This window comes from Macrosteles quadrilineatus, unplaced genomic scaffold (assembly GCF_028750875.1).
Source record: "Macrosteles quadrilineatus isolate MER2022 unplaced genomic scaffold, UCM_ALF_1.0 Scaffold_2__2_contigs__length_208266976, whole genome shotgun sequence".
NCBI lineage: Eukaryota > Metazoa > Arthropoda > Insecta > Hemiptera > Cicadellidae > Macrosteles > Macrosteles quadrilineatus.
The window spans coordinates 3,997,995-4,070,083 of record NW_026542595.1 but is presented as its reverse complement, the minus strand read 5'-3'; the positions used below and the strand labels follow the sequence as shown (position 1 = coordinate 4,070,083).

General features: G+C 31.8%; 1 protein-coding gene across 1 annotated transcript; it reads left to right on the top strand.

Annotated features, from left to right (window-relative positions):
* Nucleotides 1–27,319: 27,319 nt before the first annotated feature.
* Nucleotides 27,320–71,559, top strand: LOC128986408 (uncharacterized). The gene is made up of 4 exons (XM_054406768.1): nt 27,320–27,518; nt 36,041–36,620; nt 40,477–40,657; nt 60,717–71,559. Exons 1-4 carry the CDS (start codon nt 27,475–27,477, stop codon nt 60,944–60,946), a joined length of 1,035 nt encoding a protein of 344 aa, XP_054262743.1. The 5' UTR covers nt 27,320–27,474; the 3' UTR covers nt 60,947–71,559.
* The last annotated feature ends 530 nt before the right edge of the window (nt 71,560–72,089 follow it).

The window sequence follows — 72,089 nt, the reverse complement described above, 5'->3', positions numbered from 1 at the left end:
ACCATTATGTTTAGAGGAAGCAATAAAATCATCCTTAGTCAAGAAGGAACCACTCAGGGAGACCCTTTAGGCATGCTAATGTATGCAATTGGCATATTACCTTTGGTAAAAAAACTAAAAAGCCTAAATTGGAAGCAAAACTGGTACGCTGATGATTCTGCATGTTTCGGTGAAATACTTAAAGTTAGAGAATGGTTTAACGCTTTACGTGTTGAAGGGCCAAAATGGGGGTATTACCCAGAACCCAAGAAAAGTGTATTGATAGTAAAACCTGAATATAAAGAAAAAGCAGAAGAAATTTTCAGAGACCTACAAGTGAAAATTGTAACATCGTACAGGTTTTTAGGGGGTATTATTGGTAGCTCAGAAGAAAAGAAGGAATTCGTGAAAGAAAAAGTAAAAAAATGGGTTGATTGTATAAAGAAATTTGGCATAGCTGCATATAAAAGTCCTCAAGCAGCGTATACTGCCTTTACTAAGTCATTACAAAATGAATGGGCATTTCTCCAAAGAGTAACAGAGGGATTTAGTGAAGAATACGAAGATTTAAAAACTGCCATACATCGCCATTTCACTCCCAACCTTTTCGAACAAGAGATTTCTGAACTTGAACATGACTTGTTCTCTCTCCCTACTCGTTTTGGAGGCTTAAATATTCAGGACCCGACAAAGAACGATGGTATTTCATTTGAAGCATCAAAACAATGCACAGAAAAATTAATATTAGCCATTAAAAATGGACAACCATTAAAGATTAATGATCATGTATCAACACTACAAGATGTAATAAAGAAGAGAAAACTAGAAAAAGACATGTTGGCTAAAGCAAATAATGAACGAATTATGGAATTACTTCCTGAAAGTCAAAAGAAGCCAATAATTAGAATTGTAGCAGGGAATACTAGCCAATGGTTAACTGTGACACCATGTGCATCTGATCATACGGATTTGTCCCCGGATCAATTCAGAGATGCTTTGTCAATTCGCTATGGCCGCACACTAAGAAATTTACCAGTACGATGTGATGGTTGTGATCAACCTATGAATCTAACACATGCATTAAATTGTAAAAAAGGAGGTTTGATCAAACATGGGCATGATCAACATCGAGACCACTGTGCTGCGATAGCAAATATGGCCTGGAAAGGGGTTGAAGTCGAGCCTATTATGAGAGAAGCTGACCCTGCAAACAATGTGCCTGCTTTAAAAGCTGATTTTAAAGTTAATGGTATTTGGGAGGCTGAGAGAGTAGCGTTTTTTGATAATCGCATTGTTAATGCTGACGCTCCCTCTTACGCCAACCAAGAATGGGGAACAATATCTCGAAACCATGCCGTTCAGAAACACAATAAATATGACAAAGCAGCCGAAGACATCAGAGGAAGCTTCACACCATTAATATGTTCCACGGAAGGAGTCCCCCACAAAGAATATGAAGCGTTTCAGAGGAGAACAAGCGAAGCCCTGGCTGTAAAATGGAGAAAACCATACTCTCAAATTATCGGATGGTTGAGGATCCAAAGCCAGCTTTCCATCATTCGAGCAGTTTCGTTAAGGCTACGGGGAACTAGACGAAAAATTCGAAGCATTCAATTTGAAGATGGTGCCGCAATTCCCCCATTGCTCTATTGAGCTTTCATTTTATTTTTTTGAACATTTATATTTGATTGAAAATCATAGTCATATGTTGAATTGTTTGAAATGTATAAATAAAGTTTTGCAATATAGGCCTACCTTGGACAAATTGTAAATATTAATCAATTGAAACAAAAGAGTTGTTGAAATATAGTTTTATTTATAAAACACAAAAAAAAAAATAAGAAATTACTAAATGTAATGCATATTGAGTGGTTGGATGGCATCATGGTAGGTGGTTTGGACGAGTTTGTTCCGTATGTAGAGACTCTCGTATCTGGTGGCACAAACAACCGAATGAAAATATTGATTATTCGATTGTTTCATTCAATATATCGATCAATACCTTATTTTCATTCAGTTGTTTGTGTCAACACTCAACAGATACGGAAGTCTAAGTTACCAGAGGGAACAGCTTTGAGCTTTGTGACATAAGTAAACTTAGGCCTAAATGCGATGCAAGATCAAACAATCCCTATAAGCCTAGTAGATACAAGGAACTAAGTTAATTGTTCATTAACTAACTAACCAGTTTGAAGCTTATCTTATGGTTGATTATTGCAGACTAGGCCCAATCATCTCTTATTTAGGTAGGCCTATGTAAGGAGGGTGGTCGGGTTTAATGCGGATTCAGAAGTACCTAGATTAGGAAAGTAAAGTTTAGGTATTATTAATTTTAACAAAAATATTAAATATTAACAAACCGACTTATTAATTTATGTTAGGCTACCTCTAGACTGTCATGGAATAACTTAGGTGCGTGGAATAGGTTACCTAGGCCTTTGCCTCAGTTGTGCCCATCTCAAAAGTTGTAACTTGTAACTTTAACTTAGATGTTCAATAAATTAGTGGACAGTCTTCGAATTGGCTCGGATGGGCCTGTTGTGAAAACAAGAATAATTAATTACGGTACTTAATAATTAATTGTTGGACCTACCTTGCAACGGCGAATGCAATAAGAGCAAGACATTGACATTTAATAATAGATTTAGTAATTAGTAGGCTAGTAGTAGTAGTAGTAGTAGAGTAGTAGTAGCACAGACAATAGTAGTCTTAGTGTTGCCAATCCAATATGGCCCAATTACCCCCTCCAGAGCAAAGAATTACCCGCTTTTTCTCAAAATTACCCTCAACAAACCAAAAATTCCCTTTCGACACTCTTGCCTGTCTCTAAAAGTAACGAATACAAACCCTGATAAATTAGTTTTGAGTAATCCCACAAATTAAGATGTAAAGAACTAAATATGGGACTTGAGACTTGTAATTAACCTTCATAATGAAATTTTCAATCTTATGACCTTAAAAAAATAATTACATAAGTTACTTAGGCCTACAATGATTTGATTTTTTTATGATAGCCTATGTGATAAAATTATTTAGTAATGAGTAAGTACTAAAATTTAATTTTTTATTATTAATAGGGAGGAAATATAGTTATTATAACCAATAAATATTATTATTCCCCTGTTTTAGTTTCACAGAGGATACGCGTCCGGTAACCAGACGTGGATTAGGCGTCCGGTAGTGACGTCACCGGGTTGTGGGGTCCCGGAACGCCATTACCACAACAATACGATGATCGGTCAGCGTTGTTCGTGGTGTAGTGGATAGAGTGCTCGGCTGATATCCTAGAGGTCCCTGGTTCGAAACCCATCGGTTACTTTAACTTTTTGTCACAGATTTTGCTTTGAATGTAATTTCTTCTTAACTGTACATCTTTTGTTAGAATTTTGGGCATTTATAATTTTATGTTATAAAGAGAATTGAACCTTCATTTGATTTTTTAATTATCAGCAAGTTTGGTTGGTTAGGTTAGGTTATGACAGTAACTGCCGGACGCCTAATCCACGTCCGGTTACCGGACGCGTTATACTTTTCATCCTCTTTAGAAGTATTAGTACGGTATTTTCCTTCCACCATGGTTTCAGGCATTAAAGGCATTTCAGGCCAGGCTACCACCAAAAGTTTTTCAACTCCAATCCCAAAGAAAAGACTACAAACAACCGTACTGACTGAAACTGAAACTGAACCGAACGAACCGACTGAACGCTGTAGCCTACTAGAGTGACTGAGTCTGAATGAACTATTCCAATGGTGAGAACTGAACCAAACTGATGAAGGTTAAGAGAAGTAGTGTAAAACAATAAAAAGTCTATGAAATTACTTTAATGGGAAACAAATACAGGGAAATATTTTTCTTTTAGTGAAATATAAAAGTAATAATACGAAAAACAAATAATATTTGATCAGTTGTCATTTACCCGCTTTTTACCCGCCTATTTGCCATTACCCGCAGCATTACCCCCTTGCCATTACCCGCAGCATTACCCCCAGTAACCCGCTTTTCGGGTAATTACCCGCTTTTTGGCAACACTGAAAAAAAAAAAAACAAATAAAACGGTACCGGTAATGAGGAAGGACTACCGTAGCGTCTCAGTTTCCTCTTCCTGGTCAGAAACCGATGAGAACGAACGAGATCCTCTCTTCTGCAAAGGACTCGGGCGGAGTGGGCCAGTGGGGAAAAAAACATAAAAAAACAAAACATTTGATTTTTGGAGAATAGCTGGTTTTGATCAAAATTAATATGTTATGGTCCTAATAATTCTAAAAAAATAGTACAACACCCCATTGCTGTAACAATTTCGGTTCAAAAGTTATTGCAAATTTTGTGATTTTAGCGAATTTCCCTACGGGGAATAAGCTATTGTATTTTGTAGGTCTCATGGTAAGACTTAGTCCCGGGACCGATTTACTTTTTCATTTTGATGTCCCTAGAAGCCAAAAACACCACCCGTTAATATATATATATATATATATATGTGTGTGTGTGTGTGTGTTTATATATATATATTTAAATATGTGTCCGTTAGCACCATAACAAAGGCGGCCGTGCCATAACTCGAGCAAAACCTACGTTTATACGAACCAGCATGATCGGACCATGGGAACGGGGTTTTATGGAGGTATTTATGGGGTAAAAATTGGGTTTTCTCATTTTTGACCCTCAAAACATAAAATTTCCCAAAACCATTTTGAAGAGCTTAAAAAACAAATAATTCAGTAAGTGTTTTTGTATGGTTATTGGTTACACAGATAATTGTAAATTAAAAATTCCGATGTTATTCTAATGAAGAATAAGTAAACTGTTGTAGTTTGCTTGTTTATGCATATATTTGGATCAACTTGCCCAATCTATTTATTTTATACTAAGCTATTAATATTTTACTAAAAAACACACACTTTATTACCCTGTAGGCAGCAAACCTAGGTGCTCGTTAAACCTAATGTTATTTGAATAGATTTATTTGAAAATCAAATCAGGCAAATGGAAATTCGCTTAGTCTGCAGGTTTGTTGTGGCGGGGGTATTTATCTATAAAATATCATATTTAATCTCACCGCTACCCACCTATGTTAAAGGTTGTTAACAAGCTTATATATTGGAGAAAGTATGTGTCAGAATGCTAACACCGTTTATTTCATTTGCAATAAATTGATCAGTCAGGCTGTAGAGACGTTTGTTTTAAGAATATCGGCTTACTCCTCGATGACCGTTCCCCTCCCCATTCATTGGAGGTGGAGCAATTTCCAGTGGGGCCTTGGGTGGAGAGTCTGAACCCATAAAAAACTAGATATTTAGGTCTAACAAAGATGTGCTGAGTTTAAAACATTCTAACTTATACTGTTTAAAAATACCTCCGCCACAGCAAACCTGCACACTAGGTAAATTTCCATTTGCCTGATTTTAAATTAAGTCTATTTAAATGACATTTTATGTTTAACGAGTACCTAATTGGATGTATTTTATTAGAAGCGGTTAAAGTATGGTGGACTATCTTTGACAATGAACTTCTTTAACTATAACGTGTGATCATGTGATCAAACTTGTCAAATCCTCATCAGGTTAAATAATCATCAGGTGTGTCCTAGACCTGATTCAGCGGTTCAGTGTTAGGCCCAATCCTATACCTGTCGTACACAAATGGCATGCCTGTATTTCCCAGAGTCTAGCTGTCAGACGCACACTTCTGATATTAACCTCCGACAACCAGAGTTTGTCGCGGGTCTACCTCAAACGGCAGATGGACCTCCTTCAACCTTGGCTTACTAAGTGGAGGATTAAAGTCAATGCATGCAAATGTGATGCCATCCGCTTTACACGCACCCAGGAGTCATGCGGATAGCCACTTCCTCACGATCGACGGTCGAGGTCAACGCCCCAGACCCGTGGAGGAAGTAGATATAGTAGCCTACCTAGCTGGAGGTGCAACTCGACAGGAGGCTGACCCTGAAACCACATATTGTGGACCACGTCTGCAAACTGATGTCTGGTGGAATTGAGTGCCTATGCCCACTGTTTAACGCAAGACGTATGCCCATCTCGTCGAAGCTACGGCTGTACACTGCAGTGCTCCGGCCGATGCTGACAAACGCCGCAACGGCCTGGTGCCACCTCGCCTGCAGAACAGCCCGAAATAAGCTGCTGTCAGTCCAGAGCAGGGGTCTTCGATGTGCAACTACTTGCTCCTAGTAGTCGTGGTACATTATAAACACTGTCATCAGGGCTTCAGTGCAGATCTTTACCATCCGAGACTTCGTCGTGTCGGGCAGACAGCAAATTTCGATCAGGAGTCTGAAGAGACGCAGCGGTAGCTAATCAGATACCTCCTCCACCAAGCACTTTCCCTACCGCTCCAACCCCAGATGATGGATTGAAGAGAAGTCACATCACACCCACTGTCAGACAGCTGAACTTCCAGGACTAAAGGCCCGAAATACTGTATCTATACAGGCCATGACAGGAGAGGTCGAAGATTGAAGAGAAGTGAGGATGACTGCATCCTCATTCCACACAGCCATATATAGACTGACTGACCGACTAGAAGGTCAACAATCCAAACAAACAATATGTTATCTTTATAGAACATACGAAAAAAATATTGAAATATTGGGTAGTTAATGTAAGAACTTACAAACAAAATATTATTAAAATCATCACTAATGTCCCAATTCCATATTAACACTGTTTTATTCTGTTATTCAGACAAAAAACTCATTACTCTTTGATTTTAATGATGATTGCCAGTACTAATTTTAAAACAAAGGGGAGCCCCCTGACATCCTCCAGACTGGTCTAGTGGTTAGAGCGTGGGACTTCGGCCGGTGCCTGAGGTCCCGCGTTCGAATCACCAATGGATTTTATCTAAGTGATAATGCCGCAACCCCTATAGGTCTAGCCTGAAGCATGAAGTAATGTGAAAAACAATCCCTTCTTAGGACAAAAAAACAACAAAAATCTTTAAACAAACTTCAATATTTTTAGTATTGTCTCGGTCAGTTAATTGTTACTAAAGCAAACACTTTAGAATTAGGAGGCACTTATTTAATAAAACTCTATTTATTAGTGTATTTGTGATAATTGGGAATTATGTTCTTATTTAAGGTTCAACTTTTCAAACGGCCATGGTTCCGTGTTCTGTCCGGCCCGGTGTACAGCAGAGGTCGTGTTTTGTTTACAACTTGTATCTTTTTATTTCAGTCTTAGTTTAATCAAATAAAGCGATCTAATCATAAAGTACAACTAATACCCGAGTTATATAACCAAGCAGCCAAAGCACATTTAATGAAATCAACCCTAAAAAATACTAGAAGCAAAATCTTGTCGACACTAGCGATCAGTGTTTCCTGGACATAAACTAGACACGAAAAACTAGCTTCCAAATTTACGAGGGGAGGAGGTTTTCTTTAGTGTGTCCTTGGATGAGTGAGATAAGACTCATGGTGGAAGAGAAGACTACTTGTGTTGGTTAAGCCATAATAGATAAAGCATACCCTACAGCTGAAACCAGTTTTATTGTTAGTTCTGTCATTACACATTAAACGCCAACAGTGATGATAGCCTCTCAAGAACCATCCCTGTGCTTCAGCCCCTTGACCTAGAACATAACATGACCTTTCTTTATCCAGCCACTAATGAGGAAGTGCTAGCAACAGTAACTTCTCTTAAGTCGTCTTCCTCGACTGGAGTTGATGACATATCCTCCAGACTCTTAAAGTCCTGTGAAGAACTCTGTCTGCCTCTCACATTCATAATTAACAAATCCTTATTTCAGTCCACTGTTCCACCCAAGCTGAAAATAGCAAAAGTATACCCTTCACAAAAAAGGCTGCAAGGAAGATATAATAAGCAATTATAGACCAATATCGCTTGTTTCGACAATCTCTAAGGTCTTAGAAAAAATTGTCCTGGCACGACTTATGCATCATCTTAAGTCCAACGAAATCCTGCCCAAAGGACAACATGGCTTTATACCTGGAAGATCTACTATAACGGCAATCACCGAGATCCGTCGAGTACATCATTGACAATCTGGAAACCGGAAGGACTGTTAGTGAAGCTTTTCTAGACCTGAGTAAGGCGTTTGATTGCCTCGACCACCAGCTTATCCTCAAGAAACTTGAAGCCTATGGGATTAGAGACTCGGCTAAGGACTGGTTTCAGTCCTACCTGAAAGGAAGGCGCCAGGTCGTTGAAATCAGTTCCACGAAAAATGGCAAAACCGTCTCTTTCAGATCAGAGCTGATGAATGTTGCCAGAGGAGTCCCTCAAGGTTCAGTACTGGGTCCCATAATTTTCGCATTGTTCGCTGCAGATCTCGCGAACTACATGGAGGCACACAGTCATACTGTCATGTTTGCTGACGACTCAGTACTGTTAACCAGCAACTCATCTGCCGAAACTTTGGAGATTGAAAATTTCATTTCAATCAATAGAGTTTCAACTGTCAATAGGGATTACTGTTTCAACAATGATCATGTTTTTAACGAGAGCAAAACAAAACAACTTTTCTTTGGAAGGTTAAAGAATGAAGTGTCGTCTCCTCCAGAAATTGAAACAGCTCTGTTCACCAAATACCTTGGCGTAATCCTAGACGACAACTTGCGATGGGATATGCATGTGGATTTCCTCTGTCACAAACTCAGTTCTTCCCTGTTTGCTCTAAGGCGGATCAACCATGTCGCTACACCTGAAGCTACTCGTTCGGCCCACCACGCTTTGGTCGAGTCCCATATAAGATATGGAATTGTTCTATGGGGGAATTCATCTAAAGAGAATATGAGTCGTGTTCTCACCTGGCAGAAAAAAGCCATTCGAGTTCTCGGAGATCTTCAGTGGAGAGAAAGCTGCAGGAACACCTTCAAGGCACTCAAGATTCCAACTGTTGCCACTATATATATATATATATATATATATATAAGTAGATATATTCATGTCACTTCTGGGCCAAAAAAGGAGCCACTCAAAAATTAAATGAATTTTCCTATTTTTTTATACAATATGCTATATTTTTTACCCTTTTAGGTCAATTTCTAACATATTCATATTTTTCTAGAAAAAGTATATAATTTTGATGAAATTTTCATGAATATGTCTATATTTTACATAAAATTGACTACAAACTGAAATGTTTTTAAAAACAAGTAAAATTTTAAAATTTAATTTTTATATAAATTTAACTAAAACAGTTTCTTTATCTTTGAATGTTTTAATTTCAGTAATAATTAAGTTTAAATCTTTTTTTTTTAATTCTTTAATTGTTTTTTCATCAAATATATTAATAAATCTATGAGGCAAATGAACTTTACATTTTTCTAATTCAACAATAATTGTTGGTCCATATTTATCTTTAACTTTTTCAAATTTTTCTATTTTATATTTTGTATTCAATTCTAAACTTTTTATTGGTTTATATTCTTTGAATTTACATTCTCCAATATTATTAATCTCTTCTAATAGATCCATTTATTACAAAAAATAATTATAGAAATTTTAAACAGTTAATAATTGAAATATATGAAAAGAATTTTAAATATCACACAACAGTTTGTTAGAACTGTTGTGTGATATTTAAAATTCTATTTTTTTAAATAATATCTGATGTATCACTTATGTTATCAGAAAAACCATTATGTTAATTTATTATGCATGGATCATTTAAAGTTGATAGATGTTTTAAGAATTTTAAAAAAATATCATCAAATTCTGGTTTTATATAAAAATTCAATTCTAAAAGTTTAAAAATCATTGGTAATAGTTTTTTAAATGATATATTTCTTTTTGTAAAACTGAAATATGCATTAAAAATTACTGTAATATTTCTTTTATCTTCAAAATTTAATTCAAAATCAATATTGAATATTTTGTTTAAGAATTGATAGTAAAATATCCAGTTTGTATAATTTCTTTGTTTTAAGAATAATTTTATATTTTTAGGTGTTATTTCAAAACTATTGTCTAAAATACATAATGTATAGATTTCATTGATTAATTGTTGTGTGCGATATGGTTGAAAATGATTAAATTCTCTTAAAATATTTATAAGATGTTTGTTCTTATTCTTTCGTTTATTAATCTTTTTTTCAGAAATAATTCTTTTACATATATTACATCCTATACAATTTTCAATAATTGTAAAGTTATTAAAATTATGACATCTATAACATACATACATTTATATATAAAAATTTTATATCTAAATGGAAGAACTTATTCAGTGTCATAAATGTAAGAAGAAAACTAAAAATATTAATCCAGAAATTGTTGAAATGAAGAATGGTTTGTTTAGAATTGCTACCAAGTGTTCAATATGTAAAACAAATAAAAGTAAAATAATTAAAAAAGAAATTAAACCAATAATAAAAAAGGAATTAAATAAAAAAGATCAAATAATTGAAGCTAAAGAAATTCATGCTCTAATAAGAAAAAAATTTCGAAAAAGAAAAATAGTTACATTAGGTATTGATGATTTATGGGCAGCTGATTTAATCATTATGAAAAATTATGAAAAAGAAAATGATGGTTATAAATACATGTTGAATGTTATTGATACATTTTCTAAATATGTTTGGTCAAAACCATTGAAGAAAAAAGATGGAAAACATGTATCTATAGCATTTGAACAAATAATTAAAGATTCAATAAAAATTGGCCATAAACCACCAAACTTATTACATACAGACAAAGGATTAGAATTTGTAAATAAAGAATTTAATGGAATTTTAAAGAAATATAATATTAAAATGTATCATACAGAAAATGAAGAAAAATCAAGTATTATTGAAAGATATAATAGGACTCAAAATGAAAAAATGAAAGTTTTATTTGAAATTAATAAAAATTTTAGATGGATTGATATTCTTAAAGAAATAGTTAAAGAATATAATAATTCATATCATTCAACAATTAAAATGAAACCAATTGAGGTAAATAAAGAAAATGAAAATGATTTATTAAATACAGTTTTTAAATATATCCCACCAAAAATAATTACAAAATCTAAATTTAAAATAAATGATAGAGTTAGAATAGGAAACAAAAAATCAACTTTTTCAAATAAATATAAAAACAATTGGTCAAGAGAAATATTTGTTGTTTCCAGAATTAATAATACAAATCCTGTTACATATAGTATTAAAGACTTGAATGATGAAGATATACTTGGTAGTTTTTATGATTACGAATTGAAGAAAACTAATTTGTAAAATTTTATACTATATAAATGGAGAAGGAATGTTCAAAGTGTAAACAATTAAAAAATATTAATAATTTTTATAAAAATAAAAAATATAAAGATGGATTACTTTCATATTGTAAAGAATGTGATTTAATTTATAGAAAAAAGTTATATGATAATATTATAGTAGAAGAAAAAAGTGAAAAAGTATGTTTGAATTGTAAGGAAACAAAAGATATGGAAAATTTTCATAAACATTATTATAGTAAAGATAAAAAATTTGCAATTTGTATTGAATGTGTTAGAAAAATGATGAGAGTCACAACCCATTGTGAATGTGGTAGAGATTTAAAATGGCTTAGTTATCTTCAAAAACATTTACAAACTAAAATTCATAATAAAAACATAAATAAATTAGAAAATTCATAAAAATAATAATAATTTTTGAAAGTATTATTTTAAAAAAATTACTGGTTTTAAAAAAGTTTGAGTTTTATTTAAAATACTTTATAATTTTTGAATTAATACATAAATATTTATCTTAATATTCATATTTTACAACAACAATTATTTTCAAATAAAATTATTCTTAATAAATCGTGCAAATTTTTCTCCTAATAAATGGAGCGTACAAATAAAAATATATTATGCCCTTATTGTAATAAGAATATATTATCTAAAAATTATAATAGACATTATAATTCAAAGAAACATTTTGAAAATAAAACTAAATATGAAACTGAAGTTAATAACTTAAAACTTTGGTGTAAACAAAATAAAATAGTTGATTATCAAAACGAAAATTTAGATCAATTAAAAGAATTAAAGAAGTCATATGATCCAACCAAATTATTCACTATTTAACAGTGAAAAATTAAAAGAAATTGCTAACAAATTATCTGTTAGAAATGTTGACAATTTAAATAGAGATGAACTAATTAAAAGATTAAATAATATCAAACAAAATCCTAAAAATCTAAAATATAGATCATTACAATTTATTCAAAATCTATCAATTAAAAATGGTATTAAAATAAAAGATAAAACTAGAAAAGAATTGATTGGATTATTAACTGATCATTTAAAAAATAAACCAATTCCAAAGGAAAATGTAATAAATATTCAGGAAATGTCATCATTAAAAGGTTATTTTCAAGAGTATTATTTAACAAATTCAAATGATGATTTAGATATATCTGAATATTTAGAATCACAAAGAAATGAAATTAAAAAATTGATTGAAAAACAAGAATTTAAAAATAAAAGAGGTCAGTTATCATTATCTTGTGAATATGAAAGACAATTAGTAAATGGTGATAGTCAAAAAACCCAAATGTATTATCCTTTAAGAAGTTCAGATATATTAAACACTGATGAATTTATTGATGATCATTTTAAAAAATTAATATTAAGAGAAAATTTAAATCAACCATCAAAAGGATCTGGTTGGTCATTAAAAAGATGTTTAGATTTAAATTTAAAAATAAGTAAACATAATTCATTAAATGGTGGTTCATATGTTGAATTACCAATTGAAATAAAAAATAAAAAGTGTTGTATAAATTTCAAAAATAAAGATGAATATTGTTTTATTTATGCAATTAGATGTGCTATTGATAAATATGAAGATAAAAAGTTTGATCATCCACATAGAGTAAAACAATATAAAAATTACTTGAATGATAAAATTTTTAAAGAATTTGATTATCCAATGAGTTTAAAAGATATAAAATTATTTGAAAAAAGATCATTTGATTCTAAATATAATTATCCATCCATGTCAATTAATGTATACAGATTTGATGAAGATAAAAAGATTGTTCCATTACAAATATCTGAAAATTACAATGCGAGATTAGATATTGATCTATTGTATATAAAAAATGATAATAATTCACATTATGTTTTGATAACAGATTTAAGTAAATTTGTTTCTACTCAATTAACAAAAAGTAACAGACATAAGAAATTCATTTGTAGAAGATGTTTAACACATTTTTACAAAAACAAAGATTTAAGTGAACATTTAATAATTTGTAAATCTCTTGAACCTTGTCGACCAATTTTGCCATTTCCTGGTGAAACTGTTAAATTTGAAAATTATTGTAAAAAACTTGAACATCCTTTTGTAATTTATATGGATTTTGAAAGCATTCTGAAAAAGATTAATACTTGTGAAAATAATCCAAACAACTCATATACAAATAAAATTCAGAAACATATACCTTATGGATTCACAATTTATTTAGTTTCTAGAGTAACTAATAAAATATATAAACCAATTTGTTATAGAGCAAAAACAGATGGAGAAATGAAAAATGTACCAAATAAATTATTTGAATACTTAGATGAGATTTCAAAGTATATAGCTAAAAAATATAATTCGAAAAACAAAAAGCCTATGAGTTTAACTAAAAATGAAGAAATTGAATATCATAAAGCAAGTGTTTGTCATATTTGTGAAACTAGTGGTTTTGATAATGATACAAGACGAAAGGTAAGAGATCACTGTCATTTAACAGGAAAATTTAGAGGTGCAGCACATTCAAGTTGTAATTTAAATCTAAAATTTCCACAAAATATACCTGTGTTTTGTCATAATAGTTCAAACTATGATACACATTTGTTTATCAAAGAATTAGCTAAAAAATATGGTAAAATTGATTTAATAGCAAATACTGATGAAAAATATATAAATTATTCAGTAAATTCAGGATATGGTTATGAATTTGAAGATGATAAACCTAGAAAATTTGTAAAATTCTCATTTGTAGATACGTTTAGATTTATGGCCTCATCAATTGATAAGTTAGCTAAAAATCTGAAAGAATTTAAACACTTGACTAAATTTATAAAAAACATTGATATAATTGAAAAAGATGATGAAACATTTGAAATATTATCTTCTAAAGGTATATTTCCTTATGAGTTTATAGATGATATTGAAAAATTAAATTATGATAAAATATTAGATAAAGCACAGTTTTATAGTTCTTTAACTGATGAAAATATTAGTGATGATGATTATAAATACTATCTAAAAGTTTGGAATAAATTAAAAGTTAAAACATTAGGAAATTATTCTGATTTATACAATATTCAAGATGTGATGCTATTAGCTGATATATTTGAAAATTTTAGATCAGTTTGTTTAAAGAACTATCAATTAGATCCTGCACATTATTTAACATCACCATCATTAGCATGGGACTCTATGTTAAAATTAACAAAAATAGAATTAGAATTGATTAGTGATTATAATATGTATCTAATGATTGAAAAAGGAATTAGAGGTGGAATTTCTCAATGTGCCACTAGATATTGTAAAGCTAATAATAAATATACAAAAAATTATGATAAGACAAAACCAGACAATTATATGTTATATGTAGATGCTAATAATTTATATGGATGGGCCTTAAGTCAAAAACTACCATATAAAGATATTAAATGGATGAATCCAAATGTATATACAACTGATGAATGGAAAGAAACTATATTAGAATTAGATGAAAATGCTGATTATGGTTATATTTTAGATGTTGATTTAGAATATCCAAAGGAATTACATGATAATCACAAGGATTTACCATTAGCTCCTGAACATTATAATAATAAGCTTTGTACTACATTATTTAATAAAAAAGACTATGTGGTTCATTCAAGAAACTTAAAATATTACTTAAAAAAAGGATTAAAACTAAAAAGAGTCAATAGAGTGATTGCATTTGATCAAGACAATTATATGAAAAAATATATTCAATTGAATACAAAATTAAGAGCTCAATCAAAGTCAGATTTTGAAAAAGACTTCTTCAAATTAATGAATAATTCCGTATTTGGTAAGACAATGGAAAATGTTAGAAATAGATGTGATATAAAATTAGGTAATGAAGAATATTCATTAAAACTAGCTAAAAAACCAAACTTTAAAACATTTAAGATATTTGATACCGATTGTATTGCTTCTCACATGATTAAAGAAAAAGTAAAATTTAATAAACCAATTTATATAGGATTTTCAGTTTTAGAATTATCAAAGCTATTGATGTATGAATTTTATTATGAAAAATTGAAGAAATTTGATCCAAATATAAAACTATTATATATGGACACTGATAGTTACTTTGTGGAATTAAAGAAAGATCCTTATAAAATTATTAAAGAAAATATAAATGATTTCGATACAAGTGATTATAAGAAAGATCATGAATGTTTTAATGAAAAGAATAAAAAAGTAATTGGAAAATTTAAAGATGAATTAAATGGTGAAATTTTAGAAGAATATTGTGGATTAAGATCAAAGCTATACAGTTATGAGTTTGATAAGAAAAATCCAGTTAAATGTAAAGGAATCAAGAAAAGTGTTGTAAATAAGTCAATTAATATGAATGATTTTAAGAAATGTTTGTTTGATGATGTGGAACAATATAGAGAGATGACATGTATTAGAAGTTTTAAACATGAATTATACACAGTGAGAATTAACAAATTAGCTTTAAGTAATAAAGATAATAAAAGATTTGTATGTGAAAATAGAGTAGATACATTACCTTGGGGACATAAAAATATTACTAAATGAGCGATCAACCACATGCATTAATTATACCAAAAGAAGTTTTAAATATAAATGATAACCAAATAATATATTTATATCCAAATATGACTTATGGTAAAATATTTTTATTTAGATATAAAAATTATAATATATATCAGAATAAAGAAGATAAAAATTTAAAACCATATAGAACTAAAATTAAAGAATTTATTAAAAAATATTTTTAATAAATGGAAATAATAATTATACCAAAAGAATTAATAAATAGTAAAAATGATCAAAAATTATATTTATATAAAACAAAAATATCAAATAAACATTTAGTTTATCTTTTTAAGTAAAACCAATATTATGTTTATCACTTAACATTTAATTTTTGTATTATGCCATTTTTACATATAGTTTTAAAATATGTTAAAGATAGTTTTAAAGAAAATGATCAAAATATAATTAATATGTAATATTTATAGTTGAATTATTACAATTTATAGGTATATTACTTTTTTCCAATTTATTAAATTCTTTCTCTTTTATTAAGTTGTTTTATATCATTTTTAATAGAACTATATAATTTACATTTATCATTTTTATAATTTATTTCTTCAAACTCTATATTATTTAGTTTTAAAACTTTTATAAACTTATATTTTTAATTATTTAAACAAGTCACAATATTAGTGACTTGATTATTTCTTAATAAATTCTATAAAATCTATTAGTTTATTTAATAATTAAACCTTAAATAAACCTTTACAAACTTGTTTTTTTAATCAATTAATCTACTTCAAGATTTTTATGATATAAAAAACTTTAATAATTTTGATAAATTTCATATTTTTTAATAGTTTATTTAATAATTAAACCTTTATAAACTCATTTTTAATCATTTATTGACGCGTCGCGATTTTTGCGACGCGTCAAATATTTAATAAATTCCATAAATTTAATAATTTATTTGATAATTAAACCTTAAATAAACCTTTACAAACTTGTTTTTTTAATCAATTAATCTACTTCAAGATTTTTATGATATAAAAAACTTTAATAATTTTGATAAATTTCATATTTTTTAATAGTTTATTTAATAATTAAACCTTTATAAACTCATTTTTAATCATTTATTGACGCGTCGCGATTTTTGCGACGCGTCAAATATTTAATAAATTCCATAAATTTAATAATTTATTTGATAATTAAACCTTAAATAAACCTTTACAAACTTGTTTTTTAATCAATTAAACTGGTTGCAATTTTAGTGACTTACATCTTAATAAATTCCATAAATTCAATAGTTTATTTGATAATTAAACCTTTATAAACTTATATTTTTAATCCTTTAAATCTAATTTTATATAGAAGATTCTTTTTTTAATTTTAAATACACAATCGATCTTACATTTTCATTATTCAATAAATTTCCTTCATTATCTTGAATAGTAATTTTAATATTTTGAATTTTATTTATATTTTTTAAAGGAACATAATTAATTTCATTTGGCTTTTCACTAATCTTTAAACCATATTCAATATTTGGAAAGAAAGAATATAAAATTTCAGATTCTCTATGTAAATGTAAATGATCTTTATGATTTTCAATGCTAGGTTCAACTAAATTACAATGGATTTCAATAACATCAAAAGGTCTTAATTTTGGTAATTTTATTCCTTTTATTAATACATTTGGTTCAATCATTTCATCTTTTAACCCTAATAGATCAATTATGAAAGCTGTGACTATAATTTTAACAGGTGATTTTATTACAATAAAAGGACCATTGTTTTCTAATAAAAATTCATTTTCATTAAATTTATCATATTTATTTTTAAATTCTGTTAAACTTTTTGTAAATAATTTTTTTATGTCTTCTAAGGTGTAATATCCTTTCTTTATATTAAAATATTGATCAATTGTTTTGTTTTGATCAATAATACTAAAACCATATATATTTTTATAATCATTTGGTACATTTAATATAAAATTATCTGAATAAAATCCACAAAGACCAATACTATAATTTCCATCTAAATGAATTGGATGTTCTAATCTTAGTTCAATCTTTGAAGAATTGCCTATAATTTTAAATAATTTCATCTTATTTAAATGGAAAAATTTTTAAAGGAAAAAAATAAGATAAAATTTGATACATATGATGAAAAAATCAAGAATAATCAACCAATTAGATTGTTAATAATAGGATCAAGTGGTTCTGGTAAAACAACATTACTATTAAATTTCATCTATAAAAGATTGATACCATACACAAATTTATATATTTTTAGTAAATCATTAGAGCAGCCTGCATATATAAAACTACAACATAGATTTAAAAATATTGAAATGAACATTAACAAAAAAGTTGCAAATTTCTTTGGTTCATGTGAAGATATAATTTCATTAAATGATTGTAAACCAAATTCATTAATTGTTTTTGATGATTGTATTTTAGAAAATCAAGATAAAATAAAAGAGTATTTTGTAATGGGTAGACATAAAAACATATCATGTATTTATCTTTCACAATGTTATTCAAAAGTTGACATTAAATTAATAAGGAATAATTTAAATATGTTATGTATTTTTAAGCAAAATAATCATTATATAAAACAAATTTTTGATCATTTTGTAGGTTCTGATATGTCATTTAATGAATTTAAGGATATTTGTAATGATTGTTGGAAAGAAAATTATGGATTTTTAACTATGAATTTGATATTAAAAACAAATGAAGGAAAATATATGAATAAGTTTTCTAATATAAAATTTTCTTCTAAATAAATGTGGTGTATGCTTGATTTAATTGTTGATAAAATATTTGTTATAATAATATTTGCCTTATCTTTAGTGTTTATTTTTTTTATTAAATTTACAGAAAATAAAAAATGATGTGTTTGTGTTTATTTTTAGATTTACTTATTATTTTTGTTTTATTTATATTAATCATTAGTGTAGTGTTGATTGTGCTTAATCGACATAGTTAATGTTTATGTTAACATGGTTTATGTTTATGTTAACATCATTTATGTTTATGTTAACATATTTTTCTTTTAATAAATGGATAACATAACTGTCGACAAGGCTAAGAAGTTAGATGAAATTGAAAAAAAATTAATAAAAGAATTTAAAAATCAAATTAAAATTGATGAAAATTATGAACAAATCAAACAAAAAGCATATGAACCAATAACATCTGCAATTGGTAAAGTAGAAAATAAAATTGGTGATGTTTTAAATGAAAATAAAAATTTAATGGATTTAGTACCTATTGTTAATCAATTTGCTAATATGTCAATACCACAATCTGAAGAAGAATTTATGTTACCTTCAAGTACTCCATTTAGACCAATAAGAGAACAAATTATTGAAGAAGAATCAACATTTATAGATCCAAATATTGTTTCACCTCAAATATTAAATAAAATCATTGGTCCAATTGCACAAAAATATTTACCTAGAGCAAAAGATGATAAATTTGGTTTGTATTGGGATAAACATAAAAAATCATTTATGATTGGTGATAAAATAACAGTAATTGATAATGATGATTTACTTGTTAATGGTAAAACATATACTGGCACTCAAGGTTTATGGAGATTATTGACATATAAAGACAAACCAGATGATAATTTATATAGTCAAGATGATTTAAATAATTACTCAAAAATTTTATGGGAAACAGATTCAATTTATAAAAATAATGATCCAAGTACTAGAAAACCAAAATCAAGTAAAGGTAATAAATATATGAATTTGATTAAATTTATTTGGGATTCTAAAGGAAATATTGAAGGATCTGGTATAAGAAAATATTCAGAAAATAAAATTGAATACAGATATATTGATGATTTAAACAAATTAGAAAGTATAATCAATTATATATATGCTCAAGAAAAAGCTGGAAATAATAACTTTATCAATGAAAAAAGGGCTATTAAAGATTTTATTTCAAACAAATTAGATGAATTAATTGAAAAACCTGATGGTATAAAATATTTAAAAAGAATATTACCAACTATAACATCACCAATTATAGGTTCAGGATTATTAAATGATTTTATAAATAATTTACCATTTGAATTGCATGTACCTGGTTTTCAATATCTAGGACCTGGAACTAAGCTACAAAAAAGATTAAAAAGAGGTGATCCTGGAATAAATGATTTAGATAAAGCTGCTAAAGAACATGATATATTTTATAGAGATCATAAAGATACAGAATCTAGAAATGATATTGCTGATAAAATATTACAAGATAAAGCATGGGATATAGCAACATCTAGTGATCATGATATAGGTGAAAGATTAGTTGCTTTACCAACATCAGGTGCTATGTGGTTAAAAAGAAAATTTGGAATGGGATTAGAAATAGGATTAAAATTTTAACCTATATAAATGGAGAAAGTTAAGGTAAATTTAACTGATTATCAAAAATCTAAAATTAAATCTGCTTTTAAGAAAAATAAAAATTTGACTATACAATTTGAAATAGATCAATTTAAAAATGGTAATGATGTATTATTATTAACTAAAAGACAATTGAATAGATTAGAAAAACATAAAAAATTAAATACTGGATTAAGACTTGAATTTTCTTATAATCAACTTAAACAAATAAAAGATGGTGGTTTATTAAATGAAATATTAAATGTTGCTGATTATATTCCTGGCATAAATAGTTTAACACCAAAAGTTAGAAGAGGAGCTAAAGTAGTAAAAGACAATGTTATTCCAAAATTTAGAGAATTTATAAATTGGTTAGATCAAGAATTAGCTAATGTAAAAGGATCTGGATTAGATGAAAAAACATTAAAATATGTTAAGAAAAAAATTTCAACCCATTGACTTTAGCTGATTTAGAAAAATTATGTCAAAATATTAAGAATTTTAGAGGTGTTTTTATGAGAGATATGCTTCCAAAAACTGTTAATAAATTTGAATGTGGTGTAGTCAATTTAGATTCTTTTTCTGGTAATGGAACTCATTGGATATGTTATTATAAAAAAGATAAAATTAAATATTACTTTGATTCTTATGGAAAAATTGTTAATAAACCTTTTAAGGAAATTGTTAAATATTTAGGAAAAGACAATATATTTTTTAATGATTCACAAATTCAAAATTATAATGATCCACCTATATGTGGTCATTTGTGTGTTTTTGTATTAAATGAGTTGAATAAAAATATAAGATTTGATAACATAATCAATAAATTAATTCTTAATAAATATGGATTCATTAAATATATTTGATCTATTTGGTAGACAGAAAAAAGATTTAATTGAAGTAAAAAATGATTATATTAATTCAAAATTAAATTCCATTTTTAATGATATTAATAAGGATTTAAAAAACCATATTAAGAAAACTAATAATTTGGTTAATGCTATTAGTCTATCCAAAAATTATTTAAGTATTAATTCTAGAAGGATTGTTAATGTAAAACCAAGCATTAACGACTATGATGTTGTCATAAAATCTGAGTTAAATGAAGTTTTAAATTCTATTATTAAGGTTGGTAATGATCATTCAAAAACTAAACAGGATTTAAATGAATTGGTTAATTCATTATTTAATCTAAAAATGTATGTTGAAGATTTAGAAAAAAAACTTGAAGATAAACTTGCTGAAAAAATAAGATTAGTAACTGCTGGATTAGCACAAATATTAGAAGATAAACTTAATACAGAAAACCAAGAAGATCAATAATTTTTACTATATAAATGGAGTTTATTTACTGTCTTAAATGTAAACAAAAAACCAATTCTAAAGACATTCAAACAATAAAATTAAAAAATAAAAATATGGTTAAAGCAAAATGTTGTATATGTAATTCAAAGAAAAGTAGTTTTACAAAAATTTCCTCCTAATAAATGGCTCTATATAATTCATTTGATTATTTCATTATCAGAAACCAATTTCTATTAACCAATGAAGATTGGGATATTATTTCAGAAAAATATGAATTGAATGATGAGATGATTAGATTGTTTCAAAATAAATTGAATTGGGAAAAAATTGCTAAATATCAAATTTTGAATGAAAAGATTATTACTGAATACATAAATTAATTATCAGTTAAAAGATCATATTGATTTGATTTGTAAATACCAAACATTATCTCAAAACTTTATTGAAGAATACAAATATATGTTGGATTGGGAATTACTTATTGAAAACCAAAACTTATCTGCTAAATTTATTGTTGATAATGTTAAAGAAATTCAATATTTTAAAGATAAAAATGATTATGATACTGTTGATTAAACATTTTTCAGTTGATTAAATAGATTTCAGTTGATTAAAATTCAAAATTAATAAAATTTTACTTGTTTTAAAAAACCTTTTTCTTTCCATATTTTTTCATAAATTTTTCCTTAATAAATGGCTAATACTTATGAAATTGAAAGAGCTGAATATAAAAATTTTTATCCTTTATCTAAACTACATTTGAATGAACCAAACAAAAAAACTGAATTTAATATTGATTTTGGTGATGGATTTTGTTCATCTAAGTTTCAATTTTATATTTCAGGATCATTAAAAAATCTGATGATAAAGACTATAGTGCTACAGATAATGTAAAGTTGATTAATAATTTTATACCATTCTTATTTTCAAAAATTGAAATTAGAAAACATAATAAATTAATTGAGGAAATTGAATATCCTGGACAATTGAGTACAATAAAAGGTACTGTTACTTATTCAAAAACAGAAGCAGTATCCAACATTTGTAATGGATTTCAATCAGATTTCAAAAAAACATTTGAAGCTGTGGGTAATCTATCACATTTTGGATTAGGTTTCTTTGAAAATGTTAATGTTCCAATATACAAAGGAGGATTCAATATATGTTTTGTTAGATCTGAAGATAATGATGCTATTTTTAGATGGAAAACTAAAAAAGTTGATGGAACTTTTGATGATACTACATTACCAGGTGTTGGAAAAGTAATTATTGATGACTTTTTTATTAGAGTTCCAATAATTGAGTATAAAACTACAAGTAAAATTCAATATATTAATGAAATAACTAAAAAAGAAAAAATACTATTTCACTTTAATCATTGGCAATGTATTGAACAAAAGACAATAACTGGAAAAACAGTTAGTTTTGATATAACAAATATTTATCGAAACATCTATAATCCAAAATTTATAATAATTGGTTTTCAAAAAGGTAGAACTAATGATCAATTATATGACACTTCAAAATTTGATAGTATGTATATTAAAAATATTAGAGTAAAATTAAATGGTCACTATTATCCTGATGAATTAATAAATCTAGATATAAATAATGGAAAATTTAGAATTGTATATCAAATGTATCAAGATTATAAAAAGGTTTATTATAACAATAGTGAAATGTATTATGATCCAACAGAATTCATTGAAAATAGACCATTGTATGTGATTGATACTACAAAAACTACTGTAAATATTTCAGGATCAAAAAATGATATAAAAATAAATATGGATTTTGATTATGATATAACTGTTGCTAGTAAAACTAATTGCTATGTAGTTGTTGTATCTGAAAGATTATTAGAGTATAATGTGATTAAAAATGATATTACTGAAATAAAATAAGATTATTATAGAATTGTCATTTATCAACTACTAATAATTTTTTTTTCAAAGTATTATTATATTTTATGAATAAACAGACTACTATTGTTAATTTAAAATTTGTTTCATAAAAAAATATTAATAAATAAAAATTTTTGATTTTCAAGGTCACAAGAAATAAATATTTTAAATTTTATTATTTAATAAATTTGTACTTACCTTATAGATATATCATACCAAATTTCATGAAAATATCTTTAAAAACAAAGAAGTTATTAAGGTTTTTAGTTTAAGGGTAGTTCACCCTAAATTGGAAAATTTTAGTAAAAACATTGATTTTAAACATAATTTTTCATAATTTTTAAGTTTTAGAATTATTCAATAATTTTTTACATTTTTATAAATAAAATACAAAATAAGGGATGAAACTACCCTTAACATAAGTCAAAAACATTCTTTAATATTCAATGAGTGTATGTTTCAAATTTGGTTAAGATTGGTTTAAAAACACTCAAGTTATAACATACAATATATTTCAAATAATTTCATTCGATACTAACAATCGAATAATAAGTTGAAACATTCGATATTAACAGTTAAATTACTGAATAGGAATTCAAAATAACTCACACAAACATAAACAAATAATATTTACTGAACATTTCAGATTTATCAAAGCGTGCATTCAATGCACGCTTTCGTTAAACATCATTTGGTTTGGCAAAAAAAAAAACTGTCAAATAAAACAGCACAGTCACTTAAATTTTTCTACACAAAATATTTACTGTACAATTCAGATTTATCAAAGCGTGCTTTAGAAGCACACTGTCCTTGAATGTCATATGGTTTGGCAAAAAACTATCAAACAAAGCAGCAATCACTTGACCTTGAAAATTCTGATTGTTTTATAAACAAGTTATGATTACAAACAATAAAAATAGTCTATAAATAGTTCAATAAATCACTTTTACTTATTAAAATATTAGTTAAAAACACTTGAACAATCCAAATATGGTGATGAACACTTCAAACACATTTCACTTCACAACACGATAGTTTCACAATTTTCATAGTTAATCTTCTTTATACTTCATCTTCAATCAATAAATAATAAACTTTTACCATCAATAAACTCTTATTTTAAATATTTCTTCATAAAACAAAATGAGAATATACATAGAAAATCAGCCAGTCGACAGAGCCACACCCATTATGATAGCTAATGACGAGATTTTTGCTAACTTGACACTTTTTTTTGTTCAATCGGCTAGTTTCATTAGCTAACTATTTAACCATTGATTATACATTTTAAGCATTAATTATAAAATACTTTTCGATTAGTTTAGATAAATCAAAATAATTATTTTAATCCACACTGCAATTTACTAACATTCAACTAGTTATTATTTTATTCAATCACTTATTTTCATAAAAAGATCGACCAAACAAATTAGGCCATAGACTAATATTCCTTCAATAAGATTATATTTACAACACAATTTGTTTTTGTTGATTTTTACATTATCTTTAATCATACAGAAATGTATAATATATAAATAGCACTAATTTTTAACAAGCTTTTCATTGGTGACATTTATTTTTAATTTAAATCAATACTTATCTTCTTATCTTAAGATTATCATTTTTGATAACATTTCATGTTTAAGTTTAAAATTATTTAAAATGAAATATGGACTTGTAATACATCAAATATCATTAGAATTTTCTGAGAAATTCAATACTTTTAATAAATTTTGAATAACTCAAATAGGAAAAATAATATTTACAAAAACAATAATTTAAATAAAATATTTAGAATATTTAAATAAAAAATTTTACTTGTTTTTAAAAACATTTCAGTTTGTAGTCAATTTTATGTAAAATATAGACATATTCATGAAAATTTCATCAAAATTATATACTTTTTCTAGAAAAATATGAATATGTTAGAAATTGACCTAAAAGGGTAAAAAATATAGCATATTGTATAAAAAAATAGGAAAATTCATTTAATTTTTGAGTGGCTCCTTTTTTGGCCCAGAAGTGACATGAATATATCTACTTATATATATATATATATATATATATATATATATATATATATATATATGTGAAGTAGTTGTGTATGCAAGCAGTAAAAATAACCTCCTCAGGAACGCTGATGTACATCCACACTAAACAAGAAATGCTGGAAACTACAACTTACCTGCACATGACACTTCAAGATACTCCAGGAAGCCATCATACGCCGGGGCCAAGCTTTTTAATCTCCTTCCTTCGACCATTAAGAATGGAAACTCCATGTCCCTTAAGGAGAGGATGCTACACTGGATGATCGAGAACCCTGTCTATACCATCGACGAGTTCATTGCACTCTGTGGAAGAGACTTTGACTTTTGTCAAAAATAAATGTTTATTGTTTTATTGTAATTTTTGACACCATTAATGAGCTTAACGCTCATGTAATAAAGTATCTCTCTCTCTCTCTCTCTCTCTCTCTCTCTCTCTCTCTCTCTCTCTTCTGTCCGTGTTTTGTTAACAAATTTGTTTCTTGCTATTTGCAGTCCCATACAACAAGGTGTCCATTAACCGTGAAATCTGGGAATTATACGTGAGTTTTTTTTTTACCGGGGATTATGCGTGAATTTTATATTTTCTACCAGGAATTTTAAATTTACCGCGATCGCGTATGACAATAGTGACGTTTCCGTGTCCGCGGAAGACGAAAATATGTCTACACACGGCCGTGAGGTGTGATCAGAATTTTCCGCGATCCACACAGAAATACTATGATGATATCTTAAAGAGCCGCGAAGGATGATCAAAATATTGCTGCTATAACAGAAGACGATGATAATGTCCACACGACCGCGGGAAACAGCAGGATGAATTGTCCCGCAATCACGAAAGACGATATAATGGTCTCCACACGACTGCTGGTGGGATTTAACATTTGGCCGCAATCGTGGGAGACGATTACACGTTGTCTTCACGACCGCAGGAGACGATTACGATGTCTACAGGACCGTGGAAGATAGAATAATGTTCTATTCGGCCGCGAGGGGTGATCAGAACTTGACCGCGATTGCGCAAGACGATGATAATGTCCACACGACCTCGGGAAAAGTTTAGAATTTTGCCTCATTCGCGGTAGATGATGATAATCTCCTCGAGTCCACGGGATATGTTCATATTGCCGCGATCGTAAAAGACGATAATTATGTCTACACGACCGCGGAAAATAGTGAAAATTTTGCCACAAACGTGGGACACAATTACGATGTCTACACGACCGCGAGGGAGGGATTATCAGAAGTTGACCAAGATCGCATGCAAATAAAACCACAATTTTTTATTTTCAAATTTTTTGGCACCCCTAAAAAACCAATTGCCTCGCACCCTAGGCACGTGCCTACAGTATTCGGTAAATCGGCCCTGGATTTCAGTCATTTAAAAACTCGCTTAACCAAATAAAATGATCTAATCATAATTTTAATACCTCGTCTCCTAGTTATAAAACTAAACAGTAAAGCCAAAATCATGAAATTAACACCCAAATAATAGAAACAAAATGTTGTCAACACTAGCAGAAAGTGTCACCGGACATGAACTAGACACGAAAAACGAGCATCAAAATTAACTTATGACATAGCTAACACTTTTGGTTGATTTGGCTGAATAAATGACTTATGACCATAGATAAAACATACTCCCTATGACTTAACAATGGGAGAAGTGAAGTCTACTTGTGTTGGTTAGCCTATGGTCAAGCCATAGATAAAAACCATAGTTAAAACATAGTGGGCAATGTTTTATCAATGTTTAAGCTTAGTTTATGATCATTAATGGTGTAATAAATACACACTTTACAGTATTAATTCAAAACACTTGAGAAAACAATTTTCCTCTATGCACTATAAACAGTCCATAAATAGTTAGTTAGTCTTTGTTTAGATTTAATTGTGTTATTCTTTACTTTATTATTCTATTCCCTATTTCTAGTTTTCGTCTGGATAGTGGATTGCATTCAGTCTCCGCTCCGACCCGACCGAACTGAAAAGAAGAAAATGGCGTTTACTTGTTGATTGGTGCGGGCCGCGGGTCTGAAGTCCATTTCTTAATTTTCATTGTCGTTTAAATTAATTCTCTCTAATCATTATTACACAAATTAATTATTTATTCTGTTCAGTGTTCAAAAATGATGGAATGTGACATATATGACACCATGAAGATGATAGATCAGTAAGTTTATCTTTTAACACCGTTTCCTTAAGTCATTTAGTTAGGATAACTTAATGTCGTGCGCTAGATTATCGACTTTTTAAAAATAGCATATCGTTTAATGATAGTTAGCATTTGAATATGATTAAATTTAACAATCGGTTTTGTAAAGACAAAATTACATGCTCTTTAGCAATCTGAGCTATTATTCTCTTAACCTCAATAATGCGTGTAGGCCTATAGTTTCTTTGTCTTGTTAATTTAGACTCGAAGTTAAGCTTCAAGCCTAAGTTTAGCCCCATATCCTAACATATGATGATGGGCCTTCTAATCTTACTTTATTTTATTTATTACTGATAAATTTTTATCATTAAACCAATGGGGAAGGAATTAATGCGCTGCCTGCAGCACCCTCTGTCGGCAATTAATTTTACAGAAAGCCTATCTACAACGCGATATCGTGTAATTTTTAGATGTCTACTTAGGCTACAGTATTTTTCACGCTGAATCAAAAAATGTAACCAGTTTTTGTCGGAGGGATTCATAAGTGGCCGTAAAACGAAGGTTAAAATTACGAATCTAAGGTTGATTGAGCTATAATAGGCTACTGATGGTAATATGGCGTGGTCTGGACGGGTCCGTATGTGGACTGTGGGCTGAGTGAGTAGGAAGGAGAGCAAAGAGCTGTTTATACTCGACTTATTGCGGAATGAAATCAATTTGTTTTAAAACCAAATAACTTAATCAGTTCTTATTTAGGCATGTGAGGAAGGTAGAGTGGGCTTAATGCGGATTCGTGACTGTATTAAGTGTTTTGAAGTGAGGTTAGATTAGGAAGGTAAAGGTTAGGTTATAATGAACAGACTCATTTTATTTATGCTACTTCCAGACTGTTTTTGCACAATTAAATAGTGGGTGAAACAAAATGAAATAACAATATCAAAAATGCGTGAGTTCATTAACAGACGTTGAGGATTGGATGAGGACGTGAGGACGATCATGTCGGCAGTGGCCTAGCTTCTATTAGGTACTGATTTTTTATGTGAATAAATTATATTTTCTTTATAATTTATGTTGATGCCATTTAATAGTTTATGTAGGATACTGTAGTTTATTTATTGTATTTTCTAAACAGCACCAAAGTCCATTTTCTTTTAAAAATCTAGTTATTGCATATTGTAACTCTGATTTTGCTATCATGGCGCTGTGTGTTGTTTTGTCTGTTTAGTATCGAATGTAAACAACTGACAGCTGTTTCTACTCACAAACCTTCCATTCCTTTCAGTGTTAGTCGCCACTAGAACTTGCACTAGTCCAAACCACAAATAGGTGAATAACTCATCAAAACTGAAGCTTAATACTAGTAGTACGCTTATTCTGCACGTAATGGGATGAGTGAACGTGAGCGCAACAATGGAAGAGTCCATCCGCACCTAGCCTACTTACCGGGGTCACTGGTGAACAGCGAGCAGGGCCGGTTCTAGGAATTTTTCAGAGTTAAGCGAACACCCGAATCAGCGCCACTTAGAATTCCCCCCCCCCCCCCCCAACCCATGAACAACTTAACCGTATGAATTTTTTCCCAATAACTTTGGGAAGAACTTTTTTATAAGTTTAGGTTAGAAGAATACTTGCAATAAAAGACTGTTTATTATTCGCAGAAATTTTTCATTTTTACACTTTTACTCATATAAACTTTAGCAAAACCAAGGCCACACTAAAAAAACAGACCGTAATGCTCGTCAAGCATGACGTGACGATAGAAGACGGCAACGGCAATGACGTAATGTTTGCCGTTTGTGATCAGCTGCTTGTTTTAATCTTTCCTTGGAAAATAAATAAATAAATACCTACATCATTGCCGTCTTCTTATCGTGACTTATTTGGGCTGACTGGACTCGCCACCATATGATTTCAACAAAAATATATTTATTGATTTGGCTTGTTTTTTATCTTCCTCTTCCAAATTCGCCTTACGCTTTCTATAAGTGCCAGACGGTTTCTTTTTTTCTGCCATTGTTTCTTAGTATCGGCTCGCAAGATGTTTTACTCAATTCATTCAGTTAATACTTTCTTCTTATTTAATGCGCTAATTATAAACTAAACTTAAATTACTCTTCACTTATCAACATCAACAATCATGAATCATCAAAACCATGCCAATACGATAACGATACTGTAACGTATACAGAGTGCAATACAACGTAATGTTCTGCTCTAGGATCAGAGGCAGAAGGGAGGGAAGGGCGGGGGAAGTTTCTTGTTGTGACCATCGATGTATACAACCTAACATTAGGTTATCGATGGTTGTGACAAGTGGCACTGCGCGCTTGCTTATCTCGAGCATTAGTGAGCGAGTCGTCGTGAAATGAAACCCACAGGCGCCGCGCTGTACGCTGCCGACTACCGAGCGTCAGCTCACTACAGATCGAAACTGCAAATGGCATAGAGTCCTTCAGTTGCAGTGTTGTACAAATATACGCATTTTTCAAGTGCTGTTGGTACAAACAGAATAAATGCCTTTACTGTGGTGCTTTGAATACTTGAACTCTGAGAAAAAATAAACAAAATTACGTTGTTCACGTAAAAAAAATTGTTCCGTCGGCGCCATGGCGCCACTTTTTTGTGGCGCCATATGCGGCCGCGTAGTTCGCGTATGGGTTAAACCGGCCCTGACAGCGAGCACAGCTGGTGAACACAGTGTTATATAGGCAAATCAACCAAATCTCAGTCAACACAATCAACTAACTTCTCGTCCATTACTTAACCAAAGTCATTGGTAATATACGTAATGGATTTCCAACAGTTATCGATAGGAGGTAAATCCATCGTTCCTGTACAAAACGTCTTTTGATTAAATGAAGCCTATTTCCTTATTTGTTATGAGGCCTATCATAAACAAAACTAAAACAAACTGAACGAATCTAACTTAACCTAATTGCGACAGCACGGTGTAAAGGAGTCTTCTTAAAAATATCGTAGGCCTATGGCTTATAATGATGATAACACATACTAACGATAGCGCTATTATATCACCTAAAAATGATTAATAATCCAATAGTTTATCTAACTAATGAATCTAAATGCCATAAACGGTTCCCACACTCCGAACTGCTTGCCTTTACCAGTTCCATCGCCACTACCTACGTCGTGGACCTGTTTCCCACCCTTCCCTCAGCATTTTAGTAGTGCATGTACATTAATCTAACTGCCACAAACTGTTCCCACACTCAGAACTTCTCGCCTTTACCACTTCCTTCCCCACTTCCTATGACGTGGACCGGTTTCCTCCCTTTCCTGAGCCTTTTAGTATTGCAGTTGCATTAATCTAACTGCCACCAACGGTTCCCACACTCCACACTGCTTGCCTTGACTACTTCCTTCATCACTTCCTACGTAGTGGTCCTGTTTCCCAACCTTTTCATAGCATTTTAGTATTGCAGATACATAAATCCCACTGTCACAAAGGGTTTCCACACTCCGCACTTCTCGCATTGACTACTTCCTTTATCACTTCCTACGTCATGGACCTGTTTCCCTCCCTTCCCATAGCATTTTAGTATTGCAGGTACATTAATCTAACAGTCACAAAGGTTTCCGACACTCCGGACTGCTAGCTTTGACTACTTCCTAGATCGTCGACCTGTTTCCCTCCCTTTCCATCGCTTTTAGTATTTCAAATATATTAATCTAACTGCCAATAATGGTTCCCACACTCCAAACTGCTCACCTTTAACACTTCATTTCATTCACCACTTCCTACGTCGTAGACCTGTTTTCCTCCCTTCTCATAGCATTTCAGAATTGCAGATACATTATTCTAACTGTAACAAAGGGTTCCCACACTCTGGACTGCTCGCCTTGACTACTTCCTTTACCACTCCCATCGTCGTGGACCTGTTTCCATCCCTTCCTATGGCATTTTGAGAATTCCAGATACATTTTTTTTAACTGTCACAAAGGCTTCCCATACTCCGGACCCTCGCCTTGACCACTTCCTTCGTCGTGGACCTGTTCCCCTCCCTTCCCATAGTATTTTAGTATTGTAGGTACATTAATATAACTGTCACAAAGGGTTCCCACACTCCAGACTGTTCACCTCGACTACTTCCTTCACCACTTCTTACGTCGTGGACCTGTTTCCATCCCTTCCTATGGCATTTTGAGAATTCCAGATACATTATTTTAACTGTCACAAAGGCTTCCCATACTCCGGACCCTCGCCTTGACCACTTCCTTCGTCGTGGACCTGTTCCCCTCCCTTCCCATAGTATTTTAGTATTGTAGGTACATTAATATAACTGTCACAAAGGGTTCCCACACTCCAGACTGTTCACCTCGACTACTTCCTTCACCACTTCCTACGTCGTGGACCTGTTTCCCCCCCTTCGCATAGCATTTTAGTATCAAAATGGACTAACATCTTTGACTATTTAATAGTAAATGCCAACATTAAATTGAATTAAATAAATAGCTGCTTAGTACTAAATATACACATTTGTAGTGCAAATGTGAATTGACCTGAACATAAAACTGTATAACTGCCGACTGATATAGTACGGTAAAGTTCAATTTATTATTCTGAAAGTTGTGAAATTATGATGTCATATATATTCATAAACGTCAAACTCTTTACTCCATGAATGAAAGAGCTTAGAGGATAAGTCGCTCTCTCTGTCTTAAGTAGACGACAAAATTGTTGGTCGCAAAAGGTAAACAAATAAAAAGAAGAAGAAGGTAGCTTCTAATGTTATTCTTATGGGACGAATTTAAAAAATTTTTTTTAGGGTTTTATAATTACTACTGAGCGGAATCGTCTAGAATTTTAATGGGGTATTCCCACTGGTGTCATTATGTGTGCAAAATTTGAACGCTAAAAGTGCAACGGTTCTTGAGATTTGACGCCAACACACTTACGGACTCACAGACAAGCGGACAACTTTTCTCCGACTCCGCTATACACGATACATAGATTCGTTCACTTCGTTCACTCATCTATTAATTATTTAACTGTACGGCCACTTAGGAATCTCTCCGACAAAAACTGATTTTAGAAAAGGTTTAAATACCTGCTATTAAGCAATCCAATTATGTTGTTAGCACAACTAGTTTCGGTGTCTATGTGACACCATCATCAGGTTGCACAAGGACAGTTTTCTTTCTTCATACGAAGAGCGTCATATTTACACGAAAATAATAAATAAACATTTAAACACGACACAAACACGAATACGAGACATTTATGGTACCGGTAACTGATCAGTTAAGAAAGCAGACAACGCTAACCCGACGGAGTTTGAGTCCAGACTGCGGGTGGTCAGTGCAGTGGTGTACATCCGTTATCTTATCATCTCAGGTTGCGTCCTGTCGATCACACCTCCCCTCTCCAGTAAACCGATGGCAGTGTCATACATAAAATTAGACGAGAAAAATTGTTGGTCATTTAGTACATTATGGTGGTCGGATTTTACTGCCTTATATATCTCGAACTCTTCCAATGTGTTAAGTTTATATCTGTCTTAAGACAAATGTAGAATACCTATCCATATTGCTGCTAATGTTGGTGTAATTGTGGCCTTGGGATATTAAATGTTCGGCAAAAGATGATGTTTGGTGAGGCTGTTGACGCTTTTGGAATATGCTCTTTGAATCGTTTTGTAAAGGAACGTGCTGTTTGGCCGATGTAATATTTCGTACAATCGGTACAATTAATTGATCTTGTAAACACCAGTTTTACAGTATCAAAAAATTGCGTCATCGTGGGACTGCGTTCCTTTAACAATGAACCAAGCTTGTTTTCTGTTCTAAAGGAAACTGTGATTTTGTTTTTTGCCATGAGATTTTTATATTTATTGCTCATAAAGGTGCCAAATTTTGCAGAGATGAAAGTGTTCTGTTTATTAGTTCCTGTTTTATTTTTATGTTTGTAGATGAGTTTATCCACAATACTACTTGGATAACCATTTGATACGACTATATGTTTTAATGTAATTACTTCTTCCACTTAAGTTAAGTAGGCCTAGAAAAAATGTAAACAATTGTTTTTTTTTAATTTTGAAAGTAAAACTTTGCTGCATGAACCAAATAAAAAAAAATGTAACTTAAGCTAAGATTACAAATGATTGGGAATTTATTTCCCTTCATGGAAATGTTAAAATATTTCAACTGCCATTTTGTTTTAAAAAGTTATGACACAGCAAAAAAGTTTCAAATTTAACGATTTTACACTAAGTTACCAATTTCTAACAAAACACATTAGGCCTAAATATGCTATCTAGGAATGTAGTAAAAGTACACATTTTTGTAAAGTCTGATAAAATTAGAGATCAAATTATGTAAAAAGAAAAATGTTCAAAGAAAAATGATTATTAGAGTACCGGCATTGACTATATAGCACTGGTACCGGTAGGCTATTATAAATTTTTATGACTTTTATACCTAGATCTTCATATTTTTTAGAAATTTGTTTTTTCATTCAAACATATATATTAACTAGTAGAGTACCCGTCCTTCGTACGGGATTGGCATATAAGTATAAAATGCTTAGTTAACGCGGACTCACTGACTGCAATTAGCGTCCGTATGACTATATGAATATAAGTATAAAATGCTTATTGCAGTTATACTCAAGCTTTGCGTTTGCAATGGGGGAGTACACAGTTTGATAAAATTTGCTTCTTTAAATTTACGGTATACTATAGTATTACACATCTAACATAGCCATAACGTTCTACCACAAACAATAGAAAAACAAACTATTAAATATTCGCAAAATATCACAAATTATTCATGGAATTAAAAACATAAACATAACTGTAAACAGACAGTTCTCATTGCATTTTTTTGTTGCTGCTTAAAATTGGTTCAAATTAGCTGTTTTCATAAATGAAAAAAATAATAGTGCTGCACTCTGTTGGTAAATCTTATAACTTTTAATGCTTTTGCATGCCATAGAACCAACCTTTTTAGTTGAAACAGCTGACTAAATTCTTTAATTCCATAAGGTTAACATGGGGAAGTACCAGAGCCACTGGGGCGGAGCCCGAAAGGATTTTTGAGATAAGAATATGCCTATATGTTAATCGGGAATGTGAGCTATCATCATGCCAAATTTCAGCCCGAATCCGTCCAGTAATTAATGCGTGATTGAACTTCAAACAAACAAACACACAAACTTTCACATTTATAATATTAGTAAAATTTTCAAACACATCAAACCTAATTACCAACTAGCCTATATAATACCCCCGCCGCAGCAAACCTGCCGACTAAGCGAATTTCCATTTGTCTGAATTGATTTTCAGTTAAATATATTTTAATAACATTAGGTTTAACGAGTACCTAGGTTTGCTGCTACAAGGAAACTAATAAAGTGTGTTTTTGAGTAAAATATTGATAGCTTAGTACAAAATAAATAAATTTGCCAAGTTTGATCAAAATATATCCACAAACAAGCAAACTACAACATTTGACAATATTTTCCATAAGAATAACATGGGAATTTTAAATTTACAATTTTTTTAATTTTCTCCGTTACTAATAATCGAACAAAAATACTTTTATATACTAAATTATTTGTTTTTTTTTAAGCTCTTTAATAAGGTCTAAAGAGAAATCGGGAAATTTTGTGTTTTGAGGGTCAAAAGTGAGAAAAACCAATTTTTACCCCATAAAACCCCCCGTAAAGCCCCGTTCCCATGGTCCGATCGTGCTGGTTCGCGAACTCATTCAAGTTTATCCCGCTTTACACCTTTAAACCAAATTTCATCAAAATCGGACAAAAATTACTCAAGTTATCGCGTTCACGGACGTATATATATATATATATATATATACATATATAAAAATTTTAACGAATGGTGTTTTTGGCCTCTGGGGACATCAAAATGAAAAAGTAAATCGGTCCCGGGTCTAGGTCTTACCGTGCCACCTACGGTAATAGCTACTTCCCTATAGGGAAATTCGCTAAAATGAACAAATTTATTTCCCTGTGACATGAAAAAAGGCAAATATAAATAGCTAAATTAATGATTTGATTTGATATGTTTAGGGTTTTATAAAATGCAGCTGCACCTTTTTCATGTGACGATCAAATTGTTTGTTTACTAAGATGAAATGTTTCAAAACGGGCTAAGTGTAATGCCCTAAACTTCAAATTTATAAGTCTATGCACAAGAAACAGTTTATGTAGGAATATTACTAAATATGTAGTACAAATTTACAACTATTAAATATGATTCAAAATGATAAAGGCACAGTCACATTGCGATATTCGTTGTTGGTAAACAGAGAATGAGACAAATATTCACAAAAAATATCAGCTGAGATTCTTTATCATATGGATTTAATTATATATTATTTCAGTGAATAAAATGTGTTTTTAGTTGATTATACCTAACTTTAGCCTACATAACTTATCTAAGTTAGGTTAGATTAGGTAAGTTAAAGTTTAGGTTAAAATGAACCTAGTTGATAGTTTATGTTATCTCCAGACTATTTTTGTCCAAATAAAACACTGAAAGTCACATTTGTCTTGTTTACAGGAGCCAAGACAGTTTCCTCGATACCATAAAGCCACTGTTAGCGGAAGGTCGTGAGGGTGAATTGTGCGAGTGGATGAAAGAAATCGGTCTCCTTCTCGGTTCTGTGAAATGTCCTAACTCTACTTGTAATGGGCTGGAGATGCATTGGAAAAAGGCCCGCATAATCGATAAATTTAACTGGCTGTGCACAGAGTGCAAGAAAAAAGTGCCAATAAAAACAGGCAGCTTTATGGAGGAGTTTCAATGTAGTGTTAAAGCCTCTGTAGAAACTATGTTGGCATGGTGTAATAGCCTGAATCCCGAAGATGTAGTTATTGATGGCAAAACGATGAAGACATCGTTAGTTCGACGGATTTACGGGCAGTGCACATTCATAGCAGACTGGTACATGCAGAATCACCCGGAACTGTCACAACTTGGGGGTGAAGGCTCAGTAGTGCTGGTGGACATCTTCCCTGACGGCTCAATGACAACAGCGCCACATAATAACAATTACAGCAAAACTATATTGTGTGTCGCAGACACGTCACATATGCCTGCCAGAGTCTGGGCTCAAGTTGTGGACCAGGACCTGCACAAAGTGAGTTTACAAAAACTTAACCTTTGTTAGAAATTTCTTAGGAAAAATCTGTTGATAAAAAACTTATGATCTTTTTAAGACATCAGGTTTTTAAACATTTAAGAACAGTTGGACCTCATAACATAACTGTCACAATGAACATAGGTAGCCTACTTTTAGAATATCAGGATTATTAACTACATAAATTATTTACAACCAACATCTATATATTAATACGCAAGCAGTTTTCTTTTCATGGTCATAACTCAATAACGGCTTGATGGATTTTAAAGTTTGAGGTGTCAAATTAAAGGTATTTTCATGCAGATGTGCAAATACGTCTCAGAATATTTAGAAAGGGCACCACTTAATTACACTTAAGGGCTAAAGTTTGGAAGGCGGCACTATCTGTTGACATTTGATCAAACTCATATCCCTTTGTTTACAAATAACATATGGACGTATTTTGAAATAGTTTTTAAGGTTAACCACAAACAGCAGGACTTATAACTTCCAGAGCAAAGCTGGAATTTATATTTTGTTTCAATCTGTTAACTAAGTCTGGTTCATAATAAAGAGTTTCTTATCATAACTCAATAACGGCTTGATGGATTTTAAGGTTTGAGGTGTCAAATTAAAGGTATTTTCACGTAGATGTGCAAATATGTCTCAGAATATTAAGAAAGGGCAAGTACACTTGAGGGCTTAAGTTTAGAAGGCGGCGCTATCTGTTGACATTTGATCAAACTCATTTCCCTTTGTTTACAAATAACATATGGACGTAGTTTGAAATAGTTTTTAAGGTTAACCACAGACTGCAGGACTTAAAACTTCCAGAGCAAAACTAGAATTTATATTTTGTTTCTATCTGTTAACTAAGTCTGGTTCATAATTAAGAGTTTCTTATCAATACTAAACAACAAAGTGTTTAAGAATAAATATTTCTTTTTGTCTATGGTTAAGTTGATTTACCTTACATCGTATTTTACTGGTTATCATGTGGTTACAGTTCGATGGGATGAAGTGAATGTTTAAAATTTAATCTTCACAGGGCAGTTATCCGTTACATTACCATATTATCATGTAATTTACAATGTGTATCAAAATTCCAATTCCTTTATAGTGTTTTCTGTTGTTTGGTTAACTTTCTTTTTTCATTTCAATTTAAAATCAAATGCCGCCAGTACGACGAAGAACTGTGAGTGGCTGGAGGGAACGCGAACATGACCGCTTGCATCAACCTCTCAATTGAACATTTGATGGGTACATAGTGGTGTAGTACCACCGTTGTGGTAGTCCAATCTCGGACAAATGAACGTTAAATGTTTACATTGTAGTGGCTTATATATTTTTAAGCAAGTAAAGACTGACCGAGACAGTTAAGTTTTTACTCTTTGTTGCCATAAATGAAAGGTTTGTTTACCTCATTTGTGCAATTCACCATACCTTTAGGTTCTCATTGGAAACTCCCAATCTGAAAAAAGGACTGTGAGACTTATATCCAGAAATTATTTGGATATAGTTCGTCAATTCAATTCTGCCTTTACCATGGTCAGCTCCAAAGCTCATTAAGATGAGAAAGACCTTTAGTACCACAGTACAATCAAAAGATTGATTTTTTTAACATAAAAAGGAATTTTCCAATGAAACAACTTGTCACTTGAAATAACATTGTAAGACATAGTATTAGTATGTTGTAGTCCTTTAAATTCTGAACAATACGGTACAACTCCCATTGTTGTATTAATTACAGTTCAAAATTAATTGTAAATTACGTTATTTTCCCATGAAAAACGGATAGGATTAAAAAGAAAAAACTGGTTCTGATTTGAAATTTGTCTGTTATGGTCCTTATAATTCCAAACAAAATAGTGCAACGCCCACATTTCTGTAAAAATTATAGGCTAGGCCTAGTTCAAAAGTCAATGCAACTTTTGTGATTTTATCTATTATGATAGAGTTACTCTCATCGCTTAACCATAAAGGTTGCTGACAAGCTAATGAGAGAAAGCATGTGTCAGATTGCTGATATAATTTATTTATAGGCCTACTGGCAAATAATGTGATTTTTTAGTTATGTTCAATGTTCAATAAAGCTAGAGTGAGCTAGTTAAAATTTATTAATTAATTTAATCAGTTAAGTTGCTGGTTGCAGTAACTTAATGGTTAGCCAAAAATAAATCCATTAAGCACTTGAAAAATTCTCTTACAGATAACCAATATAGTTTCTTTAATATCCTAAGCATTATTCCTGTATGGTACAGTATTTTAATTATTATATTAGGCCTATCATAAGTGGACCTAATTTAGATGTGTATGCCTAACTTAGATAAATAAATTAAAAATGTATGTGTGTCACAAAAAATGGAATTGCTTAATTTATTTACTCTGGTACCGTACTGTTTGAATAATGATTTTTATTCATAATCAATTTAAATGCGGTTTGTTGGATTAGGTATTGCTTGGGATTTTCTACAAAGGTAAGTTTCTAGGCCTCTACATTCTGGATCTGTGCATATTTTTCTGTTATATTTTTGTTATGGTTTTTATGAGTCCTTATTCTTAGTAGAGAGATAAGATTTTTCTTAGTGTTTTTCTAAATTTTCTGCATAAGTTAAGAAACCTTTTATTTCATATTTTTATTTTTACTTTCATGAGTAGTGTTTATGAACTAATTACATTGAGTTTTCATGTTAATGATTTTAGTTCTATATTTACTTGATACTTGTATGCTTCGTCATTGACCAACAATGTCAGATAGACTGTCAATATATAAATTTAAAAATATAAAACATTACTCTTTACATACAAGAAACTTAACCAGGCTGTGGCGGTAAATAAAACATTTTTGGGGTAGCCGGGGGCTCTAAGTATTTTTTAAGGGCTCTTCACTCAGCTCCTCCAGCAAGTACATTGGCCTATTTACTAAGCTGTTTCTAATTGCCGCTTTAAAGAAGTAATGTTCATCTCCTACCCCCTCTTTAATTAATTTATTTTTCAACTTTTGTCTACAACCCACATGGATCTAGTAAATTTATTTTATAATGTTACAAAGTAAGACTACAAAAGTGACTGTTTCTTTTCTTTAAAAACGTATCATATTTATTTTTTACACAGAAAAAAAAACAGTAAAAGTTTTGATAGAAAATCTAGTGTATGTATGGTTACTATATAAATATATAAAATGTATAAGGTATGCTATATAATATATATTAATTGTACCTGACGATGGCCTATACATTTTCTGGTTCAGATTTGTGTGGTAACTTAACTTCAGCAGTAGCTCTATCTGTTAGAAAAATAAATAAATAGTAACTTGAATGAAATTAAAAATAATATTAGTAGCCGACTCATATTTTGTCCATTAATAAGAGCTTCTCATAAAAAAGGTTTTAAATTACGGTACTTCGAAAAAAAATGTAGTTTTCAGAAAGAGCTTAAAGATGCATTTTTCTGAAGACATTTAATTTCTTTCTCTATAAATTGTATGTAAATTAATAATAAGCCTATTCATTTATAAGAATAAAAAAATCAAATATTACTGAAAATATTGGTTTTAATACATCCTAAATCACAACAGTTTACTTTTTGGTGTGATAGTGTCTCTTTGTTCAAGGTACCGTACATACTTCACCAGCCTTTTGAATTGAATTTTTTGTTTTGAGATACCGTATCAAAGTTGCCTAGACTAGTATATTCGGCTCAATACAAGTGATAACATATGTTCAACATGTTTTGGACATTCTGCAGATTCAGTTTAGTTGATCACCAACAAATTATTCAATTTCAGCTCTGCATTTGTGTAAAATTACTTAGTCTAGTTTTACAAGAAAGTTGTACCTTATGCTGTTATTGACATTGTTGTGGTGTTGTGTAGGACTATGGACGTGTGCTGAATGCTGTGTTGTCACATGTCAGACCTCAGTCTACCCTGGTAGTCACCCCTCGTTTGTTCCCTGACCTCGTACAGTACGCCAAGGGAATGGCGGAGATCATCAGTGTGGAGGCGCTCATGTCCCTAGACCCAGATGACTACCAGCGCTCACTCAAGAACTTGGGTACGCAATTACTGATTGAGATAGGGACGCAACCCAACTATAAGGAATGAGTTTAGAATGAAGTTAGATACTTAGTGTAGCTTTTTTAATACTTGCTGTTTCTTTAGCCTGAAACATTAAAAAAACCTCAGTGATAAAGGGTATTGAACTAAAATTAATACACTCTCAGCTTGAACACAGACAACAGAGAGTGGAAATTAATGGTGTAAGATCTAAACATGGTCAGTCCTGGGCTCCTTTCTTCTCATTATTTATGCAAATGGCTTAAATAGCAATATTCCCTCAACTACAGTATGAAGTATCAGCTGAAAAAGTCTCCAATGTCTGCCACGACAACCTACTAGAACAGAAACAGTATGGATCATTAACATAAATAAATAATTTTATTGGCATGAAAGTAAACATTATTTAACATTGCTTAAATGGAACTGTATAAACCATAATATTAATGTTATTATTAGGGCCTATTGGATTTGGGCCAGTTACGTCATCTGTTTTTAGCGAATTTCCCATATAGGGAATAAGCTATTAATTACCGTAGGTCTCATGGTAAGACCTAGACCCGGGACCGAATTATTTTTTTGTTTTGAGGTCCCCAGAGGCCAAAAACACCACAAGTAAAGTATGAAATATATTTTTAATTTAATTTTGATTGTGTGTGTCCATCAACTTATGATTATTGATGATTATGACTTATGACATATTATGATTACATACAGTAGACTCTCTCTTATCCGGATACCTTTTAACCGGACATCGGATTAACCGGACTACACTCGGCGGAAATGACATCTGTTTAACCGGACAATTTTTATCAGCACATTGGTTTAACCGGACTAGATCGGCAGGAAGTGGGCAGTACTGAAACGACTGTTCTCGTGGGAAAGATGTGAGACCAGTGATCACGTGTCTAAATACATTGCTCTCCTAAATTTAAGTAGAATATCACAGTAAACAGTCCGTTTTAATGAGTTTTTGGGGACGTCGGTTTAACCGGAAAACCCGTTATCCGGACTGGCCTCGGTCCCGAGGAGTCCGGATAAGAGGAAGTCTACTGTACGGTACAACATAAGTTACGTATAGCTGGGGGGATGTACTAGAACTAGTGCTCGTATGTAGTGATGTGGGCCGGGTAAATACCCAGTGGGTAGGTAAATATAAATTGGGTTTTTACCCGGGTATTTACCCCAGGCCCGGGTAAATACCCAAAAACTGGGTATTTATAATTTTTATTAAAGTTAGAGAAGATTTAGATGTTTTTTTGCAATTATTACCTTGCAAGGATAGTAAAATGATGATAAAATGTGTTAAACAAAATTTCATATGGTCACTACTGGCATTTTACTTCTGGTTATAATCGGCATAAATACCCTGGTCGCATGGTTGCTGCACAGGTCCTGACTACTTATGATTTTTTAATTTCTATGATAGATAGATGAATTTATTTGATTGAAAGTGAAAAAAAATAATTTGCAAAGTACCTAATAATTATTATTTAGAAAGACAGGAAAATTTAACCTAGTAGTAGCCTATGTGTAAACAACTTAAGAAAAATAATTTTAAAATTCAATCTGTAGGATGGCAGGATTTATAATTTTTGTTCTAAATCTTTTGTTGGTAGGCTATCAATGGTATCAAAATAAAAAAAAAACTAATTTCATCAACTTGTGATACAAAACATTGGAATCTATAGCACAATAAATCTTTCAAAATTATATTAGGTTCGACCAAAAAACAGGAGATACGTTTTTTTAGTAGGTTTATCCAAATATATTATTGTTTCCAACCAAGCGGTAACACAGAAAAGTTTAATTAAGCCTACTTATAAGTATTCTATCATTCTGCCTAGATGTCAAATAGGCCTTAGGTCTGTCTAGCCTTCCAAACCATTTATACAATAACAATTTTGCATCATAAGTACCCAACAATTCCTGGATATTTATAAATTAAAATAATTTTGTTTATGTTATTTAATTGGTTATAAATTTATGAAATTATAAAAATTGAAATAGCCACAGCCTTTTTTAATATACCAATATTTTTTAGTGAGTTAAATTTAACTGATGTTACTCGATTTAAGACACAAAACCCCATGCTTATTTAGAAATTTTATGTATTATTAAAAAAAAGTGCTAAATCATTAAGCGAGCAAAGCTTCAAGTTACTGTAAAAGGTGTTATTGACTATCCTAATTTATCATGTAATAACAATAACATATTTAGGGGTAGGGAATTTCAATTTATTTTATAAATACCCAAAATACCCGGGTATTTATGGATTTTGGGTATTTACCCGGGTAAATACCCAGGGTATTTACCCCGAGTTTTAAATACCTGGGTATTTTACATCACTACTCGTATGGTATTAAAAAAAGTAGACTGTTTGCTCTAGAGAAAATTCAGAAGCATTTTGATGATTTACGATCCGATTTTGATGAAATTTGGTACAAACTTGTAAACCTACGTTTATTCTAACGAGTTCGCGAACTACCATAATCGGACCATGGGAATAGGGGTTTAGGGGGGGTTTTATGGGGTATAAATGGGGTTTTCCCATTTTTGACCCTAAAAACAAAAGATTTTGCAATTTCTTTCTATAACCATTTTGTAGAGCTTAAAAAACAAATAATTTAGTATACTGTATTAAAGCGCTGTTGTATCGCTAACGGTCCCAGAGTAAATTTAAAAAAGTTTAATTTAAAATTCCCATGCTATTCTTATGGAGAAAATTGAATTTGTTATAGTTTACTTGTTTATGTAGCCTATATATGTTGATAAAAGTTGGCAAATTTATTTATTTCATCCTATACTACCTATGGTGAAAAAACAAAATTTACCTTCCCCGTAGCAGCAAAACGTTAGCACTTGTTTCTAATGTTATTTAAATTGGGAATAAATATGTCTTATTTTTTATAGAAACATTCTAGTAAAAATTTAATCAGACAAGTTTGAAATTCGCTTAGTCTGCAGGTTTTCTGCGGCGGGGGTATTGTTTATGATCCATACCGCTTTCTGTTCTCATATTTGTGATATCTACTAAAACTTTCTAATGGCCTTCTTTTAAATGATTAAAAGACAGAAACAATACTTTTTTTCTCTAAAAATAATAAAGCAATTGATAAATCCATTTCAAAGAAGGTTAAACTGCTTGGAAAAAATCTTGACATTTAATTAACATGGGATGATCACATTCAGGAACTTGGAAAAGATTATCAAGAGTTTTATTCTTGTTAAGAAAACTCAAAATATGTATGAACCAAACTGTTCTCCTTACTTGTTATTATGCAATTTTTCATTTGATGCTTTCTCATGGAGTCTAATTATGGGGGGGGGGAGAGTTTTGTTTATCGTTAAATCGTTTATCGAGTTTTAAATAATTACTGTAACGAATAAATTAAAATAACGACCTTGCCCTCTACTATTATACAGTATACACAGGACACATACTTGTTGCATGTAAATAAAAACCAACTCTCTTTTGGCAGATCTTTAATACATCAATACAATGGTAGAAATAAGCATAATCCAAATTTACCTCAAGTTAGCCTTAATCAATCAATGAATAGCCGTCATTACAGATTCAGTTTTCTGAAGCCTACCCTCGTTGAGAGCTTTAAAGTTCACCTCATTAAAGATAACTCTCAAAATAATTTTCCAAGACAATATTGTTTACTCCTCCAATGAATTCATGAGATTAGACTTCCAGCTAGATAGGCTTACTTAGAAATCAGCTATGTTTCTATGCCCATCACATGTTTGGGATAATATGATGCCTGTGATGACTATTACAGCCGATAGACTTTGTTCAATGTTCGGTAAATCAATTTGGTGAAAGCCTCTATTATTAAAAAAAAAAAAACATTTTCCCATAAAAATTCAAAAAATAAAAAGTTTTGTAGTCTATGTTTTAATTTTAAAGTGAGGGTAATTAAAAGAAAGGAGTAGTAACAAAACGTCATGAATACAAAAAACTCAACTACCAACTTTCACTGCTCTGAAAGTAATCCTAGTTATATTGGATAAAAACCAACTCTCTTTTGGCAGATCTTTAATACATCAATACAATGGTAGAAATAAGCATAATCCAAATTTACCTCAAGTTAGCCTTAATCAATCAATGAATAGCCGTCATTACAGATTCAGTTTTCTGAAGCCTACCCTCGTTGAGAGCTTTAAAGTTCACCTCATTAAAGATAACTCTCAAAATAATTTTCCAAGACAATATTGTTTACTCCTCCAATGAATTCATGAGATTAGACTTCCAGCTAGATAGGCTTACTTAGAAATCAGCTATGTTTCTATGCCCATCACATGTTTGGGATAATATGATGCCTGTGATGACTATTACAGCCGATAGACTTTGTTCAATGTTGATCCAATGATTCAATTGATTCAATGTTGTTAATCAATGTTGGTTGTTTCTATTCTTTTAGAGATTGAATTTTTCTTCATTTACTGATGCAGAAATGTGTATTTTCAAAATAGAAATGACAATTCATATCTTTCCATATCTACTCATACTTTTCCTTGTGAGCTAAATAAGGAAAGTTTTGTTGTTATCTTACAGCCTACAGTTTGATAATAATAATGATGATAAGTCTAATAAATTATGTTATTTTCCCATATTTTATAGCTTGGGCGATTCGATAGATTTTAAACACCCTAATAACATATGAGTTTCTCTTTTTAAAATAATGCTCACAAAAATGAAGAATTGACTGTGAATCAACATTATTAATTATGTTGAGACTTTTATAATTGAGCGTTTTATCATTGAATATTAGATACTAAAGTCATTTTTTTCAATATTCAAAGGTTTAATTGAAAATATCTGACATAAAGAAAATAATTTATTTACATTTAAATGTTAGTTTTTTGTGTTTATGTTATCATTCTAAATTGTTTAGTATTGTTAGTGAAAATACAAAAAAGAGCTTTATTGTGCCTTGCAAATCCATTGGAAATAAATGTCATTTAAATTTATGACGATATTAAACCATATATTAGTATACATGTTGTTGATCTACAGTCATCCAACCTTTTTTTAGTTTTAAAATAATATTCATACCTACCTTGTAATTGTTGTTACTTAGACCAATTACAACCAGCTTAATCATAGTATAATTTTATAACTATAATTAATTGTAGACAATAGCTCAGTTGGTTACTCAGCTGCTACAGACTGTTTGCACTAGACACCTGTACGGTACCACATCTGTTCTAGCCTTTGTTACCAGTACTTATTTTCTATCAACATCTTATTGACTTTGAAGCTATGTTTTATATGTATCCATGTGTATAATCTCTATAAATTCATATATTAATCCCAAAGTACTCATGAACACCCCCATAAACCATATACTTGAAATGTTCGTCATGACGAAAAACCTTGCGCAAAACCATTATTTCATAAATTGCCCTTTAAGGTCGTAATTCCGTTTAAAGGGAACTTTCCATATACCTAATGTTAAAAATATCTCAGCTGTACGTATTGGTTTGTTATCAGGTGTTTTGTGTTTGTATTACTGTAATTTGTTTTGTTTATTTCAGCTTAACTTAACCTATCAATAGTTTTAATAATACTTATGAAGTCAAACGGGGTGAAGCTCGTCGTTAATAGGCTACATTTATGTTAGATAACCCATAAAGTACACACTGATAGACACACGTATCCACATGCCAATTTAAGTCCATATAAAAAAATGCAAATAATGTCATATTACTAAAACAAGCAACTATTTCATATTGTACTTTTTTATGGACTATACATATTCAATTTTAAGTTCTAAAAAGAACCAAAGAATATATATATATATATATATATATTCAATTAAAAGTTCTAAAAAGAACCAACTTAGAATATTTTTTCATTGTTAATTATTTACTAATTATGAATAAACAAAATATTTTTGAGGGAGGTTTCTAGACACTGTTCTGTTGCAATCACTCAATTACAAGAAAATAATTACTCATACTCTAACCCAGATAAACTTATTAGGTGTATTTTCCTGGCGCTCAATCTTACTACTGAAATAAGAAAACTAAAATCCATGGTTATTTTTTTTGTAAAATTTTACATTTAGTTTTATAGTTCTTAATTTAGAGTTATTAATTAAATTAATTAATTTAAAAAGTTTTGGATAGAAAAATTATTGATGTAAGAAAATATGATGAAAATGGAAATTTGCTGTAATACTGAGTTGGAAAGGAACGTAAGCCAGTTGAGCCCTACTGATAGTTGACTAACACCATTGTTTTTGTGGGGAGAAAGTGGGTTACAGTGAAAGGTCATCGGGACTTTCAGTTTCATACATAATATGATATCGACTACTCAACTCGTTTAAAACCCCACCTCCCAATATTCAGTCTTAACAGCCAATCATCATTGATATCAAATTCATCCAGGCCTTCTTAAATAGACAAGCAGGGGTGTAAAGATGGGTTCTATTAAAAGTGGTTTTATATGCTTAGAGAACATTCAATGTACCCAGTGACATTTCAGCATTCATTTTTCATAGATGAAAATGTATCAACTATGAATATTTCTTTTTTACTACATATAAGATACTTTCAAAATTTTGTAAAAAATAGGAATTAATTAATTAGTTTAATTTATTTCATGGTTTCTCTAAACTGTTTTGGTATATTACAGTCACTATCATCTATATTTTATATCCTACTGTTAATCTAATGATCAGAGTTAGTTTAGTTAGGTTTCCAGTGAGAGATCAGGATATGTTAATATGATTAACAAACCAGTTGACCTTGAACCCAGCTGTTGTAGGCACAGTTATGTGGCCTTCAACAGAGCCAGCAACTAAACTAAATTTTGTCAATTACACACCTACTCTATATAGCCTAGAGGATACATGTAGATTTATTCATTTTTGTTCTTTCGTCAAATAACAATAATAAATATAAATAATAATATAATAATAACAATAATAAATAAATAAATAACTGTAATGATTAAACGGAAATACACGGTACTGTAGATAGAGGGAAAAAATAATTATTGTAAATTTAGGAGTGTGAATATAATTGTTAGGGTCTATATTCAATAATGAATTCATATTAAAATACTGGTAAATTATATCAGGTATTGCCAGGCCTCAATTTGTAAAAAGTTGAGGTGCCAGAACTGTAACCTATTTAATGTGATTTGTACCTATTTATGCCAATATTTTTGATTTTTTGAAAGAGAGGTATGCCTACCGTAACTCTGCGTTCACCCACAAATCGATCACTGGGTATTGCATAAAACCAAAAACCTTCAAAATGACACATTGATATATTTAGTCTATGCCCAATTTTTGGCTATTTGTAATGTATTGGGGTGATTCTCGTACAAAATCCTCAAATATCCTGTCCACTGGTCATCTGCCTGGTTCACATAAGTTTATATAAAAAACTATTTCATATTCTTTTTTTATGAAATGCATAATAAAGCAATAGCAAATGCTTTGTGCTTGAGACACATCTTTTGTACTTTTTCACACAACTTAGTTTAATGTGTTACTAATATACTTGAAGAAGTATTTGTTCTCTGTGACCTTGTTTGTTTTATTGTCTATTCATGCTATGTCACGTTGCTTGAAATTAACATTGACAAGTAGAATGCTGCTGTCATTACTAAAATGGTATTATTTGTTGTTAGCGTTTGAACAATTTAACCAATGTAAAAATATATGGGCTGACAGCAATAGTTATCAGCCTTGTTTGCTAGACTTTCATTATCGTTTCTAACAGTCATGACTCAAAGATAATGGGCCATAATGTAACTGGTAGTAATTTCTACCTTGGAAATTTTTAAACAAATATTTTATCCTTGTTCCCTTAAATATCATCTACTATTCAAAATTCTACAAACCGTTATCCAAACCTACATAAAACATTTACTGAAACCAATTCTATTCCTCCGCAGCTGTTAAATTTTGAAATTTCCTTGGTAAAATACTCTATGTTGTAGCATTGACTATATTTGGATACTGAATTAAATAGCCTATTCCCATGTTAAAGCCAATTTTGGAATAAAATAAGTCACGTCAACTACACAGTATCTAAAAGAGTACAGTAAACTAAAAGAGAAAATAGAATTTTGACAATAAAAAAATCTGCGAGAGGCTCATTCAACTAATTGTGTTCTATTTGAATTAATGATTGGCTGCAGTTGCGGTGGTCCTTATAATGGGATCCAAAAGTCAATGGTAATAGCTTGCGACATGTAGTCAATTGTAGTCTTGAAAAAAGAAATACATTGATACAAATCAGATTGAATTTGGTTTTGAACAAACCCTTAAAACGTTTTTAGGAAGCCGTGAAATGAGCTTCTTTGACCGGGCTAAAGTCTTACCTTGATAGATAGATAGATTTATTTGATCATTAAACATCATACAATCATGCAATAGATCATGTCAATAATCAAGCAACAGCAATAAAAGGTTTTCATGCAGGATGCATAAGTATAAAATAAGTTAAATTTCTTCTTAATAAATTATACATACAGGCTTACTCAATAATACATATGTACTATAAATAACAGTAAGTTTGATCACAGTAGTCGTCAAATTTGAATAGATTAATAACTAATAAGTTGGGTTGTATAGTTACATATAAGATCAAATCGCAGTATAAAAACAGATAAAAAGCAATGAGGTAAAAAAACTACAGTAGACTCCCTCTTATCCGGACTCCTTGGGACCGAGGCCAGTCCAGATAGTGGTTTATCCGGTTAAGCCGACTTCCCCAAAAACTTGTAAAAACGGATGGTTTTTAATGCCTATTTGACTTAAATGTAGGAGAGCATTGTATTTAGAAACGTGATCACTGGTCTAAAATATTTCCCATGAGAACGGTCGTTTCAGTACCACCCACTTCCTGCCGATCTAGTCCAGTTAAACCGATGTCCGGTTAAAAGGTATCCGGTTAAGAGGAATCGAGTTGCATCGTTCGAATCGTCATCCAAAACCTTTAGAATAGAATCGTTGCTTTGAATCGAAAATATTTTGCTGCTTCGCACACCCCTACTTGTAACTATGGACGTTTCTATCGAGAGTTAAATTGTTAAGAATTTTCTTAGTGTGAAGCATGTAGTGATGGATATTGAGGTTTACGACGGTTAAAATGTTCTTATGTAAAAAGTGGTCTACAGTGGTCTTTATGATCTGAATCAGTAATCATCCTGATGCATTTCTTTTGAGCAAGAAGTTCATCAATCACAGAAGAAATCCCCAGGGCAAGAAACCATAGGAAAAGGCACTTTGAGATAGACTAAAGTATACAGTTTTAACATAGTCAAAGGATACATATTTCTTTAAATGTTTCAATAAATAATTAATTCGGCTTAGTTTTTTACAAACAAGCTCGACATGCACATTCCACTATAATTTAGGGTCTAAGTGAATACCAAGCAACTTAACACTATGACTAGAATCTGCTATGCAGCCATGTCCTGGGAGAAGATCATGCTTTGAGTTTTTTCTACATTCATAAACAAGAGATTGTCTTATACCACTCATTAGCTTCACTTATGATGCTACTGAATTTATCCCTAATTGTTGCAACATAGGGACTTGTTAAAAAAAAGTTATATCATCTGCAAAAAGGATAGAATTAGCATGCACGTTTAGATCCAAGTCATTGATTAAGACTAGAAAAAGAAATCCATGGGCCAAGTACCGACCCCTGTGGTACCCCATATTTCACCTCAGTTTGTTCCGAGTAGACTTGATTGGTAAAAACTTTTTGCTGCCAATTACTAAGGTATGGTCTAAAAAGAGAATTTTGAATGCCAATCACTCCATCAGATTCAATTTTATTCCAAAGAATGCCATGATCCACATAGTCAAAGGCTTTGGTTAGGTCACAAAGAATTGCGCCTGTAGGTTGGTCCGGTTCAAAGTTGGTTAATATAGATGTGATAAGCTCTCCGACTGCATCAATCGTGAACATTCCTGATTTAAAGGCAAATTTATTTTTATAAATACCTCCGCCGCAGCAAACCTGCAGACTAAGCTAATTTCAACTTGTCTGATTACATTTTTAATAAAATATTTCCATATAAATAAGACATATTTATTCCCAATTTAAATAACATTAGATTTAATGAGTGCTTAGGTTTGCTGCTACGGGGAAGGTAAAACGTGTTTTTGACCATACGTCAATAGTATAGGATGAAATAAATAAATTTGCCAAATTTTATCAGTATATATCCATAAACAAGTAAACTACAACAGTTTTCATTTTCTCCATAAGAATAACATGGTTATTTTAAATTACACTATTTTTGAATTTTCTCCGTGACCGTTAGGCATACAACATTGCTTCAATATACTAAATTATTTCTTTTTTTAAGCTCTACAAAACAGTTTAGAAAGAAATTGAAAATTTTTTTGTTTTTAGGGTCAAAAATGGGAAAACCCCATTTTTACCCTATAAAACCCCCCATAAACCCCCGTTCCCATGCTCCGATTATGCTGCTTCGCGAACTCGTTTGAATAAATGTAGGTTTACACATTTGTACAATATCATCGGCACTCTTTGAGCACTTAAACTTTGATACAACTTTGCACCCATCACCTGGATTCACAAGCTGCCATTCGTGTAGGGGTCTCAATCCCGGGCCTTCAATCCAATCCCGTGATTTAGGGATCCGTCTCAGCCGGGGATCAATCCCGGGATTATATAATATTATAATTTTTAACTTTTTAGCCATTTTAAATGAGCGAGAAGTCCCCTTGTTGAGTACTTTGATGTTTTAAACTGGCGTTACCAGTGTTACACTGCGCAATTTTTCAGTTTTCTAAATAAATAAATATTACCACGCGGAACTTTCATCGCCCGTATTTCTTATTTACAGTGTATAAATGTTGACATGTCACTCTAGAATATAATAAATACATTTAAATAATCACGAGCAACCGTACTCGCACGTAGGCTATACGTCACCTATAGCTCACGCTAATAGATAGATTAAAAATAGCTAAGAGAAAAAGATAAAATGGGAAGAATCACGAGTAGCAGCATAAAAATGTTATTTTGACTTACAGCAATAAAACAATATAAGATACTGTAAAAAAATAGTAGCGTGTGTATGAAAAACGTAATTTTAGATTGTAAGAAATTTAATCACCACACAAATAACCAAATACGAAGATAAAAGTTATAGACCCTAAATATAAGCAATCTTTATAATGAGATTATAATCATGTGTTATAGTTATATTTTATGGCCTCAATGAAAATAATACTTAAATTTCCGATTGCAATATGTTTGCTACAAAAATTGCGTTGTTTACGTTAAATGTCAAAAGTAAAACTCAAAATAACTTGAAGGCCTACTGTAATTGAGTTCTAACTAATGTAATAACATTTACAGAAAGTAAATCCAAATCGTCTAGAAACTAAAACATATATTTAGGCCTTCATTCGTTCGCGTATTGAGTTTAATGATAAATAAATTTTCTAATCAAAAAAGATCATTACTTATGCCATTTCATATAATCGTCCTAAAAATAAAGAGTATATGTGTTTCAAGTGTTATTGGACTATTTTTATTAATTTTCCGTAAGTAAAAGTCCTCAAATTCACAAAAAATCAATATAAACATAGGTTTTGCAATCCCGTTAATCCCGGGATTAAAAGTCACCAATCCCAGGATTTCTAGGTATACAAAATCGGCCTGGATCCCGGGTTCGAGGTTGATGGGGGGTGCTCGATGTTGGGTCCTGACGACTGACGTAGCAGAGGCACTAGCAGGGATGATGCTGCTCCGAACTTTTTCAACATTTCCATTCCATTTCCATTTTGTTTTGTCATGAGAGCATGAAGCTCCCTGACTGCAAGCCCGGTACCTTTTCAACTTTTTCAACAATGGTATTCAGGTAGCGGCAGAAGTCAGATGCTGCAGGATCAGTGTGTTTTTTGAGCTGAGACCGGACTCCTTTTTTATTATCTGCCAAGCAGCTTTTGCTTTGTCCTGGGCAGTGTTTATTTTATTTTCATAAGAATTTCTTTTGGCTAGTTGTAAGGTATGTTTGTATTCTTTCTTAGCATTCAGGTATTGTTCTTCATCACAATGTTAATTACTATTTTTGAACTTAGTAAACAGGGACATAACAAGAAATTTCATTCTCTTGAAATCAGGAGAGTACCAATTTTTTACTCAAGTATTATTTGAATTACGGTGGGCTGCTTTCTTGTGTGGGTGGGAAATAAATGTTCATCCAGTAGCAGAAAATATCGTGGAAACGGTTGTAGATTGCTTCTGACCCCAGATTAGCCAAAGCTGTTTCCCAGTGAATATTGGCAAGACAAAGCAAGTTGCATCGCTATCTGCGTTTCAATTCCCATTCCCAACAACAGACACCTAAAGAATATAGGTACCACCTTAAAAAATTGCTAGAGTCAGGGATCAGGATTAAATCACTTAAATTTTTGATGAAAATCTTTTTTAATTGTTGATAATTAAATCCATACAATTAATTTAAAAAATATTAAAACCTATAATAAGTATGCCTACTTAATATGTTTTTAATAAACATTGCAAATTGAATGTACACTGACACAATATTCACGTAAATAACTTGTAATCACTCATCAAACTAAGCTGACATATGAGAAGCTGAGCTGAGACTGCCGTGGGAGAAAGGAGTGATTGGGGTAAGGGTTGGCGGTGGGGGGGGGGGGGGGAGGGGCTACACGTCAACATGTGCATATTTGAAGTCATTGTCTATACTATGAGTCATCGTCAGAGTCCCAAGGTCGGCCGTGGGCCAGTCGGGTGAAATAAAACATTACAATATTGATTTATATTAAGATACTGTAATTATATTGGGATAGAGCCTTCAACTACACAGTGGGGTTTAAAACTATTATTATTAAACTTAGGGTAGTATACAAGCAAATCCAGCTACTCCACTTTCATAAAATATTTAATTTGGGAAAACTTTGCAAATATATAACGAGATTGGTGTTGAATAATATCATTGAGTATAGACATAACCCTAGAGTCTCCACTCAATGGGGCATAGCATTACCCGTGCAGCGCCAGGCTGAGCAGCGTCAGCGGCCCGAACTACGCGACCTTCGGTAATGCAGTACATCAAGTTGCTAGTGCGCTCTACCGGTAACCATGCAAGACGCAACAATGACGCAGCTCATCCCGCTTCTGCGGGCTCGCTGTCGGCTTTGCTAATAATTCAAGCGTGCTCCTTGCGAAACCAACATGGTTTAAAAAATTACTTCTATATATGATGGCATTGAGTATAAACCTAACATGATGGTAAACATTTTATTCTGAACTACTCGTATAGAGTAATTTATTTTATAATGCGTAAGATTTTTACACTTTACATGAATGTACCTATGTTGTAAGATTGGACATTACTTATTTACGCCTCTGAGAAAGTCTGTAAGCATGCTATTGCTGTAAAATTCCATAATAAACCTTTTTGAAAATACATGAACATTTTTGAACATTTTGAACATTTCCCTTTGAGTTAGCGAATCAAACCAATTAAAATATAATATATAGTTAATATTTCTATTTGATTGATATATGTTATGAAATTATTTATTCCCGCCATGTTTCAAAGTTCAAATAAAGCTTTCACACTTTTCATGTGTCATTTCAAATTCGAATATCTGTATTCTGCTTAGAAACAAATTCAGATAGTTACAATATCCTAACTTTACTCTTTTACCCTTTTACTATAATCGACGACAATGTATTAATTTACTGAAAATATTTATTGTCAATGTCATGTAAAATAGAATCAACAAACGTAGGCATAATAAAAAAATACCCCTCAATAATAACTAACCAACAGTGTATTTAATCCATGTCGTAAATTTGCCTTTATACTGTTCATACACATGTATGTATTTTTAAACTACTAATTTAAAATGTGTATGGACCAATGACATTTTTCCGACATGTATTTTTGTTACCGTACTACTTTTTGAAACACACTTAATACTTAAACTACACTTTCTCCAAACGTCACAGGTCTTAGGCAGTGTGGCACTACTTGACAACTTAACACACCTTCTTGGATGGTTTTTGTGTCATAAAATGGTTTTTCTGCCTATGGGTGGGCCTTTTATAACCCTAAGCCCTCCCTCCGAACTAGGAACTAGTCAACTAGTCAGTATTTTGAGAAGTGGCATTGAGAACAGTCGTTGTCTTTAATCAGTGTATACGTTAACTGTGATATAGGTGAACGTTATTATTTATTTATTAGCTCTTTAAGTTAGTTCCCGTTATTAGTGACTTCCTGAGTAGTACTATTTGTTATCGAAAATGAAATTTTTATAACGGTCTGTAAGATTTTCTACAATGACGTCGCAAAAAAAAACAGGGTGATAAGTGTTTTTTTTCTAGATGCAATGCTACTAAAAGAGACAACCCAGACCGAGTATTTTTTAAGTTTCCAGTAGGTAATCCGGAAGTGTGCAGTCAATGGATTTTAAACTGCGGAAATGAGAGTTTGTCTGAGTTACCGGAATCTCTGTTAAGACGCCGAACAGTGTGCGATCGTCACTTCGAACGTTCGTGTTTCACTAGTGACATGAGAACACGCCTGGAAAAACACGCGATTCCGACGTTAAGTGGCGATGGGAATAACATCGATGTCTCAGCACCCGTGTCGTCCACACCGACGCCAGCAGCAGCCCTCCAAGACACAATGGACATATCGACGACGTCTTCTCCACCTCCACCAGAAACTTCAACAACAGGTAGGCAGGCATATATGAATATGTAATTTTATAGTTAGTTGGGGAAGCCTCTGATAAATAGTTAACATTGTTATGCTCCTTACCCGGCGAAAATGAATCGTAACGTATGATTAGAAACTTATACAGTGAAACCTCAACAAGACCTCCGAAACAAGTCGCCATTGACAAGTGTCATTTTCAAAGCTTCTAATATTTATTTGACCCCTAATCACATGTTACTGCAAACCTCGATAGTAAGATTTATTTAACAATCCGTATGAGAGTCTTGTTATTGAGTTTTTACTGTAATACTATAACATACTTTGCTGAAATGCCGAAGTGGGTTTATACATAGGTACCTGTATAATGTATCCACTACAGTAGGCCACTAGAGTAGAGTTATAACTACACTAGTGTACCTGTTGCTCGAAATCGAGCAATTGGAAAGAAGTACAGGAGTTATTTATAAACAAATAACTTGTTTAAAAACTAATAACAGTAATAATTTCCGATTATTTTAAAAGAGTCAATTAAAAGATTATTAACTAATGGAAATACTCACAATTTACACAACAGTCCTATTCCAGTTTGAAGGGTAAATTTATAACAATCAAACTGCCCATGGATTGGAAAAGGTAAGCTTACAATTTAAGTCAACGTAAAAAGGCTGTCAGCTTTTATAAAGTACCGTACCTAAATTATTTAGCCAATTTGTAGACGATAAGGTGTAGAATGCTTTAAACTCTACAGAATAGAGTTAGACAAAAACTGGCAGAACTCTGAAATAGTGTTATTTATCATAGGCTTACTCATATGCCAAATCCTTAAAATAAAAATTCTATAATTAATTATATAACATCATTAAATACGAACCAACATCCAAAACTGTACACATTTTTAATACAACATAGATAATTTACACATTGACTGTTTACAATTAACATATGTTCTTCTTCTTTTTACTTTGAATGTTTGCTTCGCAATGGTAAAAATCTGTTTCATAATCATTGAAATAGATTTGTAATAAATAATCTATCATAAAGTCGATTGCTTATTATCGAAGCTTACACCAACTGTGTTTACAACAACTGATTTTAACTATCTAGGGACTTAAAATGGTATTTACTCCCTATGGAGTAAATGAGCTACTTAAGACTAGCATGAAAAAGTTGAATATAGGTTTGAAGGGAATACCCCTAAAAACGGTTCTATAAAACAAAAACAAATCAAAATCAAATGTCTTGTGTTACAATTTCAAGGTATTTCAGGTATGTTGCTGGATATTTGGCGAAGATTTGCTTGAAGAAATTCTCATGTGAAGAATGCAGCCGAGAGCTTACAACAGGTGCCCAGCTCAGTGACGAAAATGAGCTGCTGATTCTTCACAGGAGTTATTCCACAAAAGATGGAACGAGCCATCTGACTGCTCCATCCAAGGAAATGGCATCCGTAACAGACGTCATGCTTTTTTCTTTTAAAGAAAACTTTCAAAAAATGAAGCATATAGTTGGGGTCAAGTCATCCTTGATGTCTTCAATCAAAAAGGACATTATGAAGAAACATAGAGAATGGCTAAAACTAGAGTCTACTTGCAGGGAGCATCGCGACTTCGTAGTCAACTTCCTTGTGCGTTTGAAAATTATAAAAACTGTGCTGTGGACGTCCCGTAGCTTAAGAATGGCCCGCTACGGAAAATCTACTACAAAATCAGTACCACATCAACGTAAACTAAAAAATTTGCAACACTTGTAAACTTTGTTCAAGAGCTTCTTGTCATACACGCATATCTCAAAACTACTTAACCTTAGATCAATGAATGAAGGCCAATAACTATTTTGTATTATTTATTACTTGAGTATATTTTGCACATTGGTGCATCTTGTAAACTAGTTTTAATTCACAACATTCGTTTATTTAATCATTCAGCTGGTTTCATTATTTTTTAAATATCGCGATTATTCTATGGTGTAAATTATATAGTATTTTTCCCATGACATTTATGTTTAGTAAGCTGTTTCGTTTTCCTTATTTAGTTTACTGTATACCTTGTAAACTCTAGCATTTTAACATTACATACGTTTCGTAAGCAGGTTCGTTGCGTTTTAATATCGTGGTTATTGTATAGTGTAATTTGTTTTATTAAGTTCATGAAAAACGTTTAGTGAGTCTTTTCGTGTATTGTTTAATATCGTGATTATCCTATGGTGTAAATTTTAGTATTTTGTGCATAACTTGTGCTTAGTTAGCTGTTTGTATTTTTTTTGGTTTTTTTTTTGTTACTGTTTCCCTAGTAAACTGTAAGTTGTTGTATATATATACACGTTTCGTTATTAGCCTTTTTTTTAGATTCGGTATCACGGTTAATCTATTGTGTAAATTATAGTATTTTTTACACGATATACGTTTAGTTAGCAAATTCGTTGTTTTGCTATATTTTTTCGTTTACTGTATGACTTGTACATTCTTTGTAGAATCATTGTAGTTTTTGGTCCATGACGTACGTTTAGTAAGCGGATTTGTTTCTTTTTTGGTATTTCGTTTACTGTATAAGTTACCTTGTAAACTGTATTTTTTGTACAATACGTATTTCTTTGGTTACCCGTTGTTCTTTAAATACGTATTCAGATTATTCAGGAGTGTATTTTTTTTTCAATGGCATACGTAGACTTACCGGTTTGATTTATATTGTCTTTTTTTACATTACTATTTCCATATGATTAGTCAGCTGTTCGTTTTTGTGCATTACCATTTCCATATGTTTAGTCTGCTGTTCCGTTGTTTTTTTAAAGCGATTATTCTGGGCCTACTAGTAGGGTGTAAACTATAGTATTTTGTTCATGTAATACTTTGAGTTAGATATTTCATTTTTTCATTGCTTTTTGCTAGGTTAAAAACGTCGTATTTGTTGATGAATTTGTTTGTTTAGCCGTATTTTCCTTCTTCCTTGTTTTATAACGCATTTTAATACCAAATTATTAATGGTAAGTAATTATTTGATGTAATAGGAAAATTGTTTTTACAAGATTTGTTCATATTTTTCTTTTCGTCATTATTCTATTATGCCTTTAAAGTATTTATAGTAAAATTCTTATAGCAATATGTATTTTTCAATTCATAACTTTGTATTGAGCCTCGATTTTGTTTGATTTATAATGTATTTATTTGTTGGTATACTTGATTAGCAAGTTTATTATATCAAGCCAATTTTACAAAGATTTTTAAAGATAAGGCTCTGTAAATACCTTTGTAGTTGTACACTCGTACTGTCAACCAGTTCATATGAAGTAATGGTATAAAGATTTTTAAAAATTAAAGTGTCTGTCGATACCCTTGTACTTGTACTCTTGTAGTTACAACCAGTTTATATGAAGTTAATGGTATAAAGATAAAAAAAATTAAACTGCCTGTACATACTCTTTTACTTGTACTCTTGTAGGCCTAGTGTAAAGCCGAATCATAACTATGCATATTTTTGAAACGTTCTTCCCTCGTAGAATAAAGTGAAAGTAGTGCGTGTTATGTCACCGAGGAAGAATATGTAGCCTACAGTGGTTTGGGAATCAGGGGTGTACGACTTAACCGATGGTACCAGACAAATAATAAGGCGTAAAAACAAACACTGAAATAATGTTATAACACTTACCATATTAAAATTCTGGTAAATATTTTCAGTTAAAACTTAAAGTAATAAAGAAATTTAGGATTTATGTTATAGAATTTTGTTAAATAAGCAGTGCATATGCATTATCGTACGTGTTCTTAGTTTTAAGTTTATTATATTATGTAGAGAATATGTAAACCCACAACAGAAATAAAACAAACTTAGTTGTAATATTAATATAATAAACTATCGGTTAAACGATAAAAATGGTTTGCTATAAAGTTGATCAGAATTGTACGTAAAAAGAAAGGCAACATTTTTTTACAAACCTTTGTAATTTGATGTGAGTTTAAAATCATGATAGACCTTCAAGTAAGTGAATCATATACAGAAAAAATAAATAAATTGGGATTCCTGTATAGCCTACAATTAATTGTAGCATTACAATATTGACAAATAACTTTTTAATTGCGTAATGTATGGATAAAATTATGTTATATGTGTTAGAGGCAGTTGTTGCCGTTCGTGTTCATTGCATTCGCTTTGTAGAGACAGCTCGACCGGTGAGGGAGAGGCCGGTTGCTGTGGGAAGTGACGATGAGTAGGGGGGGGGAGACTGACGCGCGAGCGCGGTGCAGGCTACCTTAAAGCAGCGTGTCTCAACGCAGACTGAGCTCAGCGGCGTACTGCATTACCATTGACTACCACGACCCAAGCGTCAGCGGCCCGAACTACGTCGTCAAAAGCGGGTACCGACTAACAGTATAGCGGTGGGCTCTCTAGGTTAGGTTTATACTCAATGATAATATGTATTTGTTCAATAAATACATACAATATAATATTCAAAATTCAGTTATACATAACTTTCCAAAATACGTTATGTACATCCAACCTTTATTTTTAATTTTGTTGTATTACTTTTGCCTTGGAACCTGTGGCGCCCCCCTGACTGCGGCGCCCGGGGCTGTCGCACTGGTCGCCCCACCCATGCGACGGCCCTGATTTTATGTTTGGAGATTTGTCTAAATTGAAAAGGCCTAGGAGCAGTTGACGAGCTGTCAGAAAGATAGGGATCAGATTTAGGCATACTAGTGTTATTAATTATTGTTATTGACATAAAACAATGATCTGAAATTAAATTGGTATACCAAGAACCTTTAGATGACAATTTACTGGTGTTATGTCTGTAAAAATATAGTCTAGGCATTCATTACCTCTAGTGGGCAAAGAATTTGAAGAATATAGACCCTCTGATCTACAGATATTATGTAATGTGGCTGTATTTATATCACTACTATTGGCTTCAATGTTCCTAAAGTCACCACACAGAACAATTTTAGATTTGTAGTGGGCCAATACACTGAGTATCACTTCCAGTTGTTCGAAGAATATGCTAACACTGCCATCACAGGGCCTATAGAGAGACATATGACTATCATCTTTGATTTAGGTAATTTTACAGCATAGGCCTCAAAATGCATTTCAACACAGTGCGGTTCAATATCAATGACCCGATAATCTAAACTCAAGTTAGTGTAAATATCAGCTCCACCATGGATGTGTTGCTTACAAAGGTAAATGTTGGCGAGTTGATAACCTTCAAAGTTATATAGGTTATAGTTATCAGCGTTTAGCCTGTGCTCGACCACACAAATTACTTGTGGCTTGTGTTCACCTTTTTATAGGATTGTTCATTAAAAAACTTGATAAATTTGGAGGACTGATGTTCAATGTTTGTGTAGAAACAATCTGGGCAACAACAGTGGCCACTTGTCAAGAGGTTCAACAGCTGAGCTCTAGTGAGACGACACAACTGTTACGAGAGCTGCAGTGGCGGCAGATCTTCACCTCGCACACCAAGTACCTGTTCCAACACATTGTAGAGCATCAACACGCCAAGTCACCGAGCTCTACAAGGCTAACCTCCTTGTCTTTATCTCCGATGTCTCCGTTACCAGCCCTTACGCCTTGACTACCCAACGCACACAATGTGTACTCTACGAAAATACTAAACCCTACCAAATAGTCAAGTTTCTCTATTTCACAATTTATAAAGGAACTAAGAATCTTACCCATATTGTTGTGAAGTATCACTTCCGCTATTGTGTTCCACACAAACTGTTAGTCAAAAAAGTTTCATACAAAATAATCTTCACAAATAGTCTCAGGATTTTTGCATTAGAAATTATGTAGAGGGTCGACACAACGTCTGAAAAAGTCCTCTCTAACTTAAAAATGAACAATATTTTAGTAGAAATGAACTTGATCAAAATAGAGAACTTGGGCCATTTTTTTAAGCCAGGTATTTTGGGTGCAGCCTCAACATTTTAATATGTAAACCTTGTTATAAAGGTATATTAATCCTAAGTGTGATAATAATTGTTAAGTGTTAATCCATTGGCCTAATCATTGTAAATGAGCCGTACATAAATGTTGATGACCATATCGGTCTTAAAATCCCAGAACATGTTCATTTGTTCAATGACCTATTTGCCAAGTGTCCAGTTGTGCAGTAAGAAAGATTTCCATCATGAGAGATAATAATGGTGTTGCCGTGATCGTGGGATTGACCACAGATGTTGCCACCATTGCCGCAGATGATTGTTGCTTTGATTCTAATGTAAACCTCTTTGAAGATAAGCTACAAGTTTTAGAATGTTTTCTAAATAAATAAATAATTGTGAGAATAGCTCTTATAGTAAATTTGATATACTTTCAAATTTAACTTGGATTCAAGATTCAAATTTTTAGGATTCAATTAGACATATAAAATTCCTGGATTTGATCATCGCTTTAATGTTTGACATAACGACAATGAACCAAAACCAATGACCATGAGCAATGATCAATGTACAAAAATGTTTATATAGATAATAGTTTTTTTTTTTTTTTTTATTAGAATTAATTTAGTGTCTTCAATGCATTCTAGTGTACAAGTACAAGTTCCTAAATAAGTGACATTTTATTTTTTAAAGGAATTTTGATCTATTAATTTAAGGACCTAATAAATTTGACCTAAATATTAATTTGTAACCTGGTATGGTTCTTGAATTTATTTTTATGGCTTGCTGGCCACCCTGAGTTTGGGTCACATAAACGGGACTCTACTTTAACCCTTCAGACAGTGCTACGTGTATCGCACGGCATTTAGCGGTATGGTAGATGTAGGTCCAGATCCAACTTGCGCTTTAGTTATTTTATTTGTCAAATCCCTTTTCCCGGCCGGTTGACGGTGACACGGTGGCAAAGTTGATTAACATGTTGCACTGATGATTGTGGCCCTGAGGTCCTTTCTACATGCGCCTTTGTTATTCCCATAATTATGCAAATCTTAATGTGTAAGCCTACTAATATGTGGCTTACCCGGTAGGAGGGAACACCTGAGTAAATGGTTTCGGGTTTGGGTTGTTGTTGCCGGAATCAGTGAGTTGGATAGGGGCTGCACGGAACATCTGTTTTGCTATCTTGCTGTTTTACACAAGTACAGCAACAGTTTTATCATAAACTTTGGTTAAATATTATTAATTGAGTTTAAATACATATGCTACATAAGACATCAAACAAAATAACATTGATAAAGAAATTGTAAACCAATCCCGCAGAGGGTTAGGTTATGGTAAGGCTAGTAAGATCAGTCAATGCTGGAACAGTGTAGCCTAAATGTTGACAGTTAGTTTTAAATCCAAACTGTTGTGTTAAAAAAGTTATTATGGTTTAATTTGTTTATTAATTATTTTTTTTTATTCTTCCGAATAGTTCATTATGATGACAAATTGTAACATTTGTAAAGAAGGCCAATGGGTTAACAGGGGTGTGCTCCACTTTGCGGTTAGTCCATTTTGCAGTCACTCCATCTTGCAGTCAAGTGTAAGTTACAGAGGGGGCGAAAGAGTCCTATGGGTGGGGTTACCAGTTTGGGGTCGGATTTCAGATGGTAAAAAACAATACACAACGTTTCAGGATCTGGAATCTGATCCCGAAACGTTGTGTATTGTTTATTACCATCGTGATGGAAAATGTCCGCAATAAACCTTTGAACAACATTCTTAAAGAGTTTTTATTCAGCATGATCATAGTCTCAGACATTCTTGCACCGTATCCTCCAAGCAATTCCTTAGCTTGCCTACATCCTGGACGAGCAGTCCTGCCTTTGGCTCTGGTTACATTTTTGTCTTCCTTGAACGAGTCTTTGAGTGCACATCCTGGTTATGACCCTATGAGGGGGGTAGCTGCTGCCTCTGCCCAAGCAAGCTTATTTGCTTCTTCATTTCCCTAAAGGATATCCAGGTACCCAAAGGAGTGATAACTTGTTGTTCTTTCAGACATTTGCCGGCAATTCCATACCACCTTAGAGCTGATAACTGACGAGCTCAGTGCTCCAGTGACAGCCTGGCTATCTGACAGGATAACAATTTCTCTTTCCTTGTATCCTCTACTTGTTGAATCGGGCACATCTTTCAATAGCCTTAACTTCAGCCTAAAAAATGCTGGGGGAGTGCCCCAACGACTCATTGTACTTGGTTCTTGGCCCAAATACCCCTACTCCGGTCCCCTCATCTTTGGGCCATCAGTATACCACCTGATGACATGATTCCCAAATGATTTTAGGGGTTTTCCATCCCAGCCAAGTTTATTCCCTAGCTCAACAACAAAGTTCTTTTCGAAGCTCTACTTCCTTACCATAGAATCCGTTGGAAGGTACATCAGATCCCTTAGACCTGGCGGGAATAACTAACCACAAACCATGGAGGATATGTTCGTGCCGTTTTTCTCCATTCTAAGTAGACTCTCCCTTGCTATTCTCTCTACCATAATGTGTAGAGGTGTCAGATTCAAAACCACTTCTATGGCCGCGGTTGGACAGGATCTCATGGCTCCTGTGATGATAATGCAGACCAGCCTCTGTACTCTCTCCAGGGCTTTCCTTGTTGTTTCCACCTTGGTCCTGCCAGCCCAAGCTACACACCACACACATACATACTTCCTCTTTTATAGATATAGATAGGTCTCACCAAAAGGGTATACATGCTTTTTAGTATGTATGGGTTACAGCCCCACATCCTCCCAGCGTACCATCTGCATACCATCAAGGCATTAGTGGCTTTGTTGGTCACCTTTTCTATGTGTCTGTTCCACAGTAGTTTCTTGTCAAAGTAGTTTAGTCAACTATTTATTTAGAGAGTGGAGGATATATGATTTTGGTTACATGCTCTTATTGGTGTACACCATACCTATGCGTCACCTGCCTGTCTCGCTTGCTCTGCGTCATCCACCTGGCTTGTTTATTCTAAAGATACAATAAAAAATGTGTGATGGCAAAATGGAAAAATACTTATTGTGCGCGCCATAACATTTTTGGAGGGACCACAAAATGGGCGATATTACTGATCGCAAATTGGACATAACCGGTTTAACTCTTTAACGAGTTGAGTGTACTGAGAACATCAAGCGTAGTTTGATCTTTTCATAGAGTACACACTTACATTGATTAAACAAAGCATTTCAGTTGGGCTCGGTTGGTAATTAGTATTTATAATCGTAAGTAGCTATGTAGTTCCCGGTTTCATTCATTTCAAGGTAGCTAATTTTCAATTAAATTCAAGTTGCTTTTAACAACATATCAGGTATAAATAATATTATTAAAAGCATTTAGAGTGGGGAGTTACCTCTGAAGTGAGTTGTCAAAAGCAACTTGATATAGATTTTTAAGTTTACTGATGCATAACTTGCCTTTGGATTGAGGATTATGTCAATTTTGAAGTATATTAAAATGTAGATCTCTTTTCTTTACATTTTCTTTATCCTCGATCAAAGGTTTTAAACATAATGTTTAAGGCTCTTCCAAACCGAAGCGGGAAAGTGGCGGGAGCGGAAAGGGAGCGAATGACCGGCGGGAACCAGCCGCAGCGATACGTGGCGGGAAAGAGGTAGCCCACACCGAAGCTGCAGGCAGCGGGAAGCGGGACGACTCCTCAGTTCATTTCCATCTTAGCTACAGAGTGTTCGGTTGTGTTAAGTGAATGTTTGTATTTTATGCGTTCATGTCATGAATCGTAATGTACAAGAAGAAGAAGCTTTGTTTTTGCTAGCAACAGCTGAAGATAAGATGCAAGACGGCGATCTGTTTAGGTTCATGAAATCAATCTAAATGGACATTTATTTGGCGAGTACCATACCCTTATGCCGGATCCAAAGAAAGACAAAAGGTGGTTTATATTTATTTTAGGATGACCATCGCGTGTTTTGATGAACTGTTCAATGAACAACGCACTGGAATCATCCTCAGCCATCTTCTCAAACGTCTCGGCACCAAATAAGTCATGTACCCATGTGTTCCAGCGGCGGTACGAGCGGACAACGCTGCGGGACGGCGGGAGCGGTACCGCTCTAGTGTGGGTGCTCACATCTAACACCATGTGTTTTAAAATCCCGCACGGGAACTCGTCCCGCCACCTACCCGCTCCCCGCCGCTTTCCCGCTTCGGTTTGGACGGGCCTTTATGTTTCAAGGTTGATTTGTTCTCTCATTGCGCAATATTGAATTTTTATTTTGTTAATGTATATTAGTGATATTAAGTTTTTTTTTTTTACAAAAGGCTTTGTTTATTGAATGCCACAAGCAATATGTTACATCACATACTCTTTTTGATCTATTTTTAGAGTTTAACATTTTTTTCTGTTAAGCATTTTAGGTTTTTTTTGTTTGATGTTTATTACTTTGTGTTATTGATTGGTGATATTAGTTAACTGATTGTGCAGCTTTTGCCGAATTATGTAAGAAACTTAACACCTTAAATAATTCATTTGGATTCTGTATTTGATAAGTGTGTTAATTAAAACTTGTATGTGGGGATGTGTTTGGTATAAAAACAATTACACTGCTTGCTAAGATTTACATAATTAGTTGCCTTATATTGTTAGCCTAGTTGTTTTGGATTTCATGTCCATTCTTTTTAGAAAATTTCCCTATAAGGAATAAGCTATATTACATTTTATTGTTAAATTTGCCTGCATTTAAAAATAAATTATGAGAATATGTGTGTTATTAAAAAGTTTTTGAAAATATGCCTCTGTTGTTAAGTTTTTTTAAAATATATTTAGCTTTGACTGTTGATTGTAAGAGAAAACATTTGTGTCTGTTTACTGTATGTTATTAAATGTAACTGTTTCTTGTTGTAAACTACTGGGTGATTTAACAGTGTTGATTCTTGTATGTCATGGTAAAGGTTTCAAGTAAGAGAAGCTATATAAGTTTGAAACTTTGTAAAATTTAATACAGTGCCTAAAATTTACTGTGTTTGTTTGTATTTCATTGCAAGTAATAGCCTTCTAAAGTTATTAAGGACGTGAATATCTAAGTAACGAGATTTTGAATGTACAGAATTGAATACTTGTTGAATACATTGAACCTTTTATCTACCTTGCAGAGTTTTTTAAAATATCTTGTAGGCTTGTCTAAAGAAAGTTAGTACTTCCAGTGACGTGGGTGGGTGTATGTATCTATTGTATACTTTCAGAACTCTAAACATATCCTGTATTCCTGTGGTAATTTTATGGAATCATTCAAATCTTAGTCCATCTTCACTTGTGATCTTTTACAGTGCATATTGTATAAGAGTATTATGGCAAATTATAATACCTATTTAAAATTAAGTATTAAGATCTTGTAACATTATGTACAAAGCGATAAAACATGTATACTATTCAGTAGAGGACAGTATAAGTGCTACATTATGTAGCTGATGATGAGTGATTCTTTCACTTAATGTACATATTTTTTGTCAGTATTATTATTTTTTGTTTATTTTAAAGAGAATATTTTTATTTTATGTTGTGAGTGTATTTTGTTTTTGTGTTTGTGATTTTGTTTGTCAATTTTGCTATTTGTAATCCTTTTTTGTACTATCATAACATGTTATATTTTTTTAACATTGGCATTTTCATTACTTCAACGTTAATAACAGTATTACATATTTTCTAGTATTAAAGTATAATAAAACATTAGGTTAGGAAAATAACGTTAAACATGTTAATCCATCGAACATCTGTACAAGCTAAAAGTGTCTTTTAAATATGTATGATCCCTCAATTAGTTTTTCATAGCTCACCTTACTTTTGCTTTTGATTAATTCTTTTCTTACTATCTCGGTCCTTGATTTGGTTTTCCAGCAATAACTTATCTCTATCTTGCATTTACTTCTGCAAAATAACATTTGCATTACTATTGTAATCTTATCATTTTGTGTTGTGGTGCGTGTATTAGGTATTAGTTTAACATAGATCTTAGTCGTTCCACCGAGGATTCTAACAATGATTTAAGTTATTACACATAATGATACTACAAAAACTTGCACAACATTTTATTTAAGACTATTAGTTGTGTTAATAGATATTACGTTGGATGTTTAGTTGCCTCGGATAATATTACTCAGATCATAATAGAAAGTATTTTAATGAGTGCAGTTCAACTGATAGTAGTTGAGATCGCATTTGAAGAGTTAAATCAACAGTATAAATAAATGTGAAAATATTTTTTTATTTTAGATACTTTATATTGTCAACTGTTCTAGGAATGGTATCTCGTGCCTGTTGTTAAAACATATTTTTGTAGTAAAGTCAACGTTTGTTGGTTTAACATACAGTGTTATAGTTTTTTATTCTAATTAGTATTCCTTAAAAGTATTTTTTCATCTTAATTAACTTAAAAAAATTATTGAAATTGTAACATAAAAAGATAAATTGCATAGTGCCTTAGGCTATATAAGTGTTTTTGTAATTACAGTATGTGGTTTTATAATTTTCTATTCTGGAGAAATAGCTTAGATTGAGACTTTTTCACCTAACTTGTATTACTAACTGATACGAGATGTGTAACATAGTTTGATGAGGAATAGTACTAGTTACCGATCATGTCAAATGTGTTATATTAGTTTTTGCCCTACTTACTCATTTCATTAAACTAAACTAAACACTGTTTGCTATTGATAATTTTGGTGGTTTAATTTTTAATAGGTTGTTGCTAATTAGGTATCACAGACTTTTGTTTTTCACTTTTCTTAAGGTATGTTTATGAACATTGAACATCTTTACCAGTTGTATTTGGTGTAAAATCAATTATTTTCAAATGTGGTTAAATGTTCTCCATCAAACAACTATTGTTACTGGTGTTTGCTATTTAATTTAGTTTGTTTGGATCTGATTAGCTAGGTACGGTACAGTACGATCTTGATAATTTGACAATTGACAGCCGACACGTTTGGCAAACCGACAAGCTTGTTATGGACCTTTTGCTGTTAAGCGGGGAAATGTTTTACAGTAGCAAAAGATTTTTCTTGGTTTTTAGCGAATTTCCTTATAGGGAAGTAGCTATTACTGTAGGTGGCACGGTAAGACCTGAAGCCGGGACCAATATACTTTTTCATTTTTATGTCCCTAGAGGCCAAAAACACTATTCGTTCATATCTTTATATATGAATATATATATCCGTGTTTGAAGGTGTAAGGCGAAATAAACTAGAATGAGTTTGCAAACCAGCATGATCCGACCATGGTATCAGGGTTTTACAGGGTAAAAATTGGGTTTTCTCATTTTTGACCCTCAAAACAGAAAATTTCCCAATTTCTCTTTGAACCATTTTAAAGAACTTAAAAAACAAATAATTTAGTACAGTATACGAAAGTTTTTTTGTACGGTTATTGGTTACTGGGAAAATTAAAAAATTGCTAATTTAAAATTCCTATGTTATTCTTATGGAGAATTTTTTTTAATGTAGTTTGCTTGTTTATGGAAATATTTTGATCAAGCTTGGCAAATTTATATATTCTATACTAAGCTACTAATATTTTACTAAAAACTCACTTTATTAGCCTCCCTGTAGCAGTAAACTTAGTTACCAGTTAAACCTGTTATTTAAATAGATTTGATTTAAAATCAATTCAGGGAAATGGAAATTCGCTTAGTCTGCAGGTTTGCTGAGGCGGCGGGGTAGTGATGTGCGATACGGGTCAATGTATCGATACTACGTATCGGAACGTGGTGTATCGTATCGTATCCTCATGTATCGATTTTTATCTGTATCGGATAAAATATCGTATCGTATTGTTTATTTATAATATAAAAAAAATAAAGATCTCAAATATACAAGCTGCATAGACAAATATTATGTTACTTACAAGCTTGTAAAGAGGGTTAGTGCTTGTATCTTACCTCAGAAAAGCCGTTTCCTACCTGTGTCTTTATTTAGTATCAAACATACATACATAACCTCCAAATTCCAGTAAACCCTCAAAATTGGAAAACATTTTGTTATTGTTTTCCTAGTTTTTACACAGGGATAATTAATTGAACCATAAAGTACTAATAATGGGAGCGTTTCATAAACTCCAAATTTCACAAACTCCAACGCTTAAAATATTAAATAAACAGAGTGGTTCATAACCTCCAATTTTCATAAGCTCCAAATCTATAACATTCAAATAATCACTGTTTCACAATGTCCAAATTTCACAAACTCCAACGTTAAGATACCAAATAAACAGTGCGGTTCATAATGTCCAAATTTCATAACCTCCAACGGTACAGTCTGAGCCAGAAGTCTCTACAGTGGTTGACAATTTCCGAAATTACAATCGGGGAAGCATTTATATCAAAGAATTTTGTTAACTATAGACTACCGGTAAGCATTAAAATGCACAAACATACGCCTGTAAATTAAGTTACCATTCTTCGTAATGTAATGACATATTTGATGTAATACAGTATAATGATAAGTAAATGCTAGAAACTCAGTTTCTATATCCCGTAAACTGATGCTGAGCCGGCCAAACTCCTAGCGCCAATGCCGCGCCAAGCGACTTTATGCCTATTTTTAATCGCTTAAAAATGATACAAGCAGGCTCCGTATCAAAAAAAGCTTCAAATAAAAAATAAAATTCATACTTTGATCTAAAACTTTGCCGCAGGAATTTTTTCCCTGACCAAAAAATAAAAAAGTTCCTCGCTTACTACATTTTTCATGTTTTTTATGGTGTTAAAAAACAATCATCTGTTTTAATTTGCCTAAATAAATTATAAAAATTATGTTAAGGTAAAAACTAGCTACATAGTAATGAGCACTGGTTTTTCCAGAAAAATAATATATTAATTTGAAATTTGTATGTTAACAAATAAGTGTAGCAGAGCAGGTTGAGTGAATGTATGTTTGTGTAAAACAGAAAGGTTCATTCGGCCCGTCCGCCTCGGTATCCCGGCAATTCGATTGACTTATGGCAGAGACTGTACCGTTGGAGCTTATGAAACTTGGAGGTTATGAACCGCTCTGTTAATTTGATATTTAAAAGTTGGAGTTTGTGAAATTTGGACATTGTGAAACTGTGCTTATTTGAAAGTTATAGTTTTGGAGTTTATGAAGTTTGGAGGTTATGAAACACACTGTTTATTTAATATTTTAGACGTTGGAGTTTGTGAAATTTGGACATTATGAACCTCACCCCTAATAATGATGGTGGGTATGTCACTTACTCATTAAATAGTATACCGTAATATGGATAATGAGGGTCCCCACTTCCATTAATGGTGGCCCTAGTATTGAGGTTATTTGCAAAACATAGCTGAAAATACATGTTTTATCAGTGTTTTTGAAGATGCTTGGGTAAAATATCAAATTTCCACTACTAATTTTGAGGGGAGGAAGATGGGAAGACAAATTTCTTACCATAAAAATAAGATTTATATTAATAAATAATCAATATGATATTCGATACGATATTGGCTATTGGTGTATCGATACGGGCATATCGATACAAAATATCGGTATTTTGCGGTCCTTGTATCGATACGCACATCACTATTCACTACGGCGGGGGCATTTTAATGTGTATTGCTTTTTATGACAGTTGTTTTTTGTATCAAGTATACATTGACGATTTTAAGTTAAACCTATGTATCGTCTTTAAAATATTGTAAATATCATGAAACAATGCCATTATATTTTCATAAAAGAGGATTTTTGTATATTTTTATCCATCTGGCCATGGATATTAAGTATTATACCCATGGTAATCACAAATTCTTGTCAATTCGACTTTTAGTCCTATATCTGTCAGGATATCAATATCAGCCTGTATCTGCTCAGTTAAGATCAGGGACAATAGCTTTTTTTCTTTCATCATATTTATTTGTGGAAATCTTTAAAATGAAATGAGTGAGTTGGGGAAATGAAATATGACCAGTATTTACTTACTACTTGCCTTTCAGATCTGTTCTGTTCTTCCATGTGAATCTGGTTTTGTGTATTAGTTTGTGGAAATTGAGCTCTCTGAGCTATTTTTGGTTTCATTGAATTATGGTCTTTGCCAGATTGTGCTGTTGTTAGCTCAGATTTATTTTACCTCTCTCTTGCAAAACCTTTTTCGTGTGGAAGACTTATTTTATTCAACTTGAATGTCTGCATAAATCTTAGCTGATGTTATGGTCATTGTGTTTTTATAGGTTAAAAGAGAATTGTAACTAGCCTATTTAGTATTATGATAGCTACTTAAATAAAGCAACCATTGTGAACAACTAAATGTCTTTTTTTTATCCATTTACATACAACAGTTTCCTACCAAGCCAGTCGTTCCTATATGAAATAGGAAACATTTGTATAAATGGAAATGCCTCCTACACTGTGCCATTTTCAGTGAAGTGGTGCAGTGGCACTCCATCAGGAGTGACACCATTAATATGTTTCGACATATATTAGTGGCGTCAGTTGTGGTGATCCGCCATCTGTACTGACACTGACGCATCACTTCTTGTGGCCCTTTTGAATATACTTTCAAAATGTATGAATGGTGAGGATAGTAAAACACGGTAAAGTGACCATTCATTGAAAAACTGCCTACATCTATTATATATATACAGGGTGTCCGGTCATAAGTGTTAAATCAAATTTGGCATCAAACTACATGGTAATTGCGACATAATGACGCACATTTGAGGTTCCCAACATCAACCGTTAGAGAATAACAAATAAATTAAGATTTTCCAAAAATTATTGTAGTTTGTTATGAAAAAGGTTATATGACTCTGTTAAAAATGCTCTAATTGTTGATTTAAATGTCATTTTCGGAATC

Excerpts from the sequence above, each read along its gene's own strand:
- LOC128986408 (XM_054406768.1), top strand. The coding sequence starts at position 27,475 with ATGATGGAATGTGACATATATGACACCATGAAGATGATAGATCA. Across the intron at positions 36,621-40,476 it reads TGGACCAGGACCTGCACAAA|GACTATGGACGTGTGCTGAA; the intron begins GTGAGTTTACAA and ends GGTGTTGTGTAG. Across the intron at positions 40,658-60,716 it reads GCGCTCACTCAAGAACTTGG|AAACAATCTGGGCAACAACA; the intron begins GTACGCAATTAC and ends ATGTTTGTGTAG.